General features: G+C 50.7%; 1 long non-coding RNA gene across 2 annotated transcripts; it reads right to left on the bottom strand.

Annotated features, from left to right (window-relative positions):
* Positions 1–27735: 27735 nt before the first annotated feature.
* Positions 27736–69055, bottom strand: LOC140687478 (uncharacterized). Of its 2 annotated transcripts, none has more exons than XR_012061864.1 (3): positions 68751–69055; positions 53427–53527; positions 27736–27801 (listed from the first exon to the last, which is right to left on the bottom strand). It is a non-coding gene; the product is annotated as an uncharacterized lncRNA (long non-coding RNA). The 2 variants fall into 2 exon arrangements; XR_012061863.1 differs by lacking the exon at positions 27736–27801 and adding an exon at positions 42808–43272.
* Between the last annotated feature and the right edge of the window lie 469 nt (positions 69056–69524).

Here is a 69524-nt window from a genome sequence, read left to right as displayed (position 1 = left end):
GTGGGGGGCGGGCGGGCAAGGTCGTGGGCCCGGGGTAGCCTATGTACTGAGAGATGTGCATTTTATATCCTATGTCTAAGGATGGCTGCAGGTGAATACGAATGGAACTGATGAGAAAATAATCATCCAAGCCAGGAAGCCGCCGAGGCTCTGAAGGCCGCAACCCCAGTGCTAGTGGACAGGCAGCCAGTGTGGTACTCTCCTGAACTTGAAGCTTCTGGTTCCCGAAAGTTCTCAGGTCGGGGAGAGAAGAGATAGGCCAGCCGGGGGCATCCATCCCAGCCCATCTCAGAAGCAGGCCCCCCTCCTGTACTCCCGAGTGGGGCAAAGTGGAAAAATGAGCCTGGGGATCAATGGTGGGGCCTCCTGATTCAGCCTGGAGGGCGGGGGGCAGGGGTGGAGCAGAGGGGAGAGGCCGGAGGACAGGACTGATTTTTGCCACTGACCGCGTGCTTTCGGACCTGGTTGGACGGCACCGCCTCCCTCCCGGACACCTTCCTCTGGCTAAAGAAGGGGGCTTGGTCGGGGGAGGGCGCCCAGGAGAGGACAGGCAGGAGGCACCTGCTTGGCGGTCCCTTTCTGTTGTTTCTAGCAACCCAGCTGTCCATTCTGATTAAGCTGCGGGGCAGGTGAGACTGACCTGCACACGCTACAGGTCCAAGCCTGGGAATTCTACCACCCGGTGCCACCGGCCCGTCCCCATTTCCCGGAGGCAGGCCTGACCAGGCCCAGCGTGGTTAGGGACCCGCAGGACAGCCCAGGCTGTAAACTCAGGTTTCCACAGGTTTCCCCTCCCCCCACCAATTTTTAGGGGATCCAAATTGCAACTGAGTGTGTGCTCTGAGAGCCAAAATCCATCTTCTCGGCCATTAGCTCTGGCCTTGGGATTACAGATTGTCCTTGAAAGGCAGCCGATAAGCCAACTTGACTCATTTAGCCTTTCCTTCTCACCGTGTGTGTGAGTAGGGGAGCAGGGGGCTTGGCCACTCTGCTACAGGGACCTTGCCCCGTGCAGGTTCCCAGGCCCTGCCCCAGACCCGCTGGCTCTGAGGCTCCAGGAAGGGCTCGAGGGCCTCTATCTGGTTGAACGGCCCACTGGCTCCCGCACAGCACACCAGCCTACAGGTAATTCCAGAATGGATTCTTCGTTCCAGGGCATTCAGGGGAGAGTTGAGGCTGAGTGGTGAGCAGCGGACTTGATTTGCATGAGGGTGGGGGGCCAGATAAGTTTCCCACCACCTTGAGACCTGCTCTCCTAACAACTTGAGGCTGTAATTATACATGCAAAGTGAAGCTAAAATTTCAGAGAAGTATCTGGAGAATTCAAGTCAGAAGAAGCACGCTCGTCTGAAATACCTAGATAATTAAAGAAAAAAATGTATTCATTGCATAAATTGCTCATTAATTCACTCCTCTGTAGGGGCACACAGCTTAAAAGCAGGAGCTTTGATTAATCCAAGTTATATGAAATCCTCAAATGCTTTTATTCCCCCTCCCTGTGCCTAGATCTTTATTTCTCCTTCCTCTAAAAAATCAAAACTAAAGTTGTCCCTCTGCACAAATGCATTTCAGATTTGGCTTGGCAGAATAAGCCCTAGAGTTGGTAGAATCAATTCGGGTGCTTTTTTTCCTTTTTTTAAGTACACATTTTGAAATCAGATGCATTCTTTCTAGTTCACTGGAAATGCTAATTTTTTTTCCATCACATTTCAAAGTTACATTGTGTGTGGCTGAGCGAATCACGCCCGGCACAGTAGCACTTCAGAAAGACCGAGGGGGGACATGATCCTAATCAGAGAGAGAGCCAGGGAAATGGTTAATTTCAAAAGCAGGCAACTGATTGGGGAGAAGAATCTATAGAATTATTTATTTCCTTTAAAAAAAAAACCCCGAGAATTCAAAACCCACTTGGAAAGAACAAGCGTCTAACCCTGACAGGTTGATTTTCAAGACCCTCTTGATGAAATTTCAGCACATCCGTTCCCCGCGCTCTCCCCTGCCTTCCTCTCCACCGCGGGGCTGCCGCTGCAGCGCACACCCAGCTCACTTTTCTTCCCCCTCCTTCAGCGGTTTTATTCAGGACGGTGGGTTCTCAGTGGTCTGCCTGGCGCACGTCTGCTGCTGATCCCGCTGCTCCCCACACCTTGGCCCTCTCCCCAGGGTGTAGGCCAGCCCCCCCATGGAACACAGGTGGATCGGGAAGTGAACAAAATTATACATGCAACCTATAGGTTCCATTGTCCAACCTTAAAAAAAAGCCTTTTTCTGTGTGTTGGCTCCAACCCAAGAATTTCCTCAGTGTCTTCCTGGGGATTGATGTCAAATATTTTTTGATGCTTTGTTTTACAAAGCGGGTGGGGGCTCACAGAGGCATCCGTGCCAGAAAGTCCTCTGTAGGCAACAGGAGAGATGGGTAAACGGGGACTGTTTCCAGGTGTTTTAGGGGTACTCCGTCCCAGTAAAGTAACACATTGGGAGATGGTTCTTACTGTTCATTTAAGGAACTGCCACCTGCATCACCCCTCCCCTCCCTTTGGGATTTTAGAGATCAGTAAAAAGAAAAAAATTAGAGGGGAGATTGCCACTTTTTATTTCATCAAGAAAGGCCATTCAGAAGCAGTCACCTTCTAAGGCCATTTCTCATAAAAGGAGGAGCATTTGGAATCCCTGAGGGCGACATGAGCAAGGAGGGCTGAGTCTCAGGCCTGATTGAATAATGTATTCACTGGGCCACAGTGTGTGGAGCGCCTCCCAGGCACTCAGGACACAGGTCCCACTGCCTGCAAGGACCACTCTTTGAACTGAGCACGTCCAGCCTCTTGAGAAGCTCCCTCTCTGTCCTGGTCAGGCCCACGTCCCAGGGGAGCAGGACTTGCCTCTGGAGGGGCCTGTCTGTGCGCCCCCACGCACGGGGAGGTCACGTGTTTCTAGACGGTGATGGGTCTGAGCCACACACCCACGTGGCCCCACCATGGGGTCCCACATGGCCAGGCGAGACACAGAATGGCTGTGAGTTCTACCACAAAGGAGACCAGCAGCAAGGGGCCCACAGCTCACGGGGATGGGTCGTCGGAAGGAGAAGAGGCAGCCACTTCCTTTCTCCTCCTGAAACCCCAATTAGGCCACCACCCGGCTGGGGACGCATCCCCAGTGCCCCAGCTGGGCCCAGGACAGGGCCTACGTCAGGAGGAGCTGCCTGTGCCCTTCCGCGCCGCATGGATCCCTGAGCACCTCTTCCCCGCACCTCTCTTCTGGGAAGCACCGAGCACTTCCTGTGAGCCATGTGGGCACCTGCGTCCTCTTCCTCCTGCTGCAGGGGGTCCTGCAGATGGCCTTTCTCTCCAGGCCACCCGATGGTACTGTGGACGCCTTTCCACATCACTCCATCAGCTCTAGCTCATTCTTCTTAACTGCTGAGTACGGACAATCGATGGCCTCTCCATCCTGTAAGTCATGACCTACGGACTAACCCGACCTAACTCGTGCCCAAATCACAGCCTCTCGGAACCTCATGCTCTGATTGCAGGAATGAAGGAAATGCTCTAATTTTTATTTTTCCTCTAAGTAATGCATGTGCATAACTTAAAAGCCAAAGAGTTCCATATACTCACGATGAAATGGACAGTCCTTTGTCCCGCCCTTGGGTCCCTAATCTGCTCTTTTAGCCACTTTTTCACAAATTTTTAAAGAATGTGCTTCTGGGGCTATTTCTGTCTTATCCCCCAGAACTCCCTCACTGGGGATGACGCCTGGCTCCCGGGACCCCACTCCTTTTCCCCGGAGGCCTCCCAACCCTCCTTGTCCTCCACACTGAGTCTTGAGGTGTCCCCGCCTGCCCCCCACTTCAAGCCCCTCTCGCCTTTCCCTGCTGTGCTCCACAAGACACTGGGTTCACAGGGTGCAAGAAAAAGAGAAATGCAGAGTTCCTCAAAGTTAAAAATGCTCAACCCTGCCAGCCTGATCAGCACATCTTAAGGCTGAAAGGCATCAGGACCCCCTCCCAGGAGAATGTGGCTCCCAGGCAGCAGCATCATCTGCTTACCTTTGAGTCTGCAGCGCCAGAACAAGGCCAGGCCTGTGATGGCTCCTCAGGAACTACTGAGAGGAGCTGTCTGCTGGAGGGTGAGGACCGAGCATGTACAAAGGAATGAGTTCGGATGTCCACTCTCTGGGGAACGGCCCTTGGAGCGGGGCCTGGGAGGTACCCTTCCTGGGCAGCCAAAGCTCCCCAGACACCCATATCCGGTGCCTGAGATTCCACCATTAGGGATTCATCCTTTTAGCTGAAACACATGTGCACTCACACTCACACACATGCGTGAGATTTAAGTGCAGATGTCCTTGGAAGGACCGAGGAGAATTTTTTGTCCCTCTCCCTCAGTTTGAGGAGGAAACCAATGGCCAGGTGGACGATGGATCTGTGTAAGGTCTGCACCTCCTGGGGGTCCCCAGGGCCACTCTCGGGTGCAAGAATTTGCTAGAAGCCCTCTCAGAACTTGGCAAGGCTTAATCCTCACAGGGCCAGAACTGGATGTCAGCCTACTTCCAGAGCCCCTCTCCGGAAGTTCTCTCCTGCTCTTCTGTGCATCCCCGCTCTGGGCCTGGTCCTGGCTGGGAGCTTGTCAGGAATGCAAACTCTCGCCACCCCGCCCCCTCCCCCACACGGCGGGTCAGGGTCTGCGTCTCCACCGGGCTCTGCAGGGCGCTGTTCTAGAGCTGCACCGTCCGGGAAGCAGAACCTGCCAGGATGACGGGGGGAACGGTCTCCATCCGCGCCACCCCGTGCAACAGCCACCTCCAGCCACGTGTGGCTTTGGAGCCTCTGAAATTCGGCTCCGGCGGGTGAGGCACAGATGTTTCATTTCACTTCATTAAAACGAAAAATTTTTAAAATGAACACTTGACTCGGTTATCAGAAAACTTTAAAGTTTGTTTGGAACAACTTTAAATGGGTGGGTGCGTGGCTATGTGTTTTCCACTTTACATTTTATGAAATCTAAATACAGATCAAGCGCTTCTGATGAAAATTTAGTATCCAAGTTGCAAGATGCTGTAAGAGCCAAATGCACACCAGATTTTGAAAAGTCACTGTGGCCAAGCCTTCACAACGGCTTTTCATATTGCTTACCTATTGAAAAGAACAGTGTTTGGCTATTTCAAATAGTCCCCCATGGCCTGGCCCCCATGGCAGACAGCAGCCCCCACCCCAAGGATTGAGAGGAGCTGGGATTTGGGGCAAGGATTTCTACTCACTGGTCCAGAGACCTCAGAGGCAGGATTTCCAGGGGGTAAGCCTCAGTTTTGAACATCCTCCCTCTCTCCCCCACCCGCTTGGCCTTTCCTTCCCATGGAAGGATGGCATCTTAGGTACCGAGCAGTTTCATAGGTGAGATTCTGTGGATGACCGGGGGCTTTGAAAGCCTGTTTTCCTTCAGAAGCGGAAAGAGATGGAGATGGTCCCCACGTGGTTGCCAAGCAAAGGTGAAGCCATGGAGCAGCACTCTGGGCTGTGGACCTCGAGTAGCAAAGATGAGCGACAAAGACCCCCTCTGCCCCCCCTGGGGCAGGCACTACAGCAGCCGCGAGCTTTCTTTTCAAACCGGCATCGAGACCATAGTAAAAGCTACAGTGAGAAGTGAATTTCTTGGAGCTTTTCTCTGAATCAGGTACCATTTCAAGTGCCTTACATTACCATCTTCCTCATTCCACAGACGAGGAATCTGAGGCAGGGGGCAGCATCACCCACTCCTGTATTCAGGTAGAACTGGAATTCAAAGCCTGGCTGTGCAACATCAGAGCTTCTGTCCTAACAGCTGTAAAAACGTGCCAAGGTTGAATTAAAACAAACCACCAGAAAAATCGCGAGCTCAGCCAATCAAGATGGCGCCGGTGGGCAGCACAGATCCCGGCCTGGGCTGCGAACGCCTGGCTAGGGAGCTCGTCTTGCCCGGGGGAGCTGAGCGCGGGGCTGGCCCCTCTGCGAAGCCTGATGCCCATGCCTCATTCGTTGCTTTGCATAACAAATGTGGACAGGAATATTGAAGTGGCAGGTGTGGCGAGGCCTCCCAGATGAGCTGGGGACTGGTTAGCAGGCACCTCTTGTCCACAGAGGGCGGATGGGGCTCCCAGAAGCAAGTAACTTGCCCAAGGTCACAAACCCAGCTTCCCCGGGCCCCGGGGAGAAGCTGTCCATCATGGGAGAAATAGTCTGTATGAACAATCGCCCACGCCACTCGCCCCGGCGTGATTATACTGCCGCTCACCTTGACGGGACAGGCCCATCCTTTATCTTGGATCTGTTTCTGTGCACAGCCCCGTGACAGGTCTGAGTGGCCAGGCCCCGAAGAACTCCGGGTACAGATTTGTAATACATGAGAAAGGAAATGTGCAAACAGACGGCTGTGTTCTCTGAAGTGAGAGCAAGCTGCAGGTGTAGCTCGCCCAGGAAGCCTCCCTTCAGCCCCGTCCCTCCTCCAGGCGCCTTCCTGAGTTCCTCCGCTCAGGGTCCAGCCCGTCACGTGGACAGAGCGATGTGCAGCCCTGTAACAGATTCTGTCTGCAGACCCCGCGGCGCTCCTTCCCCTCTCCCCGCAGTGCCGAACTCAGTGCTCTCCACCTGGGCACATCTGAGAACAGCTAGCTCAGAGGTTGTCCTGGGTTTAATTTCCGAAGATCACTCCAGGAGGAGGGAAAGAGAAGGCTGCAGTTAATACCCCAGAGACAAACTCCTCCCCCTACCAGGTCAGGCTAGGTTAAGACGGCCTTAGACGGGTCTCAAACTGTGGCCCGGGATGGAAAAGCTCAGACATAGAGCCTTCTGGATTCGTTAAAAAACAAAACAAAATGAAACACTCACACCTGTTTGTCCATGCCTCGAGGCAACCTCCTAGAAATTTCCAGGAACCATGAACCTGAGACCCCACCCTCCATGATGGACAAGGGGACCCTCTCCCCTCCCGGGGACTCTTTTCATGTTTCATCCAAATAAGAACTTTATTGTGTGACACTCAGATGCGCTGGGAGCTGCGCTTTCCTGTCCAACTGGTTTAGGAGCCTCCCTCCGGCGGAGCCCCGCGGGTGATGTACACCCACACGTTATTTACCGCAGACAGACAGAGCCCCTTGTTCCTTCGCCCGGTAACAACCCGAGGTCGTCCATCACCGGCTTGCTCCTTTTTGAAATTCACCGAGCAGCGGGCGTCTCTTTAAATTCACGCACGTAATGCATTTTAAAGAGCATTTTCTGCACAGAGCCATTTGCTCGACCTTGGCTCTGAGCGCAAGATAGAGTGGTGTTTTAGCAAGCACCTCCTGCAGCCTGTTTGGAATGCGGACCCGGGGACAGACTTGTGGCTCTCTGCCACCGGGGCTCTGAGGGGAGGCTGTCGTTAACACCCGGGCTGAGTGACGGCTCCGTGCAGGACCCCGGGCGTGGGGTGGTGGAGGCTACAAAGACGACCAGGCTGGGTTTCTGTCCTCCAGAACTTACCTCCCAGGCAGGGTGCTAAGACGTGTGTGTGAATCGCCAGAGAGCAGGGCCAGGGGAAGTTGGGTAGGAACCCTCTTGGAGGGGAGCCTGACTTTGGTTTTGGAAGACGGTAACGGGGTGTCTCTGGGGCTACCTAAGTGGTCTCAATCAGGGACGCTGGGGGAAGGGCGGAGGAGAAGCCAGGCTCGAAGGATGGGTTTGGCCTCTCTAAAGTGGAGGGGGTAGGAAGTTCTTTCCTGGCTGGAGTATCCTGGGCAAAATATATATATTTTGGTGTAAAATAAGTAGTTCTCTGTTTGTGGGGAGCACAGGTTGGGGGTGAAGTCCTCTGACCTCACCTGCCCCAAACAAAGCTCGGGGTGTCTACGCGATCTGCTCTCCTCCCTGAATGTCCCGCCTCAGGGAACGGTATCTCCATTTATTCAAATTTTGCAGGTGAGTTCTCTCTCTCCCCTCACCCCCTATCGAAGGCCCCAAAAGGACGCTTTTGCATTGTCCTAAATTACTCTAGACTCACTCATTTCCCCCTTGTGCCACATCACTGCCCAAGCACACTCTCCTCGCCTCCCGGGACCTCGGCACCGGCCCCGCTGGCCTGCCCGGCACTCCTGTCTGCTCCAATCTGTTCTCTGTGTAGCGGCTGGGGATCTTCTTTTCAGTAAATCTAACCTTGCTGTCCTGTCCCCACCCAACCCAAAGCCTTCCATGGCTCTGTGTTGCTCTTAAAAGACCAGGGTGTTCAACTTGGCCTCAGGACCCCGAATGACCTCTCTTGTCTTACAGCTGTCTGGGCCCCAGCCCCCTGGTGTCCATCCACAACACCTCCCCCGCACAGAGGATTGTTCAGGCTCGGTTTTGCTCTCCCCGCCTCCCCCCTCATCAGTCCTTCCGTTAGTTCTGTCCTCGCCTTCTCCTGCAAGCCTCCCCGGGCCTCTCTGACTGCCGTACACCTCTGTCATGGCCCCGAGCACGCACGCGTGTTTGATGCTCTACTGTCTCTGCCACCAGGCTGGGTGCAGTATGGATGCACAAACACGAGTTGTTTTTGCTCATTTTTTTTTAATTTTTTGAGGTATAGTCAGTTTATAGTGTTGTGTTAGATTCTGGCGTACAGCAGAATATATATACATACACGTGTATATATACTGTTCCTTTTCATATTCTTTTTCATTTAGGTTATTACATGCTATTGAATATAGTTCCCTGTGCTCTACAGTAGGACCTTGCTGTTGATCTATTTTATATATAGTAGTGTGCATCTGCAAATCCCAAACTCCCAATTTATCCCTCCACCTCCCCTCTTTCCCCCTTGGTAACCATAAGTTTGTTTTCTATGTCTCTGAATCTGTTTCTGTTTTGTAAATAAGTTCATTTGTCTCATTTTTTTTAAAGATTCCACATAGAAGTGATATCATATGGTCTTTTTCTTTCTGTCTGGCTTACTTCACTTAGTAGGACAATCTCCAGATCCATCCATGTTGCTGCAAATGATATTATTTTATTCTTTTTTATGGCTGAGTAGTATTCCATTGTATAAATATACCACAACCTCTTTATCTAGCCGTCTGTTGATGGACATTTAGGTTGCTTTCGTGTGTTGGCTATGTATACAGTGCTGCTATGAACACTGGAGTGCATATATCTTTTTGAATTAGAGTTCCCTCCAGATACATGCCCAGGAGGGGGACTGCTGGATCACATGGTAAATCTATTTTTAGTTTTATAAGGAATCTCCATACTGTCCTCCATAGTGACTGCACCAAATTACACTCCTGCCAACAGTGTAGGAGGGTTCCCTTTTCTCCACAGCCTCTCCAGCATTTACTGTTTGTGAACTTTTTAATGGTGGCCATTCTGACCAGTGTGAGGTGGTGCTTTGTTGTAGTTTTGATCTGCATTCCTCTGATCATCAGTGATATTGCTGCTTGTTGCTGTTTGCCAGGCCCATGACGGGCTGCCCGAGACCTTGGAGCAGCCTGGGAGTTTAAACAGCACCGTGTAGACCACAGAGGGCCACTGAATGCTGCCGTGGGGGGCCATGGAGCCCACGATCTCTGGCCTCCCATCCAGAAGCCCCCAAGCGGCCCTCCATCCTTTGCCAGGTGATGCCCCTTCCACCCGGGAGCTGGCAGGACCTCCCCTTCTGCATGGAGCATCAGGGCAATGCCTGGACCTGGACCCGCCAGCCCTCTTAGTGCCGGAAGAGTCAGGCACTCCCAGGTGAGAGACCCACGAGCTGAACAAGTCCTGCAAACGCGCGCTGTCCAGCTCCGAGGCCCACAGCGTGGCAACCCCTCATCTCCAAGACCACAGAAGCAGGAAGGCACTGAAGGGGTCTTTAGGGGAACCAGCAGTCAGATCAGAGCTCTCACCCTGGAGGTGGGGACGGTCATCCGCGCAAAGCCCGCTGAGTGGAAAGGATGTGGAAGATCCAAGCTGCGCCCTCCCACTCTCTCTCGGGGAACGTTCTTCCGGCAAGAGAAACCTGGGCTGGGGTGGGAGTGGAGCACGTGCGTTTCTGCCCTTGCTTGGCCATTTTTAGGCTCATAATAATGGCAAACAGTAATAATGGAGGACAGTGACTTTTTGAACATGTGAGCTGAGCACGGCCCTGGAGCCTTGAGAACCTGCACCATCTCACTCCGCTCTCGCAGGATGAAAGGGGGGGCCTAGCAAATGGGTGTCAGTGGTGAGCACAATTTCCGGAGGAGGAAATAGGGGATCATGGCGCTTAAGTCACTGGCCCACATGCAACCACGTCTGGCTGACTTAATACCCGTGCTTTTAACTTATCGCCAGTGTAATCCACGCTAGAGCCGTGCATCTGCACCTTGGCAATATCGACGCTTTGGGCGGATGCGTCTTCTTTGGGGGCTGCCCTGTGCAACGCAGGATGAGGGGTAGCTTCCCTCGGCTCCACCCACTGATGCCAGTGCCCCCCCACAACAGCCCCGCTCCGTGGCGATGGCCGCAACCTCTCTAGACATTGCCAAATGTCCCCCGGGGCACAAACCCGCCTGTGGCTGGGAATCACTGTGCCAGACTTCTCTTTGCAAGAGAGGCTGTAATGACCAGAAGACACGAGGGCGGTCGTGGTCCCGTCTTCCGCCCTCACCTCCTCCTGGGAAAGAGGCGTGAGATTGCGAGCAGCAATGACGACCATTCTGACCAGTGTGACGTAATACCTCATTGTGGTTTTGATTAGCATTTCTTTAATAATTAGTGATATTGAGCATCTTTTTATGTGCCTGTTGGCCGTCTTGTATGTCTTCTTTGGAGAAATGTCTATTTAGGTCTTCTGCCCACATTTTTTTATTGAAGTATAGTTGATTTACAGTGTTGTGTTAGTTTCTGGTGCACATCATAGTGACTCAGTTACACACACACGTATATATTCCTTTTCACTATAGAGTATTACAAGTTATTGAATATAGTTCCCTGTGCTCTGCAGCAGGACCTTGTTATTTATTCTGTATATAGTAGTTTGTATTTGCTAATCCCAAACTCCCAACTTGTCCCCTCTGCCTTCCCCCTTTGGTAACCATAGGGCTATTCTGAAACCATAATGGCTATTCTGACAGGGGTGAGGTGATATGGCATTGTAGTTTTGCTTTGCATTTCTCCATTTTTTGATTGGGTTTGTTTTTTTTTTTTTGATATTGTATGAGCTCTTTGTATAGTTTGGAAATAACCCCTTGCCAGCTGCATGTGTGCGGATATTCATTCCCCTTCAGGAGGCTGTCTTTTGGTTTTGTTGATGGTTTCCTTCGCTGTGCAAAAGCTTTCAAGTTTGATTAGGTCCTATTTGCTTATTTGCACCTTTATTTCTTTGCCTTGGGAGACAGACCTAAGAGAATACTGCTACCGCTTACGTCTAAAAATGTTTTGCCTACATTTTCTTCTAGGCGTTTTACGGTGTCCTGTCTTATATTTAAGTCTTTAAACCATTTTGAGTCTTTTTTTGTGTATGGTGTGAGGGAGTTCTAATTTCACTGATGTACATGAGGCTGTCCAGTTTTCCCAAGACCACCTACTGAAGAGGCTGTCTTTTCTCCACTGTATATTCCTGGGCCGTGACACTCGGCATGCAGCTCAGGCAGGTGGAAGTCCTTTAGCATCCGCGATGAAAAATCCCACAAGAGCTAGGGCGGCCCCTCCTGGTGGCCCGAGGGCAGGAGGGGTTGGGCTGGAGGCCCCCGGGTGCTGGTCACAGAGGCCTTTGCGTGGTAAGATGCCTCTTCTGCTAGTCCTTGTTGCTAGGATGGCCCAACTGTCATCCTCAGTCAGAGGAAGGGAAGACCTCTCACACGGAACGAGAGTGGGCTGCATGAGCGCCTCCACCCTGACACCCACGCGCGCCGAGGGGCATTGCGCGGGTGATGAGAACCAGGTGCACCCTGCACAGGGCGGGACATGTCCCCGCCACCCCCTGCCGCCCCTTCCTCTGAGCCACATCATGGGGTTCACGCACCCACGATGACAGGGCCCCTGAAGGAAACAGAGGCCTGACTCCACTCCCGGCCCCAGTGACGGGATGGAAACTCATGATTCACATCCTGGGGAGGCCGCAGGTAAGCAATAACGTTGTCGTTTGTTTCCCACTGCAGAGTCTCTGTGCATTTTTGTTTTGGTTGGTGCTGCGGCAGCAGGTCCTGGGGAGGCAGATGCTGGCGGAGGAGGCCAAGGAAGAGGCTTGGAGGGAGGACTTCGGGGAACTGAGCGGTGAGGACCCTGGGCGGCCTACCTCTTGCCCACAAGGCTTTGCAGGACACGTATGTGCGTATTTTGAAGTTAACCATTCCTCCTCGGAATCCCAGAATTGTAGTGCAAGGGAAAGGGAGTCCCAGGCCCTTACTCCTGACCTGCTTTTAGCTGCTCCCCCGGCCCCCTGCTTGCTGTCAAGGACACACAGGTGGCCTGAGTCATGCCTAGAAACTCAGGGCAGAGGCAAGGACAACCCAGGGCCTAGGGAGGTGCAGGCCTCAGGCAGGGGCTCGTCCACACTGGGCTTTGTCCTTCAAGAGTTGGATGTAGAACTCTCTGACCTGGGGCCAGATATGAGCCACAGCCCCCATCCTGAAAAGAGCCATCCCTCTGGTGGGTAGGGACTAGCAGGGGCCTTTGGAGGCCTTGTGGTTCAAGAGTCCAGTGTCCCAGCCCTGGGCACACAACCTCCCCAGCCACTGGGCAGAAGGTAGTAGGGAGGTGTCCAACTGACTTCAGATGCTGGTAGTCCAATTCTGTCAGCCTCTGAGCCCCGTAGGCCCTGCTCATGCCCACGAGAGGAGCTGGACCTGCAGGGTGCATCAGCTCCTGTCAGAAGGGAACATGGCAGAAACCTGAAGGGGCGAACCCTATGGCCAGTTGCCTCAGAACACTGGCACCGTCGTCAGGTGCTAGAGGGAGCTGGGGAGAGGGCAAGAGAGCCGGAACTGGGGGGCCCAGCCCTGACCGCTCCCCCTGCCTCCTCCCTCTGGCACAGGGCCCGACAGTGTCCCCCTGGGGCATTCTGGGCTCCCTCCACAAGGCTTGTCTACTGGACCTACATCTGTGCCACCATTTTCTTCATTGTCAGCTTGAAGGGCAAGGTGGTAGGCAACAAGATCATCCATGGGCTCCTCTCCCTGTCCTGGGTGGCCTCGTACCAGCTGAACCCCCGTGGAACTCCAAGCTCCCCGTCCCACTTTCCCACTCCCGGCGCTGGCCCTGCCCCCTGCTTTCTGACTCCCGGCCCCGCCCAGCGTCTGCGCTGGTACCACCGCTGTCCCCACGGAGGGGAGGCCGTGCTGCTCGCAGGTTTCATACCCACAGCGGCTCCGCTGTGCGTCAGACCCGGGTGCTCTTTCACGTTTATCAGTAAGGCCACACAGCCTGATCCACCACCAGACACATCAATGCTTCATTCCAGATAAGTGAGCAATTCTGACACGCAGGTAGAGATAAAAAGTGCATGCAAGAGACACACGCAGGGAGGGAGAGAGCGATTTCCAGTGTTGCCCAAATCACCCACTAAACAGACGAGGCTCCCAGCCCAGTGGCTTCCAGGCTCTCCCTCCAGCAGGCCCTTCTCAGCGCTCAGCTTCGCTTGTCTGCAGGCTGCTCAGCAAAGTCACGGACTCCAGACTTCACTTTGGTGTCTCCTTAAAACTTGCTTAGACCCTTATCTAAGAACAAGCTTGGGCTCCAGCCAGCAAAAATTTCTGCTAGAAGAAATGATTTGGCATGGGGAGGGCGTCCTTCCAAACTCCCCCGTGGCCTCTCTGGTCACTGGCGCCCAGCCCGGCTGCCTCCAGCATCCGTCCACCTCTCCAACCATCCCAGTGCCTTTTGTCAGGGACCGTGTCTGGATAGCGGACACAGTACAGTTTGTGGAGAAGGATCCTGAAGTACTTCTGGACGGTCGTGGTGTCTTACCCAGTGGTGGTCCTTACGGCTATCTATGTGTTCCAGTTTCAAATCATTGCTATATTTTTCAGACTCCGGAGCTGTGTGAAGAGAGGTACGAGTCTGGCTCTTGAGGCTGGTGGGTGGTAGCTCTTGCAGCTTGATTTGCTGAAAGAAGCCTGGATTTGTGGCTCCTGGGATCAGGAGCATGTGTGGTATCGGACAGAAAGCAGCCCCGTGGTTTCCTGGGTGGGACCTTACAGAGGAGAGAGAGCAGTTATGCACCGAAGATGCTGCGTAGAATGGCCCTGGGGAGCCTGAGAAGGTGCCAGCAATGTCTCAAGCCTCGGGGCTTTTCTAGTTCCATCCTGTGCTCTCTGCGCGCCTCTGCACAGGTCCTAGCTCCTCCACGTCTGGGGAGATGCCTCTGCCCGCTCCGAGGCTTGAAGCTCAGAGCCCTGGGTCCAGGGAGGGGTGACCCACTTGCTCGGTTAGGGTCCCAGGACCGTGGACTTGAAACCCGAAAGTTCCCATGCCCACTTTATGATCTCGCCCAATGCCTCAAGCCTCAGTCTCAGTGCAAAGTCTGAGTTTTAGCTGTGAGTCTGAGTTTATGCCAAGAGCACCCGACCCAGATGGTTTCCCTGAGAATACTAAACTTCTGCCATGTTATGTCATGGTCATGTCAGCCCCCCTGCCCAGTAACCCCGTGGGCCTGGAGCTGGCCCAACCACACCCGGCAGTTTGCCGGCAGAACTAAGCATGTAGGGCCAGTATCCTGTTTCCTCCATCCTGAGCCCCTCTGGGTGCACCGCAGGGTCGGGGTGGGGAGGGCGGCCGCGTGGCTGATGGCTCGCTGGCCACAACATCCTTTGTTTACGGAGAGGGCCGGTGACATTGCTTGTCCACAGCACCTCCTCTCGGTCATAAACTCGACTGAGGTTTGGCAGGCATTTCCTGCCCAGTTCTGTCCCACGGCACTGGGAAGGCTCATGCCTAGATCAGGCAGAAATTCTGTTGACAGGCCACTCGGTGTGTTACTTTTTGGACCAGGCCCTGTTGAGAAGCCGAACCCTCTGGCTCCCTGTCTTACTAGCCTGTTGTGACCCAGGAGTTGCTTTCCCTTGTTGCTTCTTCCCACGAGCTGCACAATCACTGGTTTTCTACGTAGTTATGTATGATGTCAACGGTCTTGAGACATTCAGCCAACGTCAACGCCCCGCCGGGCCCCTCACAGTCAGATGCCACTTGTTCATCGAGAGACAGGGCTGTGACATAAAGGAGAGGGCAAGGATGCCATTCGCAGCAGCATGGATGGACCTAGAGATCACCACACTAAGTGGGGTCAGTCAGACAGAGGAGGACAAACACCATGTGATGTCACTTACATGTGGACTGTAAACTATGACACAACGTTTATGTATATGCATGACTGGGACACTGTGCTGCACACCAGAAACTGACACATTGTAACTGATGGTACTTCAACTAAAAAATAAAATAAATAACAAAAGAAATAAAAGATGACACAAATTAACTTATTTACGAAATGGAAATAGACTCACAGGCATAGAAAACAAATTTACGGTTACCACGGGGGGGAAGGGGGTGGGGGAGGGGTAAACTAAGAGTTTGGGATTAGCAGATACACACTCCCGTATATAAAATAGATAAAAACAAGGTCCTCGTGTATAGCCCAGGGAACTATGCTCAACATCTGATAATAAACCATAGTGGAAAAGAATATGAAAAAGCATACATACATATTATAATGCATTACTTTACACCTGAAACTAACACAACGCTTAAAATCAACTATACTTCAATAAAATTTTTTTTCTGAAAAAGAGAGAGAGAAAGGGCTTCTGGGCATCTTTTTTAGGCAGGACCAGGGCAGGGCCTGCCTTTCGCCCTTCAAGACTCTCTCCCCTCTGCCTGGCTCCAGGGTCCGCCACGTGGGCCTGGAGCTCTGACGCAGCGGGGCTGTTTGCTGATACGCGGCCGCCTGCTGCCTTCCTGCTGGCATGCCTCCTTCAACTTCATTACTTTAATGAAGACTCTCTGAAGACCACCAGGCTGCATAATATCCCCATTAAATGGAAAGCCACATCTGGCAGGTATTGCTGTCCCTGGGGTGGCATTTGGAGATTCTGCTAATGGGCTCAGAGATGGCTCAGTGCAGGAGATGCGAATCAGGTCTGCTTTCCATATGCTGAGTCATCCGTTTGTAGCTCTTCTCTTGTCACTGGGGGAGGGAACGTTAGACACCGTGCCTGCGTCTCTGCAGGGACTGGGACCTTTTCTCTCCTACCAGGTGCCTCCAGGGCAGAAACTGTTCCGCCTCTGATGAGAGTCTGGAAGCTGCCCTGGGGCAGCACAGTCTGCTCGCTGGATGCTCTGTAGGCCTACGGGTTTGTTTGATTTTCGCTTTTACCATTCTGTTTTCTAACTAAATTAAGACTTTGGCTGTGAAACTTGGCTTTGAAAGGTTTCCTAATTTTTAGACTGAGTCACTAATATGTTAGACGATTTCGCAGAATTCTTATTTTAACAGGTGGTACGTCGCCAAAGTGACTCACTTTCTTACTGAGTCAAATTAGGCAGGAGGGAGTGGCCTTCTCAAGGCCCGAATCTGTTTTTCAGATCAAAGTTTGCGACACTTCTAACACGTTTCCTGAAAAAGTTCACAAAACACCTCAGCGTGATTCCTCTTTCTCCTCCAGGGATTGTCAAATGCTCTTTTTTGTCAACATTGTGCAGTTTGTTTTTGGTTTTTACTCAGCTTTGTTCGTATCCAAGGTGGGATCTGAAAGCTCTAAAGGAACAGGGAAGGGTGCCCCCTGCTCCCCACCCCTGGAATTATGTGTAAATACCTCACAGATGCCCCTGCAGAGGGAGGAGAAAACTTGGGGAGAAACGCTCTCTTCTGAGGCTGACCTAGTTGCCCTGGGTCAACTGGTATGGTGTGAAGGGGCGAAGGTATTCAGAGGCAGATGATGGCGTTTGGGGATGGGGTTGCCATGGTAATGCAACACGCACAGCAGCCCCCGCTCTGCTCCCAACATAAGCGCCCTGTGATCTGTCTCCCCCAGCAACAGGGGGGAAGTCAACGTGCACGTGTGAGCTCTTCTCTTTAAAATTCCTCTGCAAGGTGTGCTTCTCCCAAGAGGGAGAGAGCGCCCCGTGCTGGGTGCGCCAGCCGAGCCACCCCTCTCCCAGGCGCCCTGCTCTGTTCCCGAGCGTTCAGGTATTGATCGTATCCTTTTGAAAATTCCAGCAGAGCATGAATGTCCATCCCAAGGGGACTGACTAGACACGTGGCGGTGTGTCTCAGCCGCAGGATGCTCCGAGGCTTTGCTGCCCTCAAAGAGGAAGCAGCCGCTCCATGTATACTGATCCGGAATCAGCTTCAGGACAGACGGCCAAGGGGAGAAAGCAGGGGTGCAACGGTGTGTATAGAGCACGCTGCCATGTGTTCAGGGAAAAGGTACCCACACGCGTGCTTACACACGCAAAGTGCACCTTTGGAAGAATGCAGAAAAACCTAATGGTCCTTGCCTCAGGGGAGGGAGACCGAGGTGGGAAGGAGACTTCCTTCTCTCTGTAGACCCTTCTGTGCCCTTTGGATTATTTTTTAACTATGTGCATGCCTTAATTCGGTCAATACAGTCAATGAGTAAACTGTTAAAAATTTATTATAGAGCTTGCTATTTAAACAGATCCAATGGGAAAGGAATATTTTTATAAACAGAGAAGGCGCTCTCTGTCTCTCTCTTTCAGGCTTAAGGTTACACTTTGGAAACTTCAGAAGAAGTAAGAACTAAAGAGGGATGGGAAATGCATTTTCCCCCCCCAAATCAATTCCTGGAGTCGGCTGTGCCCCGAGAAAGCAGACACGTGATTCCCCACGGTACAGGTCATACAGCACTTGCTCCGAACAGCCGAGTCCTCGAGTCTGTCCCCGCCCGCGTTTCTGCGTGGCGTGGACCTGTTTCACTTACAGACTAGCAGGTTGATACTCCGTCCCCTGCGTTTAAATGCCTCCGAGTGCTCCGCTTTGGGTTTTCAGCCCACGACCCAGACTTAGCGGGGGAAAGGAGGCAGCTCAGAACTTCGCTGACGAAGCCAGCGGTTAGGAATGGAGAGTGAGGAGGCTGGAGAGCTGGGGAGGGAGGCACTGACAGGTTGGAGATGCCGCTTTCCCCAAGACGTCATCCTTCCTGCATGATGCTGTCCGGGGTTCCTCTCTGGGGCTGCCAAGAATCCTGGGCATCCAGGCAAACAGTTGCTCCGTTAAAAAACAAAACAAAACAAAACAAAACACCCACCAAGACTGCTCACCAGATTCCCTGATTCAGCCCAGCTCAGCTCACTGTCTTCACATTTTGCTTTGAGGGGTGGGGTAGGTCCGGTGTCCCAGACCCGATGGCCAGGACGTCACTGCCCTGCCGTCCACCTGCCTGCTCTTGCCCAAGCTGCTGTGTTTTTGTTCCCGTGCCTGGGAGCCAGTTCACATCGGTTGGACCTGCAAATTCTGGTAGCAGCTGGTTGCCATTTCACTCTCAGTGAAAGAGCAATGCTCCCATCGCAAGTGACTGAGTTTCCTGGAGTCTGCTCTGCTTATGTGGGGAGCCAGCTGCTTGGGGTGGGGGGGCCTGCATGTCTGTGGTTCAGCCTGTGGACAGAAGTAAGAAACAGAGGGCACTGAGCGTGACAGCTGGCATCTCAGCGCTCAGCGTGTGCCAGCCTCCTTGCTACCAAGCGACACTCTTCTCAATGACGAAGAGCAGCAAATGGAGAAAGACTTCTCCTGGGTGGTGGCTAAACCTAACCTCCTCTTGGGCAGTTAGTTTGTTTTCACTCATTTATGCTCCACCATTGAGCATTTAGTGGGCGCCTTTTATGTGCCGGGCCAGGTGCTGAGCCTTAAAGAGATGGAGAGAAATAACTGGCGTCTCCCCCCGCAAGGAACTCAGGGTCTAGAGCTGGGTCAGCCACCCATGGACCCAGGGCCAAATCCAACCGCCCTGTTTTTGAGGCTAAAGCCACACCATCTGCATGCAGCCTGTGGGTACCTTCCTGCTGTAAGAGCCGAGTACGTGCCAGGGACCACTGTGTGGCTCTTTTATAGAAACAGTTTGCCAACCGTGGTCTAGAGGAGGAAACAGGACCTTTTTCCTTTTCATTCTTTTTTTTTTCCCTATTCTCTTTTTTTGGTAATTCGGTTTGTTTGTTTGTTGGTTTGTTTATTTAATGGAAGTACCGGGGATTGAACCCAGGACCTCCTGCAAGCTAAGCACATGCTCTACCACTGAGCTCTACCCTCCCCTCCGGAAACAGGAGTATTAACAGGTGTTTGGAATGCGGGGAGAAGCAGGTGGTGACAGAGGGTGACACAGATAACTCCGGGAGCAGAGAGGAGGGGAAAGTCAGCGTGGGAATGGAGAGGCCTTGCTCCCGGCACTCAGGATTATCAGAAAACACCATTCTTCAGGGAAAAAGCCATCAACGTCTTCCTAGTTCTCTCCGCTTTGTTCGGGCTTCCTCTGAAAGACAGACTTCTTCCCGTTGTTTTCAACAACAAAACCAGACCCCACGGAATCACCAGGGGCATCCGGTCAAAGACTTTTCTCTTCCCCTCAGAGGAGGAAACGAGTGATTGGGGCTCAGCAGTCGATAAGCTGACCGCTGGCTTTCTGAAGCTTCTAGAAATGGTTGATGGGGCTCGAGGGTCCCTGTGGCGCCATCAGGAAACACACGTCGTCAAGCTCACAGCCCCGTGGCCACTGGCTCACCCTAGGAGGTCAGGGGCTTCCAGGAGACCATGGCTATCAGGTGCCCTCTTCTTTCTTCTGCACAGTTTTGACCTCTTATCGAAGGTCCAGTGGGTGTGTTTTTAACTCCCATTTCCCCCTAGTTTGAAATGTTCTAATCACGGGCAGGGAATAAGAGCAAAGCCAAGGCGCCCACAGACCTCAGCGTTTTCCAGGTAGGTTTCTGTGATGAATTTCGTGTTTTACATCCTCTGGGTGGTGTCCCTGCCCTATTCCAAATTACGCCCCGCTGCATCTCGCGTTTCCACAGTCTAGGCATGTGTGATGGTGGTCTGCAAGGAGATGTTCCAACTGAAGTGGGTCGTGCCCTCTGCCTGCTCTTCTAACTGCACAGAAGTGAGCTCTGTTCCCACCTGGAGCTTCTCCCCAGCCAGATGGGAGGTCCCCCAGCAAAGGCAGGGGCCGGGTCCTGATCTCCCCAGCACCTGCATTCCTGGGGTCTTCTCTAAGGAGAGGCGTTGAACGAACAATCAAAATGCAGTAATCCGGGAAAAGCTGAGATCTCTGCCATTTCAAAGATGGGAGAGTTAAGGCCCAGGTGGGAGGAGCGTGTAAGACTCATCTAAGATCCACACTCGGTCCATCTATTCATTCAACAGACTCTGATGGAGGGCCCGCCTTGTGCCAGGCAGCGTGCTGGGGAGACCAGGTGGGAGACGAGATTCCAAAGGGACAGACAGACACATGCAAGTAAGCAGAGACCTGGGACTGGAGGTGAGGGGAGGAGCTGTGGAGAAGGCTGAGAACGGAAGAGTCGGGGTGAGCGGAGTCCTGGGCCTCAGACCCCAGGTCAGCCTTCCTTCTGCACACCCCATGCCTGGCCTGTTGACAGTGTATGCAAGAGGCAAAGTGAGGGTGCAGCTGCCTGGGGGACAGGACGTCTGGGTCCAGGAGAGCCGGAGCCCTGCCACCTGTCTGCAGCTCCAGGCTGCCCGGCTGGCCTGAGGCCCAAGGAGCCCCACGGGTGTGACAGAGCCGGAAGGGAGTTTGCAAAGCTGGCTCCATGGTTAACAGAGCTGTCCCTCCTGTTTTCGTCTGGGGAGGAAGACCGGCAGTCAGCCTTGAGAACCTGCCAAAAAGGACGAAGGTGCCAGAAGGGCTGTCTGGTCTACCTGGTCTTTCACAGATGGAGAAACTGAGGCACAGGGGCCTGCCTGGGAGGTCCTTCCTAGGTGACTCTGCAGCCCAGGCCCTTCTGGGGTCCACAGATGGGGCAGGCACACCACCCAGTACCCCTGGGTCATTTCCGCCTGCCCCCCCAGGTGTGGCCAGGAAATGGAATGCGCCCCACCCCCGGCCAGGCTTGCGTCCCTGCAGCCCGCGGACCCAGCAGAGTGGCTCGGAGCGTGAAGGAAATGTGACGGCAGAGTGCTGCCTTGTCTGAAGTAACGGCTCGGGATCTGTGGGTACAGACAGATGGGGATGTCAGAGCAGCTCCAGCCTCCGGGATCCGCGCCCCGGGGAGTATGGGACGAGACGGACGAGATGCCGGCCGGCCTGGCACGCCCTGGGCACCCACCCCATAAGCTCAGAGTCCCCTTCCCATCCCAGGGAACGTTACATTAAGTAACTGCTTTGGTGGCCAAGTTATATATTACCAAGATGGACCTGGCTGCGACTTCTCACTCTCTTTTACTGTTTTGCCTAGAGAGGTTTCCGTGGCAGCTCGGAAAGCCAGGAATGAGTAAGGACAGAGGTGACATTAAAGGCAGGCTGTTAGCAGAAGTGAAAATTAAGCAACTCAGCCAAAATCGCAGTCTGGGAGCGCCTTGGCTGTGCGATGGGGAGAGTACCTGCTCCCCTTCTGGAACCTCTTCCAAAGTGCCGGGACTTTGCACGGAATCCTCTGGTGATCCTATCTCTTTAGGCTCAACCTCATGCCTTATGGGTGGCGGCCCTACGTTTTTAGAGGAAGACACTGAGGCTCAGAGAGGCAGAATCACTTGTCCAAGGTCACACAGAGAAGGAACGGCAGGGCCGGAATGGGCTCCTGTCTCAGGGGCTCCCCTGGGCTGGAATATCCCATCTTGCCAGGTCACCCCTGAGGAGCTCGAAGTAGAGGAGGCCCCACCCCAAGGGGCAGGACCAGGGTGGTAACAGCAGGTCCGGCGAGGGGAGCGGGACACACACGCCACCCTCACTCCGGCTGGCTGAGTGCCCGGGCCTTGGGCTGGAACAAAGAGGACTTCAGCAGTCACTGTCTAAGCAGGGGGGAGCAACGTGCCAGCCCAGCAGCCCCAGTGGGGGACACCGGGAGGCTCAGAGTAGGGAGCTGTTCATACTTGTGCACCCAGAGCCCTGTTCCCCGGCGCCCTCCCGAGATGACTGTGCGTTTGCGCTCTGAATTCTCACCCTGGTCCTCCGAGAGGGGCACTTCTCAGAGGAGGCCTGGGACCCAGAGGGCTCGGGTCACCCATTGGCTGCACAGAAAGAGGCAGACAGTGTTGCCGTAGCTCTAGTGTCTGTCCTCAGACCAAGACCAGCAGGCGAGGAGCCCCGTGATCTGTCAGCTGCGCCCTGGAAGGCAGGAGGGGCTGGCCTCACTCATCAAGGGAGAGAACAAGTCGTGTTGGATGCGTGCTGTTAGGAAGGCAGGGGAGCGCAGATTCCATCTCTTTTTAACAAGTTTCCCAAGAAGATCAGCAACAAGGCTCCGCCGTGCTCCGGGGGGAGCCAAACGCTCTGCTGTCTTCTGAGTCATCACCGGCAGCCCCCTCTCTCCCACCACCCGGTGATTCACTTCCTGGGAGTGCGGGGAGTGGGGCTTTCATTACCAGACATTTTATTTTAAGAAGTCAGCCTCCGTTGGTTACCACTCAGCTCCAGACCTTGCCCCCAAAAGCTTCTGGAAACAGACGAGCCGGCTATCCAAAGCCTCGAACAGAAGTCCTATTTACTCTCCATCTCCTCCTTTGCGGAGAGGACACAGGGGGTCTCCCTGCAGCCTGGCCAGAGGCTGGGCAGAACAGAGAATCTCTATGTGGCTCATGAAAGGCCGCGAACAGCCCAGCCGCGTCTGCACAGAGACAGGGACGGCGCGGGCACGTCTGGGGCGCCCCACAGACCTCTCTCTTCATCTCAGATAATTAGTTAGTCTCTTGCAAGAGCCCCGAGTTGAAGCCACAGGGACGGCTAAAGATGATCTAACAAGGGAGTCCTTTTCACTTCAGTGCCACATAATCAACAGGGAAAACACAGCATGTTTATAACCAACAGCTAGGCTCTCACTGCATTGTCCCCTCGTCGCTCATCAACAGACACCCTCCTATAAACCCCATCCCCAGATCTGGATGGTTCTCTCTCCGTCCTTGAAGTCCTCCTGGATGCAGGAGAGGGTCCCCAGCACGGCGATCACACTGAAAGGAGAAGGAGGAGAAAAGAGGAGGGAGCAGCCCCGCGGGGACGAGCCTTACACTCGTGCTCCAGGCCGCAAGGCGGGGCTCAGCAGGAACCCATGGCATCGCTGAGAGCCGCCTCGGGAAGGGAAGCCGTGCTTGGAATGGGGTGTGGCGTGTGTGTCGCGTGGCAACGTGATGGTCGAGGAAAGCGCGTGAGCCGCTATGACGGGCTTCTTATGCCCAGCTCGTCACGAGGCATCGCTGCGTCGATGGGAAAACCACTCACCCCCCCCCCCGTATCTGCGGAGAGCATCTCTGATAGGAAGACACGGGCAGAAACGCTTGAGAACCTGGGGGCATGTGTTCTGGTCCTCCTACCAGCTGGGGCCTTGAAGCAGGTCCTCCCCTCCGGAAGAGCTGGCACTGACACCAGCGCGTTCTCTCGGGTGGTAAGTGCTTCTGACCACCCCAAACCGTGATTGTACTGGAGAAACGAGGGTGGAGGGTAGGAGGTGAAATGTCAGCAGTGTGCCTTGTGGGCAGCTGCGGTTAACGGGGCTTCTGCCCCAGGCAGCGTCGACTCGGTTTGCCGTGCTTGGCAGAGCCAGCTGGCCGTCCTGGCCCTTGTGCCTTTGGAGGAGGCAGGGAGCCAGCACCAGAGATCTCACCGGCTTTGGGACGGGCTGCCGGAGCCCCTTGCCAGTATGACCTTGGACACCCTCACCTGAGTGCATCTGGCTGCCCAGCGCTGTGCAATATTTCATCAACTTTGGATTTTACAAGTTTAGGCTCGAGGTGACATCCCTGCATTTGCTCCTGTTTACAGATTCCTGATTTTGTTTTTTTAACAAGGGAACTACCAAACATACACAAAAGTAGAGGCAACAGATAAGCCCCCAGGAACCCCTCACCGTCATCAGCAATTACCAGCTCACAGCCCATCTTTTCTGTCTCTTCCCTCCCCCTCTCCTCCACCTCAGGATTATTTTGAACGAGTTGCCATACTTCAGGAGTACTTCTGTGTTTCTCTCTCAAAAACACGAACTCTTCAAAAAAACAAAAACAAGACCATTCTTCACACTTAAAAACTGAGCCTGTTCCTTAAAATCAAACCTCCAGCCTCTGTCCAGGTTTTCCTGATTGGTTCATGATTTGAAAATCCATTCAGTGCAGGATCCAAGTAAGTTCCATGCCTTGTGGTTGGTTCCTTGGCTGATGAGTCTTTTGAGCTCTTAGTCTGCAGAGTCTCTCTCTGTCCCTGCCGTGTGTTGGCTGAAGGGAGCTGATCAGGGCTGTGGGCGCGCTCCTCGCGTGGATCTGGCCGATTGTGTCCCTGTGGTTTCACTTTAAATGGTGGCACTACTTCTATCAAGTCCTCCTTGTTTATTCACTGAAAGAGAAACAGTCCCTCATCAACTACGTGATTTCCCTGAGATATAGTTCTTATTTTAAAAGAGTCAAGAAAAGTGCTTGATGTTTCAAAACAGAGAGACACTCCCAACATGCCCGGGAGCTGCCGGCGTCTCGTCCCCACGGCTGTCCTATCTGTGCTCAGGCTGCCCCATCGCTGGCTGGCGGGAACACCCTGCTCTGCCCGCTGCCGCCGGGTCTGCATCACGGACCCCGCCCTCTGCCTTCCCTTCTTTTTAAATCTCTGTCCGGTTGAGAGCCCCGTGGAGCCAATGCTCACGGCAGAGTATCTCACGGCCTCCTTATCTCCTCGTGGTCAACAGCATCTCCTTTTTTCCCTCTCTGGATGGTCTTTAGCAAATTGGGGCTTGTCATTTATCCAATTTGCTAACATATCAAATGGTCGTAGTGAATTTCCAGGCCCTGGGGGGGCTTTGTAAAAGAAAGCCAAAACGAATGAAGGAACCCAACTCCCCACCGTCCCCAAACCCCAAGCACCTTCTGCCCCAGGGAGCGGGCCGGCCCTTCCTGCCCGGGGCGCTCGCCTGTGGTTGGCGGGGGTCCCTCTGCGCCTCTCACTCGGACTTTCAGCTGTGCCTCATGGCCGCTCTCCACGCCGTAGGGCAGCACATGGATTTCTACTTCCTCGTCCACGTCCTCTGGCTGGTTAATCTGCTGAGTCTGCGGCGGAGAGAAGCCATTGCTGAGGTCTGGCCCCGATACTGTGGTGCCCTCATCATCCTGGTGATCTTCCAGCACCTTCTGCATCTCAGGCTGCCCCCTGCTCTCTGAAGAGGTAACCCACCTGCCCACCACTGGATCCTTCAAGCGGGGGAAACGCCGAGTTTTGGCAAACGCCGACTTTGCTCTGGACGCGTAGGGTGTCCTTGTGTGGAGGAGCTAGGGGTCCTTCTTGGAGAGGATTGCTGCCCTGAGGAATTTCAGGCCGAGGAAACGATTTGGCCCGACCCCTGGGGCGTCTTGTTCTAGGGGTGATAACTGCTGTTGACACAGGCCGAGAACGGGGTCACAGCCCCCGAGCTAACCCAGACTTGCCTAGAGAGGAGGGGTTGTCTGACTCTGCCCTGAAAAGCAAATTAAAAGGGAAAGAGCAAGAAACAGGAGAAGGATGCAGCTTCCACCTGAGTATACGCTCCGCTGCCCAAACACTTCCCACCTCTTTTCCCCACAGCCATCCTGGGAGGGAAAGTCAGTGGGCACCAGCACCCCCACTGTACAGATGAGGAAGCTGAGGCTGAAGGGAGAGGCGCATGGGCTGCCCAAGGGCGCGGGGCCGAGTGTGCTGCCTGCCGCCTCCTGGCTGAGGGTAACGGCCCCCAGAGGACTCGGCCCGCAGACTTGGACCTGGGTAGTCCTTTCCTTGGATCGTCTTCTCCCAACCCAGTAAAGAGTCAAAAACCTTGCCCCAAGTCAAATGGACAACCTCTGTCCACTTCCTGGGTACCATTTGCCGAGCTCATCACAGGTGGTGTTCACTAGTGACCTTCCCTAAGAGTGTCCCCGCCGTCCTCATCCTGTTTTCTCTGCCGACTTCCTCTGGCTCCCTGTCTCTCCCAGCCCCACCCCTCCCCTCTCTCTTTCCTTCTTCTTTCTCTCCAGCCCTCTCCTCCTCTCTTCTTCCCAGCACTCGGCTCTTCTTCACGTCTCTTCCTCTTGCTCTCACTCTCCATCCTCTTTTCCTTTTCGCTCTCTTGTTTCCCCCTCGGCTCCTCCCTCCTTACCCTCCCCTCTTTGCACAGTCATGTGTCTCTGCTCCTGTCTTCCCAGCCCCTCTTTTTCTCCCAGGTTGAGGCTGAGGATGTTGGCCCATCCCCCAGGCCCCTCTCACTCACCCCACAGCCTCGCCCAGCCCCTCCCCCCCGCTCCAAAGTGGGGAGTCCACCCAGGTCAGCCCCCTGTGGACAGAGTGCAGGTAGGCGGCTCTCTCTGTGAAGGACCCCCACACCCCGGGGCAGACCCGATCAGGGTCGCCAGGCAGGGCGGCCATCAGGGGTTTGAAGCCCTTCCCAGCCTCCTCGCAACTTAAACAACAGTCCTTCTCTTGACCCTGAAATCATCTCTGACATCTTAGTCACTCCATATAATTTGAAAGAAGCACCAACAGAGCACAGACTCAATGGCCTTTAGCAAAATAACGAAGACATAAAGGAACGGTTTCTTCTTTACAGATGACCCACGGAGAACCACAAGTACAGAAATGCATTCGAAACTCATCAAAGGGTTGTATCTCCAGACCTGGCCGAGAAGCCGGATGCCGATTTGTTACTCTGTGAGTGCTGGGCGTGCCCGAGCGCCTCTTCACGGGGGGACGTCAGCTTGCGCAGGCGACTCAGAACTTGGGACGGGCCAAGCACCACTTTCGCCATCCTTCTTTGCCAATCTCCCTTCCAGCACCCCTCCATTCCGTCTTCTTGTAGTCACCCAGACAGTCCTCAGCGAAGACCTGCAGTAACCGGGTTCCAGGTTCTCCATCTAATTAAAAAATGTTGGCATCGGAGAGAATTTTAACTTATAAGCATGATTCTGATGGCGCTGGGGGTGGGGAAGGGCTTTCAACGGATGGTTTAAAACCCAGTGATTCTGATCCTAAATACAAAGTGGACGGCTGGTTTGCGAATAAGATTTCCAAGTGTCATCTCAAAGCAAGGCCTTCCAAAATCTGGGCTTTGCGGGTCAACAGTTCCTCACCCCAAAGTGACTACTCTTGTGTTCTTTTCCGGTTGGTCCTTCTCAGTTAGTCTAGAAAATACCCATCTTCTGCAAGCAGGCTGAGTCTTGGGTGAGAAGATGTTACTGTAGGCTGTGGAAATCGCCAAAGTCTTCATTACCCTTATCCACTTCTTCCCCTTTCTTGGAACTCTGTCCCATGCAAGATCCACGTTTTCATTCACTCATCTGGCTGTTCATGAAATGCTGGTAGACTCAAACTGCATGCCCCTCCCCAACCTTAGAATCTGGGGTTCCGCCCAGGTCTGCAGGGCCAGGTCCACACAGGACAGCAGCTCTCTTACTGCCCGTGGCTTGAATTCACACTGTGAGTGGTGTGAGGGGGTCCCAGGAGGCAGAGCAGGCTTTGTGACATTTGAGGTTGCCCAGGGACTCCTGGAAACTTACACCAAGTGCCCCGCCAAGGTGATGGAGACAAGGAAGCTTCCACGTGTTACTGGAGGATGAACCAGGTCCCCCAGGGGCTCCACCTGCAGTTGCGCTGTGGACGCCTCCAACCACCAGTGGTGACGCCACTGCTGAGGACCACAACCCCTTTCTTGTGTCTTCACAGTTGACTTCTTGCTTCTCCTGGTGGCCTCCCTGCAGTGGCAACTGTCTGTGGATGAGAACACAGCGCCTGTGAGGATAAAGGCCAGGGACAATGTGGAGGTCAGCCGAGACCTCCGGCCAGATGACCTCGCCCAGCTCAGCCCTGTCCCCAACTTCATCTTCTGCCAGTAAGAACGGAGATCGTGGTCCTGGACACCACTGGGGGGTGGGGTGGGGCATCTCCACTCCCTCCCAGCCTCGTGGACAAAAGAATTCTTCCCTTGGGAGAAGAAATCACTATGGTTTTCTTTCCTTAATTAAAAAATTAAAATTGATGTGTAATTTACATACAGTGAAACGTCCGGATCTTAGTTATACCATGCAATCAGTGCTGGGGTGTGGAGCCAAGACACTGAAGCCTTCCATCATCCCAGAAACTTCCCTCCCTCCTCTGCCTAGTCAGTTCTTTCCCCAGGCACCCACCGATCTGAGTTCTGCATCACAGGTTCGTTTTACCTACTCCAGAACTTCATCTAAATAGAATTGTAGGCAATGCACTTTTTGGAGTCTGGTTTCCTTTACTCATCGTGGTGCTTCTGAGATCCATTCACCTTGTAGCATGTTTCAGTACATCGTTCCTTTTTATTGCCAAGTAGCGTTCCCCCTGTATGAATATTCCACATTGTGATCATCCATGAGTAGATGAACATCTGAGTTGCTCCCAGCCTGGGGTTAATAAGGATAAAGCTTCCGTGAACATTTTTGCACAGGGTTTTTGTGACCATCTGTTTCCTTTTTTCTGGGTAGGCATCTCAGAGTGGGATTGCTGGGTCATGGGATAAATGCACCTCTAGTGCTTTAGGAAACTGCCAAATAGTTTCCCCAAGGAGTTGTACCATCTTCTATGACTTTCTGAATGCAGCCCCTCCTAGGAATGTACCAGATGTTGACTGGGTCCCCACCATGTGTTACTCACTCATGCTTGCATTCAGAATTATTTATTGAGCACCTAGAATGTGCCAGGCACTGCTCAAAGCACCAGGAATTCAACAGGAAAAAAGATCTATGCTCTTTTTAAAAGAAATGGACAAATTTATATGGAGATGCAAAGGACCTAGAATATCCAAAACAACCATGAAAAAAGAAGAACCAAGTTGGAGGACTGATACGACCCGATTTCAGGACATAATATAAAGGACGGTCACCAAGACTATGTGTGCTCCTGGTGAAAGGGTAGGCACCTGGATCAACAGAATCCATGGTTCAGAAAGGATAATCTTTTCATCAAATGGTGCTGGAACATTTCTGAGTATGTCCACACTTAAGCTTCCCCACCTGCCGCCAAACCCTAATGCACAAAAAACCCTTTGTCCATACTTCCCAGCCCGCACAACAGTTAACTCGGAATGGAGCCTAAGCCTCAATGTAAAACCCCAAACTATGAAACTCCTCTAAGGAAAAAATAGGAGAAACCTGTGACCTCAGGCTGAAGAAAGATTTCTTAAATAAGACGCACCAAACATAAGCCATAAGAGGAAAAAGTCGATAAATTGGACTCTATCAAAATGCAAAAACTTCTGCTCTTCAAAAGACACTGCTAAGATCAAGAAAAGATAAGCCACAGACAGGGAGGAAAAATTTGCAAAACACGTGTCTGATAAAGGACCTGTATCCAGGATATTTAAAGACCTCCTGTGGCTCAGTATGAAGGAAACAATGCAGTTTTTAAAATGGGCAAAAGATTTGAACAGATACCTAATCAAAAAAGATAAGAGGATAAGAACATTTTGGGAAGATGCTCAATGTCCTTAGGCATCAGGGAAATTCAAATTAAAAATTAAAGTGAGGTGCCACTAACACACTTCTTAGACTGGCTAAGATTTAAAAATTAAAACGAAACAAAACAACAAAACCCAGAACACCAAAAACCTGACAATACCAAGTGCTGACAAGAACGCAGAGCAACAGGAACCCTCAGGCATTGCTGGTGGGAATTCAAAATGGTGCAGCCGCCGTGGAAGACAGGGTGGCAGTTTCTTATCATCTTAAACGCAAGTTTACCACACGACCCAGCCATTCTGCTCCTAAGTATTTACCCAAGTGAAATGGAAACTCTGTTCCACACAGAAACCTGCGCCTGAAAAATTGATGGCCACTTTACCTGCAATGGCTGAAAACCGGAAACAACCTGGATGTCCAGGAAATGGGGACTGGAGACATTATGTGAATCTGTACAGTGGAATATCAGCCAGCAGAGAAAAGGAGTGCGTTACTGACACGCATGATGACATGGGTTACTCTCGACAGCACTGTGCCACACACAAGAGGTGACACAGTGCCTGGTTCCACGCACGTGATATTCTGGTGAAGGCAAAGCTCTAGGGACAGAAAACAGATCACTGGCTGCCTGGAGGTGGGGTAGGGGATGGGCTACCGGAGTCTGGGGAATTTCGAGGATGAGGGACATATTCTATATCTTGATTGCAGTGGTGGTTACAGGACTGTGTGCATTTGTCAAACTTCAAAGAATTACATGCTTCAAAGGTTGGGGGAGGGGGTTAATGAATGCAGGTGTATCTGGATAAACTTGACTTTGCTCAAGTCCCTGGCTGGTGAGGTTTTCATCTCATGGGTGTGGTCATGAGTCTGTGAGGGTCTCATTGCATCTCTATCCCCAAATCTGTGTTCCATGTCCTTCTATTTTAAGATAACCTGTGGGAGGTAACTTCATGTCTGGCAAGTACGTCATCTTTGCCTTCACTCACTCCGTCCACCTTCTAGCTCCTCTCTGGACATGGCAGAAGTCACTGTTTCTCGGTATCATTTCTGATCTGTGCTCTGTCTGGTGTTTCTTGCGGGAACGACATGGATCAGCATCCTAGGTGTCAGGCACCTGGCAGCCTTAGGATGCTTTGTGCTGCAGGGAAGCGGCCGCCTCCTGCAGCCCATGAAGGCCATTCTGCCGCCATGGGACCGCCTGGTGGTTGCCTTGAAGACACTCCTGCCGGTACGGGATAGCCCTTCTTTCAAGGCTGCTCTTTGTTTTCCTAGCCTGACTGTCTTAATACTCTTCAAAAGGTACTGCCAAAACCAACAGTCATCTTAAAAGGCCTTTTTCAAAGATGTGTTTGCCAAAGGTGGAAAGATGTAAAACGACCCCCGTGGGTCACGCATGATGCAGCCTGTGCTTTGGGGAGTCGCCTTTGATGTTGGCGAGCCCTGAGCCTAAAGGAAATCAAGAGAGGGAAGAAGTGCGATAGAAAATGTGCTTTCTGACCAAGCTAACAACCTGGAGACGGCGCCCCCAGCAGGGCTGTTCACTGCCCCGGAACCTGGTAGGCATGCACATTTCAAGGTGGGGTCGCATTTGAATAATGTGGAACCAAGATTAATACAGCAGTTGGAAGGCTATAGAAGTCGTGGGTCTGAAACCAGAAGAGGGCTCGAGAGAGTGTGTCTGGTGCATCCCCCACCCCGTCCCCTGGGTTGGTAAGATTTAAGATTTCCACATGAGAGGTGCAGACAGAGCTGTGCCAGAAGAGGCCAGCCCAGCACCACCAGCTAGTCTAGGGCCCCCGTCTCCAGACCCCTGCACTGCTTCTTTGTCTGATTGGTCCATGCACAACTTCCAACTCAGCTACACATTATTTGCACTCAGCATAATGGAGTCATTCTTCGGAGGTCTCCAAGCCTTGGGTCATTGTTCAGAATATTGGTCCTCGTTGGCCTGAAAACTTCTGAGTGATTGCCTGTCAAATTAACTAGCTTTTACGGTAATGGCGACATTCGCATCTCCAATTTATCTTACTGTGTCTCAGTGGGCAGGAGACCGCTGGGTTCTTCAGGGCCATACGTCTTAGGACTTCATCCTCCTAATGGCCAGTAAGCCTTTCTTTATAAAAACCAGACCGTGAGAGCAGGAAGGAGTCTCCAGAGATGACGTGGTGACTTTGCAGATGAGAACACCAAGAACGAGAGGAGGGAAGGGCAGGGCCCCCATCAGGGCCACACCGTGGCTCATGGCCACTCAGTTTCTTGTCCTCAGTTCCTATGGACAGGGAAGATTCTGCTCGGCCTCTGGGTTAACCCCTCCTTCTGTTCTTGGGGGAGGAGCATGACTGGACCTCTTTGGCTAGACAGCCAAGTGCTGCTCTGCTCGAGTTACAACCTCGGAGACCAACGGAAGACGGCACTGATCAGCCAGGCTGAGGTGGGGGGCGTTGCAGCCCCAGGGCGCCCTGAGTTTTCCCCGCCTCTCCATTATGGATCGGCGTGCTGGTACCTAGAGGTGTCACTCGTCTCCAGCTGCTGGCGCGTCCATGGTCCCGGCGCGTACTGCACAGCCAGGGGGCCAGCTGGGCGGGTCCCCCAGCACGTTCACTGGCTCGGCCCTGCTGGTGCAGAGCCTGCATGGGTCACTAGGAAAAGAAGATCAGACGCACAGAAGAGCTGCAAGGGAAGTCCAGTGGTCACCCACCCCCTCAGCCCGGACCGGCAGTTTATTTTGTCATCTGTGCTGTGTCTATATTTGAGGGTGGGTGTGTATTTTTGTGAAATCACTGGAGGAAAAGGTGCAAACACTAAGGCATTTTCCTACACAAGGACATTTTTATCAGCTCACCCTGAGAAAACCAACTCCCCACATTGTCCAATACCAGCCTGTGTTCTAATGGTTCTAATGCCCCCAGCTATTCCTGAATTGTTCATGGCAGCTGTTTTCAGAAAATTATTATTATTATTATTATTTGGACTTAGGATCCAGACCAAGTTCATGGGCTGCAGTTGACCGTTTTGCCAGATGCTCTTTGAAGGGACATGGAGGACAGCCCCAGTAGAAGTTAGGAGACACCCGCTCTCCTAGGGAGAATCCTGGAACCACATGAAAAGCACAGAGAAAACAAGACGCCGGAGGCCCTGCCCTGAGACCCAGTGTCAAGTCGAGGGCAGCGGCGCCCTCCAGTCCGCGGCCTCTGGGCCCCGGGGATGGTCCCAGTTTCTGCCAACAGCACTCCGCCGAGTTTGCGGAACTCCAGCCACGCTACTGACTCCCGGGCTTTGGGCCTGTTTAGAAAGGGAGGAGGCCCGGGTTCTGCCCGACTGGAGCTATAACTGGCTTCCTTTTATGAATGAAGGAAAAGGAGGAATGTGTTTATTTTAACTCTTGCCTCTGAGTGACACCCTGGGCTAGGCTCCCACTCACTCTCCCAGTTTGTCAAGAACATTCGTGTGGACACATATCCCATCTTCCACAAGCCAGCCCGGGGCTCCGGGGCTCAGTGTCGGGGCCGCGGGGAGCAGGTTTCTGAACGTCCCAGAGAGGCTGACAAGGGAGGTTCTCAAGTCCCACGATTACCTGTCTGTACCCCCTCTGCTTACCTCGCGTGTCTTTCTGCTTGAGTCACCGCAAGGGATGGGGAAGGGGAGCTGAGGCTCCAGGGAGGGGCTGGTGGAGATGAGGGGGCCTCATCTCCTGGTTCCCCTAAAAATCACCATGTGAGCAGGAAGGGGAGCAAAGAGTTGCCCAACAGGCAGCAGGGCAGGGTTTGCCCAAACAAGGTCTGGCTCTTCCCATCCCAAGGGCTGGCCACACGACTCCTGGTTTCTCCCGTCTTCCATGCAGCCATCCCTGAAGATGAGCCCCAGGAAAAGGAAGCAGGGGTCCTGTGGGATGCCGTATGTTTCACCTTTCTGCTGATCCAGCAATGGGTCTTCCTGAGTTATTACCACCTTTACATGGTAGTTGACCTGGAGGCCTCCAAAGCTTGGCATCCAGGTACCAGGAAACCCGGGATAAAAACGTCAGATTTCAGGAGCTCGAATGGACATGAAGGTACCTTTAGTCGAAGGGTCATGGCCTTTAAGCAGTCACAGAAAGCTCACACCACCTCATCTCACCCCTCCCCTTGGCAGAGGAAGAGCTGAGGCTCAGGCCAGACCAGAGCAGGGCTGATTCACCCCCTCCGACTCACACCACTTCCTCCCAAGTCTGGGATTCAGTCCTCTCTCTCTGCCAACCTTTGGGTGAGTGGCAGAAACCCCATGGCCATGAGGGACCAAGTTTAGCTCAGAGTCAATGGGCAGGTTGGCCACGGTCCGTGCAGACGCAGCCCACCCTGCAGAGGTCCAGGACTTGGGGAACATCTCTGGGCAGCCCCCGCCCATCCCATCCTTAGGCTTCTGTCCCTGTTGACTTGTCTGCCTGACCAGCTTGTCTGACAGCCTCTTCTGGTGACAGATTCCTCCTCTGATACAAAACTGCTCATCTACCAGCCCTGGGTCTATCCGCCTTCATTGCTGGGAGCAACACCTGTGCCAAAGGGAAGGGACAGACTCAACTCCAAGGGGTTACACCCACCATCCATTTCCAGAGTGTAGAGCAGCATTCCAGAACTCAGACAAAGTGTCTTGGCTAAACTTACTGTTTCCCCAAAAGGCCACTTGCTTCTTTGGTCTGAGCCTTAGTTCAAGCTGTCTCTTGCTCAGAGGGTCCAGCTGCTCCTCTGCTCAGCCAGGACTGTGCTTCATCTTCCAATGCTCTACAATGCACACACCCCTAGGGAGGTTTTAAATCGTCACACGTATATTTATTTTTTGCTTAAAGTTCATGTTACTTAGCTGAATGCACTTTGAGGGGGAGGAATACCTACACCACCTCGCAAGTGACTTCAAGGATATTATTGCTTAGGATGAGGCTAAGTTTTCCTTTTTTTTTTTTGTTAATGAGGTGCTGGGGATTGAACCCAGGACCTCGTGCATGCTAAGCAGGTGCTCTACCACTGAGCTATACCCCACATCTAGGCTAAGTTTTAAAAGTGAACTGACTTTAATCAACTTTAAAAATTAAATAGTATTAGAGAGATCATGACAGGCGCACGAGGAAGTTGGTGGAGCTCTGTTTTGTTACCTGCTCGAGTCTGGATTCCAAACTATCTGAGCCCACTGACACCCCAAACCCCAGACCCTCGGCTGCCCTGCTGGCGGGGGTCAGCAAGCCCCACTTGTGATGCCGCCCTGTCTTCTGGAGCAGAGGGCGGGTCAGGCCTCCAGATCCTCCCACCGGGGGGTCCCATCTTACTAAGGGGAACATGGGAGGGACATTGGGGCATCTCTTCCTCTGCCTCGAGTTTAGGGAAAGAGACCAGCACGAAAACCAACAAAATGGCCAAGGTGTTTTGACCGGTGGAGGAGCAAATGGCTTTCTCTGTCTTCGACTGCCAGGGTGGAGAAAATCAAAGCAAAGCAAAAGAAAATTCCTGCTCAGTGACAAGCCTGCAGGAGTCCAGCCCACCCGGCAGTTAGCGAGCTGCTAGCCCGAGAGGAAGTGGCCACTGGGCCCTACCCCCCAGGTGATCTGTCCCAGGTTCTGGAACAGGGACATTAAAGCAATCCCTCTCCCACCAGCACCCCCACCAAAGCCAACAAGAGAACAGGTCTCTCCCTTCGGAACTTGGGTGCAGTGGAGGTGCCTTTCTTATCTGATGAGTCTTATGAGTTTAGATTTAGAATTGTGCTTTGAGGTGAAATTCTGAACCCAAACTGAAGTCCCAGAGTGGACCCCTCTTCATTTGCAAAAACCAGAAACCCCTGGCCCAGAAGTGTCCATTCGGACGGAGCCCTGGCTCTCTGGAAGTCTGTGGATTACTTAAATAGCATTTTCTTCTGTTCAGTTGTGAGATTTGTTTTTTTCCTCCAGGAAACACGATTCCCCCCAGGGCCAGGTAGCTAAAGACGAAAGGCGTTTCATTTTTTGTTGGTCACGAAATAAATAAAGTGTCTTTCAAACATTGTTACTTTTAAATTGGACTGGATTTTCTCTTTCCTTCGGTCGAACAAGCTGAAGACAATAATGCCATTCCCTGGCTGCCCAGCACTAAGGTGGTCCGTTTATATCTGGCAATTTATATGCAGAGTGTAGTCTGCGGTTTGGCCTTCCTAATTGGGGGACACGCTGTCTGAATTAGCGACAAGGCTGGATTATGGCGCTTTTAAGAAGAGATATTCCATTTCAGCACTTTCAAGTTCCTGAAACCGTTAGAACTGGTCTCCCGAAGCACTGCCGGGCCAGGCCTCCCTGGAGATCTCCTTGAAGCAGAGAAGAGGGGTGCTTGTCAGCCAGCGTGCCCGGCAGACTCGCACATACTGGAAAACACACATTCTCTTAAGTTGTTTCTACATTCCTTTCCAGATTTTATTTGCGCTAATTGATTTGTCCAAGTGAATAATTCTGTAAGAGGGGTGGTAGGGGAGTTAACAGATCCTCAATGAGCTGACTCCAGTTTCTTTAGTAGAAATGTCAGTCCTGCCCCTTTCTGGAACGACCACCACATGGTCCAGGGTGGGAGTGGCTGACAGATTTGGGTTTCATCTTTATTTAGATGATCTCGGTACCACAGAAAATGAAGAGGAGAAAAAATGGTGGCAGCCTTGGGTGAAGCATCCTTCCAGTAAGTTGGAACCGTGAATAGCTGCCTGGCGCACAGCCCGTCGAAAGACCAAGTGTTGGTGGCAGGTGGCCCCCTTCGGCTCCACGGCTCCCTAAAGGAGGCCCGTCGGCTAGGAAATGCCTGTCATTTAGACCACAAGGATGTTGCGAGGAGGCAGGAGGATGGCTCATGCCTGCTACCTCATCAGGACTGTGAGACACAAGAAGCCAGTAGTGTGGGACGGGGGTCGCAGGGTCCCCTCCAACTGCCAGGGGCTGCATGCAGGCGGACGGTGAATGGTGCGTGCCTAGAGACTGTCTGCAGCTGAGGAAGACCGGGGGTTGGAAATTCCTTAGCTAACAAGGTAGATTGATAGTGGGGGAAACGGAAGTCCACAGGTGTCTGATGGGGGCTGTCAATACCAATACATAATTTAAACGCAAACAAGGTGGACCTGTTTTGACAATGTTCTGTTGTAGAATGTGCCGGAAGGGAGGAAACCTCACACAGAAGACAACATGCCCACCAGGTCATCGAGACACCGGCATGTCACAGGTGGGGCTGGGCTGGCGGTGAGGACTGTGGGTGGAGGGGCGGGAAGGCGTGCGTTCCAGGCTCTTTTTGTGGACATGTTTCCAAGGGACCCAGGATGGCAGCCACAGCTTCTTTGAGACCAACAGCGAGGAGGAAGAGCCGGAAGGAGGAAGTCAGGCAGACAGAACAGACGATCGGCCAAAGTCCAAGGCAGCTTTCCAGGTAACTTTTCTTAGAATTGGACACGAGCGCTGATGCAGACGCAGGAGATGCCTGCGGTGGACTGAGTGGACCTCAAGGAGGATGATCTTGGTGTGGATGCTTTCCGCACTGGTGGACACGTGTGTTTCCAAAGGCACGACCAGATCTGCACGCAGTGGGCCAGACTCTGCAGAACGACGGGAGGAGTTTATTTGGATTCCACTGGGGGGGGGCGTTCTAATTATAAAAAGAACAACGGCTGCTTCGGAGGCCTGCCCCATGGGTGCTTGGCGCCTGCTTAGTGGTGATCAAAGTGTGGCTCTGAGGACGTCTTCCCTGCCAAGGGGGCTCCCCGTTGACTGCTGGGAAAAGCGGTGGCATCATGAGGAAACGCGTCAACTAGTCCTCTCAGTACAAACTAGCCCCCTTGTCAAGGAAGTTCGCAGAACCGAGTGGAGAACAGGGATGTCAGCCAGCATCTCGGCGGCATTTCGGGCAGAAGGACGAATGATTTGAAGACGCGTCTTCATCTTCTCTGCTGCGCCTGTGTTTGTACGTCTCTGCCGCCACCTTATTGTTTAGGGCTTTCCCTTAAGGAGTGCGTTTGAGGCAAAAGTGATTGCTCAGAACGTGCTGAAGCGAGGGAAGAGAATCCCATATCTTACTTACTTCTTGCACTTGTCTAAAGGGGTCACATTTTTCAGTGTTTTGATTTTTTGCTTTGTTTTGTTTTTTCTGGCAAAGCCAGAACAACTTAAAGCAGGCGCAAGAAAGGCTGTCACTTGTTTATACCAAACAACGCTGACTTTTCTGGGGTCAAGGAGAAAGCTTGTCCAATGACATTCCACTTGGGGGTGACTTTGATGTTCTGATGTCTGGATGCAACTCTAAACATCTCTTAAACTCACAACCCACTCCTAGGAGCCTTTCCTCTTTGAAAAGGAAATTACTTGGAACAAATATGACATTGATTTTCCATCTCCCTTGATTAGCCTCTTTGGTCTGATTTTTATTATTTAAGCCTTTTGGACAACGAGCATATACAGTTAGCGATGCCTCTAATGAGACCGTGTGACCTTTAAAGAAGGAAAGGAGGGTCTGGGCCCAACAAGGCCCGAAACTTCCGGCTCTGGGGCTGTCTCCCTGCCGCTTGCCCACGACGCATGGACCAGTAGCTCCGGGTCAGCTCTCGGGAGGAGGCGGCGGGATGGAGGCGGCTTGGGGCACAACGTGGGAAAGAGGGGTCCCCCAGTGCCAACATGGAGGTGCTGTCGATGGCAACGTGCAGTTTGTGTGGTGACTGGGCTCAGCAGATGATCGACTAGGAAACACTGGCGTCAAACAGTCCTGCCTGATGACTGGGTCCACTGACAACAAGTGGACTGTGTAAGAAAGATGAGGTCGTGGGTGCATATAGGAAGCACAGTGAGTCTTTTATCCACGCGGGTGAACGGGGCAGGGGCACGTTACAGAGGTGTCCACGTGGCTTGGACAACGGAATATTTGCTGAAGGGCCAACTTGTCAGGCTGAGATATTGGGAGGCAGGGGGATGTGCAGTTTTCCAAGCCTGTTTTCCATCGTAGCTTAAGCTTTGGAACGCATTGACCGGACCCAGAGAGAGAGAAATATGTGGTCTGTCGGGTGTCCAACCTTTGCTAAGTGAGGCATTCACTGGAGCTAAGCCCTGGCCCCTGACAAGGAGCACTCAGGAGCCAACGCAAATCTGGAAGGCTTTGCTCTCTAGCTGGACCTGCCTTTCCCAGCTTCTGCAACCAAGATCAGGTGATGTGACGTTATGCCTGCAGTGCGCCTGCGACCCCAGTCAAGGCCCACGGTGTTACATGTGCTTCAGGTGGATCCTAATTTCCAGAGCCTCGTCATCATGCCCGCCTTACACACACGGACACCCCAGCTGGGATGCGACAAACAGGGACCCCAAAATGTATGTCAGAAACAGACAGGGGTTTCCAGCGGGTGTCTATTTTGTCTTTCTTTGGTGTGATTCAGGAGCTGAGGACTGGCAGCTCGTGAGGCTGAAGGCGAGGCCGGAGCAGAGTTCTGATGAAACTGTTAGGTGTGGCCGCCCTGCCACACCCACGACAGAAGAAACTCCAGGAGAGGAGCCGCATCACTGAATCGGGGCAGGCCCGTGACACGCTCACTCGGGTGAAAGCGGGCAGACGCGGTTCAGAGACAAAGTAAAACTCGGCCCTCAGTCAGATGCCACTCAACTTTCCCCGGGCGCTTGGCCGCCCGTCCCGCGGGGTTCCCGCAGCGAGTAGGAGGGGGCGCTTCGATGTGGGAACCTGCGGCTCCAGCCCTTCTCAGCCTCCGGGGGAGTCTTCATTCCCACAGAGGAAAGAGGGAGCGTTAAGGGGCTCGAAGGGGCCCTGGTCCCCTCAAAGGGTTTCTCCCCCTTGAAAAGTCATAAGCGAGGAGGGTGAATACGCCTGAATCCTTGGGCTTGGGAAAGATAGGCAGGTGTTCACCCCAGGATGGAACCAATAATCCCATAATTCCAACAGCAGGTGCTCACCAAGGCCCCACTATGTGCCAGGCCCAGCCCACACATCCCCAACGCCAATGGCTGGTTGCGAGGGTGATGGAGGGGTTAAGGATCTCGTTCGTTCGAGGCCCCTCCACCAGAATGCGCAGGGCTAGGACGGGGCGGGACCATCTCGGCAGGAAGCCAGCCCTTCCAGCTCACCCAGACCCAGGGGCGGGGCACCTCTTTCAGAGTCTCCCCCATCCCTCATCTCAAGTGACTCTTCCTTCAGCACAAGTTCAAAGCAAGGACCCACTCCCCACCTCCATAGCTGGTGCAATCTCAGGCTAATTCCTTAACGTCTCTGGCCCTCAATTTCTCAAGTCTGCTAAAGGAGGGCAGTAAGAGGACCCCAGGGAGAGGGTTGCTGTAGGGTTTAGGGTCAAACCATAAGACCACGCCAGTGCATGGCACACAGCAGGTGCCTTGTTAGTGCTAGCTGTTGAGAATGCAAACATTAATAGTGTGGTCTTCTGCTCAGACGCAGGAGGGATGGAGGCTGGCGCAGAGCACTCAGAGACAAAGGGCCTCTCTCAGCTCGGCCCCGGTGCTGTCTGCTTAACCGAGATTCAGCCCGGGACCAGTTACCTCTTGGGAAATTCTCCTCCCACAGCTGCCCGTCAAGGCTCAGTTGGTGGACCGGATGGAGATGATTTTTTTGTCTCAACGAGGCAAGTTACCAAAAAGGAACAGTTACAGGCTTGGCGGGGTTCACGGGCTGTTTGTTGAGCGCCGGCTCTCTCCCTGCGGAAGGCATGGCCCAGAGCTCCTCCCACGACCTGGGTCTCCCAGGCACTGCTAGACCACCTGGCCTGGGCCCTGCTCGCGCTCAGCGGGGACAGCGTCCCTCTGTGGGCAGAGTGCCAGGGCTAGTGGCGAGCTGTCAGTCAGGCAAGCCTGGTGACTCTCACCCTCTTCATTTCTTCTAATTATTCCAACCCGACAACTTTGAAAGTCACTCGGTTGCTGTCAGAGGATGCATGATTGATGCCTCACGTTAGCTCTGGCGAGGACGGCTGGAGGCCTCGCCGCCCACCCTCCCTGCATGTCCAGACCAGGTGGGTGAGGAGGCACTGAGCTCTGCCACCCGCGTCCAGAACTCCCAGAGGATTCTTGGGGTCACTAGCGGGACAGCCCCCGGCGATCCTAGCTCGCGCCCAGGGACACCAATTGCAAGGAATCGTGTTCCACCTGTTTTCTGTGACCGAGAGTAGACTCAGCGGCTCTTTCCCTTCCTCCTCTGTCCTCATCCACATTGGCCCCCCCCTTCTTTTTTCTTAATGTGACAAAGATCTGATATTCGTCTGTAGTGGAAAAAGGCCACCATGGAGAGCATTCTGAAGTTCTGTTCCCCATGGCAAGAGCCCCCGCAGGCGGCCCCAGCTAGGAGGGGAGAGGGGCCAGAGGGGCATCCGAGCAGCACAGGGTGCCTGGCTCAACAGTACCTCTAGGAAGATGTCCAGCTGCCCGACAGCTTGGGAGTGGGGACAGCCAGCGAAGATCAACACAGAAACACACGCAGCTTCAGACTGGACCAACCCCCCGCCCCCAGACAGGAGCTGGAGGACCTGCCCCGGGAGGACCTCCAGTGAACAGGGCCCCCTGGGAAACCCCAGTCTTGCTGAAGGTCAAGACTGTGTCTTGTGGGCCAAGGGCGTTCAGCGAGCTGTGAAAGGAGTCGTTTCTGCTAATGCCACGAAATTATACTCTGAGTCCAAATATCAGTGGCCCCTACAGGAGTGGTGGCTTAGTAAATGGGTCCCTTGAAGAAAGTCACCTGAGGGGAATGGAGCGCTGCCACGTGCACACGGCATGGGCGTAGGGGGCGTGGGATGGCTTGTCTGGAACCAGCCATCTATTCAGTGTGGCTGCATGTTTCCTGGGCACATGGGACAATGTCCCTTGCCTGGGACAGAGGCAAGGACAGACCTCTGACCCTCTTCCCCCAGAAGCCCCTGGTGAATCAGGAGATGTACACGTGGGTGAGTCATTTCAATCTAGGCAGGAACTATGGCCTTTCCCGGGGCTCATCACTTGCGGGGCTGGTCCTGAGCGGTGTTGCATAGATTAACTCCTTCAGCCACCAAGAACCCGGGGAGGAAGGTGAGAATGCTATCCCCGCTTGACACAAGGGGAAACTGAGGCAGACAGAGCACGTGGCTTGCCCAAGGTCACACTGCGGCCCTACCTGCTGCCTTTGGGCCACTGGAGGTGTGAATGTCCAGGTGCTGTAGATGCAGCTCGGGGCTACTCCACCCTGACCCCAACTCAAGCCAGCCTGCCCTTGTCAACCCTCCTCTTTAACCCTTCAATGGCTTTTTGGTCTCCTGCAGAATGACACCCAAAGCTTCAGCCTGGCTTAGGAGGCCCCTCGTGATCTGATTGGCTTTCTAGTCCCTGAGCTCCGTGTCCTTTGAATTGCACACGATGTAATGTGTACCCAGATCGTCCATTTTCTGAGCCTCTCTGCTCAGAGGGGTTCCCACTCAGGCTTCAGGACTGGACCCAGGCTCCCCTCTGGGAAGCCTTCCAGCCCTCTCCGCTCCTCTGAACTTCCATTGTGCCCCGGAAATGGCTCTCACCCAGAGACACTCCCCTGTCCCCTGCGACGGGAGCCCCGTGAGGACGGGGCTGTCGGGCTCCACCTCTGGGCCTGGCAGTGTAGCTCACAGCCCAGAGCACAGCAGCCTCTCCGCATCGGCCACAGGCTTGTTACACGCAGCAACGCGGGCTTCATTGATGACGCAGGAGTAGCTCAGATCGGCCCAAGTGACTGCACATTCCAGAGGAGAGGGGTCTGGAATCAAAATTCATGAGGCTTCTAAAAAAACTGTAGAATGCCCTTTGATGCAAATGTCATCAACCGGTCATCGAAGGTTTTAAAAAGTTATGTCTCTGGGGGTCCAGAGAGGTCACCCAGATGGTGATGCACAGTTGCTGGGGGCCAGCTGGTATGAGGGGAGCCAAGAAGGAAGAGGAAGAAGACCTCATTCTGAGCAGGACAGCCCTGCAGACAGTGGGCAGGCGAGTCCCAGAGGCCCCTCGAGAGCCGCCAGTCTTCCTGTTACATCCCACCCCGCCTCCTGGCTTGAAAATCAAACCGACCAGCAGCTCTGGCAGAAAAGCTCCTTTCAGGAAGTTGCCAGCAGTGATCTATAACTTACAAGGCAAGAATTATCTGTAACCCCAGGCAGGAACCCGCACATTTTTCTTGCTCAACGTGGCAGCCCAAAGTACTGTCCTTGGGCTGGCAAGTTAAGCTGAAATGCGTTCTGCTCGACACTCTGGGAGACAAAGCAAGTGCGTCTTTGAACTTGATGACTTGTTTGTAAATACTTTACTAAGAGAGAAACTGAGTGACTGAGCTTTATTATTTTTTTTTGCAAATCACATATTTTCTTAAATGCATCTGGGGAGTGCCTGTTAAGTAGAAAGCTTTGTGGAGGAGTGCTCTGGGAGAGTGGGAAATTGCTCCCTGTGTAAAGTTTGGGAAAATGGAGTTATTTTTACCTACTGGGTTTCCCCAAGATGGGGCAAGCCCGCCCCATCCAGGGCCCTGTCCAGGGCCAGGGCTGTCTTTCCTGGACTCACAGCAGGGTTTCTCCCTCCCTCCAGGACACTCAGACAGGTTTTACTGGAGCCTGCCACCCCTGGTGAAGCTGATGCCCGCTCTGTACAGGTGGCCGAGTCCAAGTCTGAGCCGCTGTGCTGTTTTGTGATTGTCCTCAATCACGTATTCTCAGCTTCCATCCTCTCCATGGTCCTCTGCTTGTCTTTCTTGTGGGCCGTGTTCTCCGTCCCCAGGCCCTCCGGGTGATTTTGGATGACAGTGATCTATTAGGAGGTAGGTGCCGAGGGAAGCCCCCTCACAGATCCAGCTGCAGCGAACCCACCCACCAACACCCCAACCACCCCGCACACTTTTGATGCGACCTCAGGGCAACACATCCAGCACTAGTGACAGGGCAAGGTCGGCGAGGGGGTCAGCCGGAGAACAGAACCCAGAACGCTTCCCCTCAGCATTCACCCTTTCCCAAGAGCCCGTTAGCATTTAAGAGTCAAATGAAGTGATTAATGATGCTCCTGCGGCACCTTGCACATAGTAGGTGCACAGGAGCCTCCTGTGGCTTTATCCCAGCGGGTTCCAGCAACACAGGCTTCTGTTATTTCCATTTAATTTTGTTTTTTGGCATCCTGGACGTAAGGTACCACCAGCTCTTTTTCTCTGCTGCACTTCCTGACTCAGATACAACATTTGTAAACTTGAAGACAGCCTGTCCGTGAAGTTAATTAGCACAAAAATTAAGTACCAGTCATTAGGTTGTTTCTCCCATCATATCATTTTTATAAGCCTGTTGGAATGAACTGTGGCTTCCCTGCCCCCAAGAGTCCTGGACGGGGGTTGGGGGCAGGGAGTCCTCTGGCTCTAGGTTCCCTCCTTCAGAATTGGTGAAAATGGCCTCTCTGGGAGCAGCAGCTGGCCTCAGCTCCATCCAGTCAGTCTCCTTGAGCATTTCTGAGCCAGGAAGAAAGGTTTGGTTTTAAAAGCCAACAAACACCATTGTCAAGAATATTTCAGTCTGCTGGAAGGAACAGGCTTTTAAAAGGCCGTGCTACATTTTTTGTTTATAAGTAGATCCTCCTAATTACAAACGAAATGGATCTAGTTCAATTTACTGCTTGTAACTGAGTCCAGTAAAATTTAATTTCCCTAAACGTCTTCCTACAGTTTTGACTTTAGTTAGTACCGTCTCTCACTTGAAGGGCTTGGTCTGGATAATCTGCACGGTTCCACTGGGGCCTCCGGGTAGGATATTTAAAAGGCAAGGCAAAAGAATACGAAAACGAATGTATGTATGTGTATGCATGACTGGGACATTGTGCTGTCTTGTACACTGGAAATGGACACATTGTAACTGACTGTACTTCAATTAAAAAAGAAAGAAAGAAAGAAAGGCAAGCCTTGACTCAGATTGTAAAGAGAGGGGATGCGGGTCTGGGGCGACATGCCTCAGGCCATTGACTGGTCCTCACCTCCTGCCTCCACGTTTCTATGCATTTGCTCCGTCGCCGGGAGGTACCACACTCCTTCACATGCACATGACCTCTTCCTAATCTACTGGGGCTTCATCCCCTGACGCTGTTACTGCCTCGGGATCACTTTTACCTCCTACTGAACTTGTTCCTGCCCCAGATCTTTCAAGCTCCAGCTACTCTGCAGGGAACAGCTTCCGAGGCCAGTTCCCGGGGACTGGAGGCACCCCTCCATCTCTCCTGCTCCCACAGAAGCGTCCCCACTCAGCCCCTGGCAGGGCCCCTTTGAGGCATGAGGCTGTTTACCTGGCTGAAGAACTGACTTTTACAAGTTTCTGAAATAGAACCATTAAAGAAACTCTGCGTGACACGCCAACTGCTTTGTAGCACAGCAGTGGCAAAAGGGCGGGAACTTAGGGTGATCTCTTCCGCTTGCTAAGGGAAGCAAAGCCATCTTTGAGTATTTTCAGCATAAAAGGACCATCTCTTGAAATCACGTCTCCACCACTCGCCTGTGAAGGGGGCAGGCTGAGAGAGCCGTCTTAATCTGCCTGCCATGCATCCAATTGATTTAGCAGGCAACAAATGTCAGGAGAAATTAGAAAGGGAGTAATAGCTCAAAGAAATTTTAAAAGGCTGACCAGCCTTCAGCAGTGTCATGTGGGGCCAGCCTATGCATTCACGGTGGTTTCTGGGTTTTTATTTCCTTTTAATCTTTAGCCTCTGCTGATGACCAGAACAATGCCTTGCATTCGTGAAGCCTGTTAGCATGTTATGAAGAGCTTTTCTCAGCACTCACTTGTTTTAGAGGTATGCACATGTATGTGTGTGCGTATATGCGTGTGTGCACACGTGTGCACATGCATGTACGTGTGTGCGTGTGCACGTGCATTTTCAGGCCAATGGCAATGACCTTGCCTCTTTCTCCCGCCCTTATTTAGGCCACTGTCATAGTCAAATATTTTTCGCAGTTTGGCTTCTTTCCCTGGACCACGAAACGCTATGCTGGCATCAACAGGGAAAAGCCATTTTCTCTGCCAAACGTAACGGGTTGAGAAGCAGAAGGGCGCCGTGCTGCGTGACCTGCTGCCAGTTGCTGGCTCTGCTCTCCCACCGCTCCACCCTAAAGGTGTGGCAGCCCATCTCCCGCGCGTGTCCTCACTGGCTAGTAATTAAAGTGAGAGGTGGATTGGCCAAGGCCAGAGGACCTGTCCCCATGCTCCAGACGGGGAAACGGAGCCCCCCCCGGCCCTCGCCATCACGACAGCAGAGCCTGACTATTAAATTTCGGATGCCCGGCTCAGCCTCTCGTTGGATTGCTGCTCTGTTCCCTGTTGGAGTGTGTTTTCTTTCCAGTGAAGTTTTAAATCATTTGGTTTGAGACTTTCCTGTCCCCGGGAAACTCGCACAGGAGTCTGGGCCAAAGCTGAGCTCCTCTCAGCTCCCTGGGGGCATGTCCTGCACCACGGAGGTGGTCGCCTGGCAGGCCCCACCTCCCCGTGGACCCAGGAGCCCCTTGCTCCCTTCCCAGGCTCTTCCCACTCTGCCCCCGCCGCAGGCTGTTCCTCCACACCTGTCCCGCCCTCCCTGGAAAGCTCCTTCCCTCTTCCTGCCAGGGCCTCGTTGGGGTTCCTTTGCCTCTCTCTCGGGCCACTTCCTCCCGCAAAGGCCTGGTGGGGCAGGGAGCTGGATGGGACTCAGAGGCCGGTCTGTTTCACAGAGGCCGTGTCCTCTTTTTCTGAAGCTGCCTGGACAAGTAGGCAGGACCTTTGCTAGGTCCTCCTCCCTCCTGCTCTCTCGGCCTCACTCTCCCCAGGCACCCCTGCTGGCTCCCGGGCGCAGGCACCACTCTGAGGGCAGGGATGCTGCCGTGGGCACCACCAGACTCCCCACTCTCAGGTGGCTGGAATCCAAATGCCAGTCGCCAGAACTGGAGTGGACAATTTCAAGACCAGGAGCGGGGGGTGATCCTTCAAACACCCCAGGCCCCAATCCCATCCCAGCCCTGGGTCCTCTGTGTGCCTCTGGAGGGGGTCCCAGATCAACAGTTTTGGGGAAACTGCCCGAGCCTTTGCCGCCCTTCGGCCTAACTGATCATTGGCTCAGGGTGGCCAGAGCAGAGGGGGCAGCTGAGTTCCAGGGACCTCCAGGGACCTCCAGTTCCCCAGGCTGAGGCCCCACGGCCTTGTGAGGTTTGCCTCAGAAAGGGGGTCGGTGCCTACTCCCTCCTGGTCCTCCCCCCACCTCCTCCAGACCCTCTGGGTCAGAGCAAGACCCCGGCCCGAGCCTGTGGCATTGGGTCCCTCCCTCCCAGCCTGGGGGTGGCGGGCAGGGTGGGCCAGGCAATGCAACTTCTGGAAGAAAAGATCAAGGGGAAAGCCTGTGTCATTGTGTCTTGCCAGGGGGTCCCCAAGGCCTAGGATCCAGGAGGAGGTGGAGCCTCCCCAGGAAGCTCCCGTTCAGACAAAAGCAACTCAGCAGAAGCTCGCTGGATACACTGCTCGGGGACGCCAGAAAGCGGGCTGTCAAGGTGACGAGGGACGCTCCTTCGGGGGCCACAGGACAGCCGAGTGTAGAGGACGCCAGGGGGACGGGGGTCTTTCCCCCTTATGCACAGACAAGCTCTTGGCTGCAGTTAGAGCTGGTATGAAAAACAGGGCCTCATGGTTATTGTGGAGCTAGGTGCCCCTGGGTGGAGACCGGGGCCTGCGTCTTCCTGGGCCTCAGATCCTGGACTTGCATCTGCTGTGACCTTCCCCTCTCGCCAGTCTGTCTGCAAGACTGTAGGAGAGCGTGTGTCCATCCTTGCTTTTATCCAGGCATTTGTCAGTTCATACTCTGGTCTCTCCTTCTGTCTGTCCAGTTATCCATCCACTTAACCATCTTTGCATTTATCCATCTTGCCATGCTTCTCTTCCTTCATCCATCTGTTGTCTCTGGATCCAACCACTCTTCCTTCCTTCTTCCCACCCATCCACCCAACCCATCCACCCGCAGCCACCTGCCTGCCATCCTCCTGCTCGTCTGTAGGATTCTCCGTGCATCACACCTAATCAAACACAGACATGGTACCCTCCTGCTCTCAGAGCTGTTTCACACCTGCTCCAACATTTCACTCTCACCAGCACGCCCCGGTGTGGTCAGGCCGGGGCTCACCTTCCCCATTCAGCAGGTTAGGGGCCTGAAGCTCAGAAAGATTAACTTGCCTTGTGTTGCTTGGGGAGGACTTGCAGGGAGAGGGTCCCCCATGCCGAGCTCTCCTCCAGTCTGCATCTGGCTTGCCTTTGGCTGAGACCCTCAAGAGCCTGTGGTTGGGTTAGTTATGAGGTTCAACCACGAGCAACCAGCCCTCGAGGGGTTGGAGATGAAGGTGCTGAGAGAAAGTAGCATGGTGCTCACTTGGGGCTCGGTCCGCCCGTTGAGCAGCTTTTCCGGTGCCCTCTGCAAATACAGGTTTTTGGGGAAATGAACCGGTGTGCTAGTCTCAGGCTCCATGCTGGTCAGCGACGACATCCTCCCAGAACCTTCCAGCTGGTGCTGACATGCAGTCATCCAGGAGGCCAGCCCACACACCGCCCTCTTTCCCGCAGGACCCTCCAGACCTGCCACTCCACCTGCCGCTGCTTCTCCCCCCGCACCCAGCCCCCGCCAGCCCGGCGTGCGACGTGTCCGCCCTCACCTTCCTGGTGGAGGCGCTCAGCTTTGCCGCTGTCCTCTTTGGCTCCTGGGCCTTTGGGGGAAGCCAGCGAGCCCCGGGCCCGCGCCAGTCTCTGGGCTGCCGAGCTCAGCACTGTGGTTTCCTAGGAGCCTCTGGCCGAGAGTCTGGGTTCATGGAGCTGCAGTTTCCCTCTGGAGTTGGGGGTGGGGCGGCCATCACTTATCCTTAATAACCAGGCAGATGACAACATAGATTCACCCTTGGCTTTCTTAATAGCAGAGAGTGGTCCGTCTCCCTCTTTTTAGAAGAGCAATTCCACTGGCTCCATTACTGAAATGGCTCTTGCCTTTGGTGCCCTGTCCAAGTAGCTGTGTCGCTGTTTTATTGCCTCTTTGAAAAGCTCCTACTAATTAGAGTGAAAGCCGGCTACAAATGGGGCTGGGGCTGGGGCTGCGGTGGGGGCCCAGGTCCCCCGGGAGCCAGCGGTGTGGGCGTCACTGCCTGGGGCTCCCGGCCCCCTGCAGAACTCGCTGAGGCAGGGCCCGCACTCCAGGCACCAGGGCCACTTACCAACCAGAGCAGGGCTGGGGGACAGGAACCAGACGGCCCCCTAAGACGGCCCCCAGCCTCCTCTGCTCTGGCTGTGCTTGTGGTCCGAGGGGAAGAGGGGCGGTGATGGTAGGGGCAGACAGATCCCCTCTGGCTTCAGACTTTGGGGGGCAAGTCTTGCTTTGTGTTTTGGGGCTCATGGAATTGTGAAGGGTGGCCAGCCCTCGAGGAACTGAGCATTTGACCCTTTGTGTCGAGGAAACACCACACGTGTCTGGGAGCAGCAAACCACAGTCCGAGCAAGAGGGCATCTGGCCTCCGTGAGGCCAGCTGGGGTCCTGGGACCCTTACTGGACACCTGCTCTGCTTGAGGATCGGAAGGGAAAGTCAGGAGGGCTTTCTGGCAGCTGGAGGCATCAGAACAGGCCTTGAAGGGCAAGTCAGGAGACAGAGGTGAGCAGTGGGCTCTAGTGGTTTTCAGGGGCCGAGCAAGGGTCCCAGGTGCAGGGAGGTAGGCACCACGAGGCCTCTAGGACAGAGGACTTAGAGACCAGGACCCTGTTGAGAGGCAGAGGGGCCCCTGAAATCCGGGCTAGAAAGGGAGACGTCTCCTGGAGCCTCTGAGGTGTCTGTGAGTGGCGGGGACAGGACAGGGCAGGGCTCTTGGTCACACGTGTGGCCCTCCTCCTAAGCCGGCTGTCCGGCTCTGGGAGAGACACCTGGCCTCTGACCTGGGCGAGGCGCTCTCAGAAGGGACGCCGCCCGCCGCCCTCCTGGCCGTGGCGCTCGCCCAGCTTGGCGCCACGACGGTGGACTGGGCCCTCTGTCTGCGGAAGACGCTGCTGGGGAAAGTTGTCTTCCAGCTCACCCTTGTCCTTGGCACCCACTTCTGGCTCTTCTTCGTTCTGTCGGGCGTCCCCAACAGGTATCTTTGCCTGGCCGGCAGCCCTGTCCCCTGCCCCCCTCCCCACCCCCAAAAGGGGAAAAGGCCAAGACCCACCTGTCCAGGAGGCATTCTGCTGTGGGAAGGAGTGAGAAACAGGAGGCTGAGCCCCGCTGCACCCGCGGGCCCTGTGCAGCTCTGTAAATAAGCCCTGGGAATACTGACTGGGACTCGAAAACCACCCCCACCCACCCCCGGGCTCCTCTGGCTCTGCCCAGCTGTTCTTTGGCTCCCTCCCTACAGAAAAGGCAACGCCAGGCCTGAGGGGAGACTAGGAGGTGATAGGGCCCAGCTGACACGGTGGGGGAGCAAGGCGGCCCTGACCCGCCACCCCAAGCCTGCGGCTCCAAGGCCAGGTTTTGAGCCGCAGTGATATCAAACATCCCTCCAGAGCCCAGGCCTCACCCTAAACTTCTCTCCAGAAGAGATATTTGCAGAGACATTGCTGGATGCTCATTTCTCCTGTTCTGCCAAGAAGTGTGTCAAGAGCTTCCTGAGGCCCCTCTGATTAGATGGTCTGCGTTGGTCCAACGAGGAAGATTTAAGGATTATCCTAATCAGAAATCGGCAGTCCAGCAGCCGCCAGCCCGAGAGGGGCCAGGGTTTGAAACTGGCAGCTGCGGATCCGGCTCCTTTGTCAAGACGGGATGAGGGGAGAATCAAAACTGAGGACAGCAAAGGGAGCCCAGGTGTCCCCTGAGGCCACCCGCAAGTCAAATCATTTGTGAAAGAGGAGTCGTATTTTTCTCTTTCTTTCTTCCCTGACTAACAGTTGTTCTTGGAGTAATATCCCCAGTTTTCCTCTCGGCTTTGATGAGCCAGGTGAGCTGGGTGGGTGCCAGGGGGTCCAAGGCAGCTGAGCATGGAGGCCCCTCTCTTACTACTGGGTGGGGATGCAGAGGCCCAGGTGTGGTCAGAAAGATCTCCTTTTCTGGGCGTTTGCAGGAGGTTCAATCTTAACCACGTGGCTCAGATCTGGTACCCAGTGAAATGCATCTGTTTTGGCCTGTCCTCCCACTAGGTCTAGCATGGCTACTCATGCCGGATCCTTGGCAATGTCCTGACCAAAAACTTCAACCTCATTAACCTCATCTTGTTCAAAGGCTGCGTGGAGAACCACCTTCAGGTGCACATGGCTGGGGCCCACCAGGGGCTTGCGGGGTCCATGCAGGACACATTCTGGGCCCGTGTCTGGAGGAACTGGGTCTCTCTGATGGGGCCACGTCCCAAGGGGGTCCTGGGACCCCCGGGGCAGGCTGAACCAAGGCAAGAAGGAACCAGCTCTGTCTATACATCTTCCCTCCCTCTTTCCTCACCATCATCCAAACTTGTCCCTCATGGAATTCCCTTTCCCTCTGCTCCACAGATGCTTTCTACACATGAGGCCAAATGCAGGGCCAGGGGCAGAGGCCCTCCTTGGGATGGGAGCGTCAGCTCCAAAGCAGGGGCTCCGGAATGCTTTGGGAGGTGGGGGGAGCGCCTGAACGATGCTCTTCACTTGGTAAAAGCCACACAGTGCCGTGGCACACAGGTCCCCATGGTCTGACTTTGCCCACATCTCCCACCTCACCCCACATCCCTGCAGCCACTCTGTTCCAGGAAGGTGTCCAACTCTCTCATCTCCTCCACCTGGGGCCTGCTATCCTGGGAATCCCCATCCCACCCCCAGCCCCTTCCACAAAGCTGCCTCAGGTCCAGACACAGAGACCCTCCCCGGCTACCCGGCCTGAAGCATCTCTGCCTTTCTCTTGCTTACTTCCTTTGTGGCACTTCCCATGATCTACAGATGTTTACCTATTTACAGTCAGTGTCTTCCAACCAGAACGTTTTGTCTTTCTTGGTCGCCCACATATCCTAGACACTTAGCGTGGTGTCTGGCAGAGAGTAAGATCATTTGCTCAAAGGATGGAGAGCAGATGGAGTGGATGGATGGATGTGGTGGGAGGAAGGGCGTGGATGGGCTGCAGCATGAACAGGCTGGATGGATGGGCTGGACCACCGGTTGCACCAATGCCCTTGAGCCTCCTGGTGGTCCTGTCTGCTCCCAGGTTCCGCTTTGCACCTTTCCTCTTAGAGCTGAGGGCTGTCATAGACTGGGTATCTGTGGGCTGACACTGCCCTCAGCCTGTCCAGCTGGATATGCCTGGAAGACCTTTATGCCAACATCTACATCACGAAGTGCTGGCAGGAGTCCCAGAAGGTGGGTGTGCAGCAGGAGGCTTGGAGGTGACAGCTTTCTTGGTCTCAACCCTCCCCCCCGGTGCAGTGTTCCAAGTGCTCACCTGGTGGTGTAGCTCTGACCCTGGTTCACTCAGGGGTCAGGTGTTTGTAGTAAGTCCTCAATAAAATGGCAGACATGGTGCTAAATTCTCCCCTCCATCTCATTGGGGATGCTCACAACCACCTGATGAAGCAGGTACCACTTTTATTCCCCTTACAGAGGGGCAGTCAGCTCAGAGAGGCTTTGTGCCCAAGGTCACACAGCTAGGAAGACGTGGGGTTGGCACTTGGACCCAACTCCCTCTGATCCCAGTACTTTGGACCACCAGACATTCCCCAAACTGACCACCTGCCCCCAACTTTTAAGGCCAACTTGCCTTCCCTCAAGTCTGCGTCTTCCTCGCCCCGACCTGCCACCCTTCTGCAGAAATACTCGCAGCCTCCCAGACAGCAGAAGGCGGCGGTGAAGTACGGGGCTGGAGGCATCACTATGTTTGCCTTGCTCTTCCTCATGTGGCTCCCCCTGGTTTTCAGGTCCCTGTTGAAGACAGTGGGCAGTGTGACCAACTGGTGCCTGGATGTGTCTGTTAAGATTGCCACTGATGGTTACAAGGTGGCTGGAGTGGAGGAGGGAGATGCCTGGGTTTGGGGTCGGGGGCGGCACCTGCTTTCTGTACCAAAACCTTGTTCTCTGAGCTAGGGTCCTAGATGTGGATTCAGGGCTCAGATCAGCCTCTGAGCCATTGTTCTTGAAGTTCTTTTCCCCTACATGTACCCTTTCCATCACCTCCTCCTGCCAGTTTCAAAAGAGAAGAGGTCTGAGTCTCTCCCTCAAGTCTGGCCCCTTGGCACCTTAGCTCACTGCAGCTGCGTGCCTAGTTCTGACACCCATCACCCTGGAGAGAAGGAAGCTCTTTGAGCACAGCTCAGCGATTCTTTGCCCCCGCTTCCATTGCCAGCACAGCCAGCTTTCTGAAGCCCACCCACCCCCACTGTCCTCCTTTCTTGCAGATTCTGTTCTCCACGAGTACTCAGCAGTAGAACCTGGTCCCCTTCACAGACGCAGACTATGACCAGCTGACCCAGCAAGACACCCTCCACCTCGTGAGTGTCTCCCCAGGCAGCCAGCTCCCACCTGTGCGCTTCCTTCTCCTGCATCCTGAACAGGTATCCACACTGCATCACGCTCCAATTATTAAAACGGGATGGACCTGGCACAGGAAAGAGGAGACGAAACCACACAACAAAAGCACAAAGATGAGCCCAAAGGACGGAGAAAGAGGTGCACCGGGTCCTGAGACAGGTTCCCTTTTCTCACTTTGCCCCCAGTCCGCCGTACAGTTCCTACCAGAGGATATCGTTCTCGCCAAGATCAAAAGTCACGCCAGTCTGCTGTGGGCATCAGCCCCACCAACCGAGCAGCAGTGGTCCAGGAGCTCGCCAACACCCCCTCCGTGTACCTCGCCACCTCCTGGACCATTCAGACATAATTCAGCACCATCCAAATCCACAGTCCCACCTGAACTCCTCAGCTGTTTGTGGGATCTCACAGATAAACATTAGGAATCAATCATAATGACCAACCTTGAATGAGGACCGCATGGGTGTCAGGCACTGTGTCTGTCCATCCATCCTTGCTTTCTCTTTCTCTCCTTTTCTCTCCTCTTTCCTTCTCTTCTCTCTTTCTAAAAAACAATTTGAATTTTGAGTTTATCCACTGTTTGCCAATCTTTCACTGTGCTTAAATTTTTAGGATTCATTTGTCTTTGTTTTCAACTTTGTAGAAGTGCAAAACCAAGAAACACTGAGAAAAGTGGATGCATATATACAAATGAAATAACTACCAAGTTCAATAACTGAACACACGTGTGTAACCAGCACCTCAGATCAAGAAACAGAATCTCATAAAAACTGTTAGGTCTGCAATAAGCTACAAGGATGTGTTGTACAACACGGGGAATTCAGCCAATACTTTGTAGTAACTTTAAAAATTATTGAATTGTACACATTATTTGTGTATTTCTATGTATGAATGGTATACTTCAGTAAAAACTTTATAAAATGCATTTTTAAAGAGGGTAAAAAAAATGCTTCCCTACAATTCATTGGGGAGTTCAGGTTTTTTGAGCGTTAGCTGTCCAGACTCTAAGTCTAGCTCCCTTACAATAAATGCTGTACCTTCCTTCACTACAAAAAAAAAAAGAAAAAGAAAAAAGAAAAAAAAGAAAGAAAGAAAGAAAAAGAGAGGGGAAGAAACAGAATCTCATCACCCCTCATAAGCTCACCTCCTGTTCCCCTCAGTTGTCACTCTCCTCCCGAGGGAAGCCACCACCCTGACTTCTAACAATATAGACTAGGTTTGCTTGTTGTTTTCAGAATCAGTCACTGTGTTTTGCTTTATTTTGTGAGACAGAATGCCAGAATAAAATGAGTGCCATTTCTTTTATTTCTAATTACATGGTCAGAAGGAACCTATTTTTAAAATGGACTTCCTGAGGGACACACAATAAGTTAGTGGTCCCCTCAATATTCTGGTATTATATGAGTAGAATTTTGCTCATTGTCTTTTTGCTTTATGGTCTGTTTTGTTGTGTTTCGTTAGAGGTATATTATTTAAAAATTGTTTGTGTAAGTAATCATGGCATCTATAAGCATGGGAAGGCTTGTTCTTTCTTTCCAATCTATGCAGCTTTTCTTTTTCTTGTCTTATTGCACTTGCTAGGAATTTCAGTACAATGGTAAAGAGGAGTGGTGAGAGAAGACATTCTTCCCTAGGGTTCAGTCTCAGCAGAAAAGCCTTCAATGTTTCAGCAACAAACATGATGTTAACTAGGACTTTCATATACTTCCCTTATCAGATTGAAAAGGTTCTCATCTCGTTCAAGTTTGCTGGCAGTTTCGGTCACAAGTGGGCAGTGATTTTGTCAGATATCTTTTCTGTATCTTTTGAAGTGATCATTTGGTTTTACCCACTGATTTTATCAGCATGGTCAATTATATTAGTTGATTTTTAAATGTTATGTCATTTCTGCACCCCTTGGAAAAACTCTACTTAATTAAGATGTGCTACCATTTTATATATCACTGGATTCAATTTGTTAGTATTCTATTAGGGAATTTTGCATTTGGAATTGCATTGAGGAATATTCCTTTTCTTAAAATGTCTCTCTGTCAGGTTTCAATACCAGGATTATGCTGAATTCCTAAGATGATTTGGGAAATATTTTCTTCTCAGTTTTGGAACATGGTTGTGTGTGTATTATTTCTTCTTTGTGTGTTCGATAGTATTTACTCCCCTGTAAAGCACTCTGGGCCTGGAATTTTTTGTGGAAAGAAGTCAATAACAAATTCAATTTTATGAATATATATTGGACCATTCAGAGAATCTATTTCAAGTTGTATCAGTTTTGGCAAGATATGGTTTTTCAAGGAATTTGTCCACCTCATATATATATTTAAGTTTATTGGCATACAGTCTCTCCAGAATGCTTCCTTATTTTTTGATGTCTATAGGATCTACTCTTTCATTTCTGATACTGGTAATCTGTGAGTTTTCCTACTTTTTTCTCCATCAGTTCTGCTAGGGATTTTAAGAGAGTTATTGAGGTATAATTGACATATAATAAAGTGCACATATTTAAAGTATACAGTCTGATGCGTGCTGCTGAGATCTGTGGACTCAAAACCACAATGAAGCTAATGAACATTTCCACCACCCACAAAATTGCACTCATGCCTCACGTAAGTCTTCTCCGCCTCCACCCCATCTCCACACAAGCATCAATTTGCTCTCTGTAACTATAGATTAGTTTGCATTTTCTAGAAGTTTATTTTCCTATGAGTTTTAAGAGTTCCTTATACACTTTGGAGAACAGTCTTTTATCAAATAGCCCTTTTGCATATATTTTCTCTCAGCCTGAGGCTTGTCTTTTTATTCTCTTGACAGTATCTTTCACAGAGCAGAAATTTTTAATTTTAATAAAATACAGCCTGTCAGCTCTTTCTTTTCACGGATGGTGCATCTGGTGAACTCCACTCATGCTTCTCATTTTCCCGACTACTTAGGCGGACCGGGATGGCACCGTGGGCTAGCATTGGTTTCTTCCCTTCTCCCGGGTCAGTTAGGCTCTGATAAAAGCCCAGCAGGTGAGGCTCTGGTTAACTAGTTCCTCTGGCACACCTTGTTAAGAAGAGAATGCTCTTTCTTATTTCAGAACAGTTCCTTCTCCCTGACCCCTACCAGGAGTACAAGAGGATTTTTTTCCAGTGTTTACTGTGAGGACTTGGTCTACCTCCAGAAGGTAAAATTCACAAAATTGTGGGGACCCCCGATGACAGAAGCCCCTTGGAGTTTTTATCTCTAGGACTTGTCCACACTGCGCCTCCCACAATTTGTCAGTTGCAGCTCAGCTTTCTCTGCCTTGACATGCTCTCACGAGGTCTGTGCTTGCAGGTTTCAGCTCCGGTAAGTTGTGATTCTCTGTATTTGCCTGTTGGTGACTCCAATCTGGGGGGCTGGAGCTTGTCCTGTGACCTTACTTACGTCTCTGACGGATCTCAGAAGGCCTGTCAGTTTCTAAGTTTGTTCATCTTTGTACCTGTTTTTAGGACAAGAGTGGCAACTTCTGGCTTCTTATATGCCAAACTGGAAACCAGACTGTGGTCCAGGATTGTGTTTTAAATTTTGGCTCCCACATGTTCCTTGCTGGCATATACAAATGGGGTTGATTTTTGCATGTTGATCTTATGTTCTGCAACTTTGCTGAGCTCATTACTACTAGCAGGGCTGTTTTATTTGACAATGCCTTCAGATTTTATACGTAGACGATGATGCCGTGTGCCAAAGACAGACAGTTTTCGTTCTTTCCTATTTGTATGCCTTTGATTTCTTTTTCTTGCCTTATTTAAGTAGCTTGAACTTCCAGGACTATGTTGGGTGAGAGTGGTGAGGTTGGACCTCCTTGCCTTGTTCTTAATCTTAAAAAGAAAGCATCCCATCCTTTCCCTTAAATCATGATGTTAGCTACAGGTTTTTTGCAGCTTGTTTATTAATGGGTTAATATCCCTTCCAGTCCTAGTTTGCTGAGAGTTTTTCTTGTGAATGGATGCTGAATGTTGTCAAAGGCCTCTCCTGCACCTGTTGAGATGATCATATGCTTTTCTTCTGTGGTCTGTAGATATGAATTACACTGATTTATTTTCTAACAATAAGCCATCCAGAGTTCCCAGGATAAACCCTACTTCATCATGCGGTATTGCATATACACATATGTATAAAATTGGATTCAATTGGCAGGCATTTTGTTGAGGAATTTTGCATCTAGTTATGAGGGACCCTGTTCTATAGCTTTCTGTACTTGTAACGTGTGTGTCTAGTTTTGGACTCAGAGTAATGCTGGCTTCATCAAATGGGTTTGGAAACGTACTCTCCTCTTCTGCTTTCTGGAATTATACATGGAATTGGTATTATTTCTTTCTTAAATGTTTGATGGAATTCACCAGCATAGGCATTGTCCTGTGGCCTGGCGTTGCCTTGGTGAGAAGGTTTTAAATTTCAAATTCATTTTCTTTAATAGTTGGAGAGCTATTCGGGTTCTGTATTTCATCCTGAGTGAGGTTTTGTATCCCGTCTTTTGAGAAACTGGTCCATTTTATCTCAGTTGAATGTATTGACACAACGTTCGTAACATTCACTTAATATTCATTCAGTATTTATAAGATCTTCAGCGATGAGCTCTGACTCTGATACTGGTAATGTGTGTCTTCTTCTCCCCCTAATCAATCTGACCAGAAGCTGATCAACTCTATTGACATTCTCAAGAAATAAACTTTCGCTTTCATTGCCTTTACTATATTGTTTTTCAGTTTTCTCTTGTGCTTTGGGTTTGCCTTTTTTTTGAGGTGGAAGTTTAGGTTATTTGAGTTTTTTCCTACTTTTCTAATATATGAGCATTTAACGCTTGAAATGTCCCTCTAGGCATCAGCTACATCCCACAAATTTTCAGTCATGTTTTAATTTTTATTCAGTTCAAATATTTTATCATTTCTGTTGTGATTTCTTCTTTAATCCATGGATTATTTAAAAGGGTGTTCTTTAGTTTCAAATATTTGTGATTTTCCAGATATTCTGATACTGATTTCTAATTTAATTCCATTGTGGTCAGAGAATATTATTTGTATGATTTCAGTCATAAAATTCCTTGGGAGCTGTTTCACAGCCCATAATATGATCTAACTTGATGAAAGTTTCACGTGGCCTTGGTAAGAGTGTGTAATCTGCCCTTGTTTTTGATAGTATTGTTGTCTTTTATATCTTTATTGACTTCCCATCTACATGTTTTATCAGTTATTGAGAGAAGGATGTTGAAAACTGTAATTAACTCTGGATTTCTCTATTTGTTTGAAATCTGTCAGTTTTTGCTTCATGTGTTTTGAAGCTCTATTACTTGGTGTATAAATGCTTAGTACAGTTACCTCCTCTTGATGAATTGGCCCCTTTATCATTATGAAATGGTCCTCCTTATCCTTCTAATAGTCCTTGCTCTTAAATCTCCTTTGTCTTATTTAATTTAGCACCTCTGGCTTGCTTTTGGTGTTAGTTGTCTATCTTTTTCCACCCTTTCATTCTTATAAGTGGGCTTCTTATAGACAGCATAGAGTTGGTTATTATTTTTATACGCAATGTTACAATCTCTTCCCTCTAACTGGTGTGTCTAGACTGTTTGCATTTAATGTGATAATTGACGTGGTTGAGTTTGAATGACCTCGTTGCATGTTTCTATATGTACCAGTTGTTTTTCATTTCATTTCTCCTCTTCTTTTGTGGTTGGAAAGAATTTCCAGGCCATAGACACAGGAGTGGGGCTGCCAACAGAGTCCAGTGGTCTGCATGAGTTGAGCAGAGTTTGGGGTCTAGAAGGCCATGGTAGTGAAAATTTGTAAGTCAGAGTGAGGAGGAGAGAGAGCTGAAAACAGAGAAAACATTGGATGAGTGTGGACAGCTCCTCTTGAGTCTGTAGCTGAATGTTGATCGTTACACGTGTGCAAGGAAACGATCAAGGTGGTAGGAAAAAAACCACTGAAAAGCAACAGGAAGAATGATTCCTGGAGCTCAAAATGGGCCATGAATAATTTGTATTCCCATGACTCACAATGTAAAGACATCATAACATGTGGGGCATGGAGTATGGTACTCAGGGACTGCTGTCTTACTGTTGCTTCTTCTATGTTTCATTGGTTTTTGTTTTTATCTTCATTATTTCCTTTATTCTCTTAATTTGCTTTTCTTTTTCTAGCTTCTTGAATGGTAAATTATATCACTGATTTTTAAACATTTCTCTCTTTTCCAGGACAAATTAAAATCTGTAAACATCCCTCTAAGCACTGCTTCAACTGCATCTGACAAGTTTTGATTTGTTGAATTTTCATTATCATTCTGTTTGAAGTGTTTAACATTTTTCTTTGTGATTTCATCTTTGTGTGTCATTTCAACATGTGTTGCTTCATTTATAAATATTTGGGAGCTTCCCTATGTCTTTTTTGATTTTTAATTCCATGGGGTTCACAGAAAGGAAAACAACCCTCTGTAAGTTTTCAATCTTTTGAAATTTATTGAGACACTTTATGACTCAGCATATGGTCTATCTTGATGCAGATCCCATGTTTACATGAGAGAATGTATATTCTGAGTTGCGGGGTATGGTGTTCTATAAACGTCAATAAGGAAAGGTGGTTGATAATTTTCTTAGACTCCTTTACATGTTTATTAATTTGGGGGGTTAGCTGTACTATCAGTTTCAGAGAGGAAGCACTAAACTCCATTTATGATTGTGGAATTTTCTACCCCTTTGATTCGGTCGCGTTTTTGCGTCACGCCTTTTGAAATTTGGGTATTAAGATGTATATACGTTTATGGTTATCGTGTTTTCCTGACAGACTGTGAAATGTTCTCATTACTGTTATGAAATGTTCCTTTTTATCTCTGGTAATATATTTGTGTAGTCTACTTTGTGGGATATTCATATAACCATATCAACTTGTGTTTACTGTTTGCATAGCACATTTTTTCCATCCTTTCATGTTTAACCCGTGTTTTTATGTTTGAATTATTTCATATAAACTATATCTAGTGGGATCTTGCATTTTTTTGAGGGGGTGGATTATTAGATTTCTTTCTTTCTTTTTTAATGGAGGTCCTGGGAATTGAACCCAGGAGCACTAAGCATTTGCTCTACCACTGAGCTATACCCTCCCTGCTAAGATCCTCCATTTTTAAATCTCATTGGACAATATTACCTTTTAATTGGAGTGTTTAGGCCCTTTGTATTTTAACATAGTGATTGATAAGGTCCAGTTTAAGCCGACCATATTTGCTTTTAACGTCTCTCTCTCTCTTTTTGCTGCTTCTCTGTTATTTGCTTTCTCTTGGGTTAAAAGAAAATGTTTTGTATTTTTAATATTACATTTTAATTCCTTGTTTTCTTTCAAATATGCATCTTTACACTTTGTTTTTAATGTTTGTATCAGGGATTATAGTATGCATTTATTTTTCCCCCATTTTTTTATTGTGGTAAAATACACACACACACAAAATTTACCATCTAATCATTTTAAGCATTGTCAGTGGTATTAAATACATTCGTAATGTAGTGCCATCGCCACCATCCATCTCCAGAACTCTTTCATCTTGTAAAACTGAAACTCTGTCCCCATTAAATATTAGCTCCCCATTCTTCCCTCTCCCCGAGACCTAGCAGTCAACATTCTGCTTTCTGTCTCTCTGATTCTGACTGTTCTGAAAACCTCATATGTAAGGGGAATCAGACAGTATGTCTTTGTAGCAGCCGTCAGAATTTCCTTCCTTTCAAAGCTGAATAACATTCCAGTGTATGTTTTATCTGTACATCCCTTGATGGACACTTGGGTTGCTTCCACATTTTGCAAACAGTGCTGCTCTGAACGTGGCTATACAAATACCTCTGGGGTGGTCTTCAGTTCTTCTGTGTGTGCACCCAGAGTGGGACTGCTGGCTCATCTGGCGACGCTGTTTTTAATTTTCTCAGTAACCACCACACCGTGTGCCACAAAGACTACACCATCTCACATCCCCTCCAGCAGGGCACAAGAGACCCGCTGTCTGCCGCACTCACACTCACAGTATTACCTCCTGGTTTTTTGATAGTAGCCACCCTAATAGGTATTAGGTGGTATTTCATTGTAGTTTTGATTGCGTTTTCCATATAATTAGTGATGTTGAGCATCTTTTCATGTGCATATTTGCCGTTTGTATATATATCTTCTTTGGAGAAACGTCTGTTCAAGTTCTTTGCCCCTTTTTGAATTGAGTTGTTTATTTTTTGTTGCTGCTGCTGTTGCGTTTTAGTTCTCTCTATATTCTGGATATGAATTCCTTATCACTTATACAATTTGCAAATATCTTCTCCCATTCTCTGGGTTGCCTTTTTATTCTGTGGATAGTATCTTCTGATGCACACATTTAAAAAATTTTCATGAAATCCACTTAATCTATTTTTTCTTTTGTTGTGTGTGTCTTTGGTGTCATATCCAAAAAAATCATTGCCATATTTAATATCATGAAGCTTTTGCCCAATGTTTTCCTCTAAGAATTTTATAATTTTAGGTCTTATTTTAGGCCTTTGATGCATTGTGAGTTCATTTGTGTATATGGTGTTAGGTAAGGATTCCACTTCATCCTTCTGCATGTGGATCTCCAGTTTTCCCAGCATCATTTGTTGAAAGACTATCTTCTCCCCCTTGAATAGTCTTGACACTCTTGTTAAAAATCACTTGACCATTTTTGCAAGAGTTTATTTCTAGGCTCTCTTTTCTGTTCCATTGGTCTATATGCCAGTACTACATTGTTTTGCTACTGTAGTTTTGTAGTAAGTGTTGAAATTGGAAAGTGTGAATCTTCTGGCTTTTTCTCCCTTTTCAAGACTATTTTGGCAATTTGGGGGTCCCATGAGATTCCATATGAATTTTAGAATAGGTTTTTCTATTTCTGCAAAAAAATGTCATTGGGGTTTTGATAGTGACTCCATTGAATCTGTAGTTTACCTAAGGCAGTACTGACATCTTCACAATATTCAGTCTTTTAACCCATGAGCATGGGATGTGTGTCCATTTACTCAGGTCTTCTTCAAGTCCTTACATCAGTATTTTGTAGCTTTCATTGCATAGTTCTTCTCCTTGTTTAATTCCCAAGTATTTTATTCTTTTTGATGCTATCGTACATGAAACTGTTTTTTTAAATTTCCTTTTTGGATTGTTCGTTGTTAATGTATAGAAATGCAACTGACTTGTGTGTGTTGGCTCTGTATCCTGCTACTTTGCTGAATTTATTTTTTATTCATTCTAACAATTGTTTTGTGGAATCTGACAAGTTTTTTACTTTTTAAGATTATATCATTTAAGGACAGAGATTATGTTACTTCTTCCTTTCCAGTTTGGATGCCTTTTATTTCTTTTTCTTGCTCAACTACTTTGGCTAGAACTTAGAGTACTATGTTGAATAGAAATGGCAAAATTGGGCATCCTTGCCTTCTTCCTGATCTCAGAGGAAAATCTTGCAGTCTTTTACCATTGAACATGATGTTGTTTATCTATTCATCTATTGATGGACACTTGAATTTCTTTCACCTTTGGCTACTGTGAATAATGTTGCTATGAACATGGGTGAGACACTAATTGTTAAAATCTGCATTTCAAATGTTCATTGCTAATATGTAGAAATCTTACTAATTTTTATATGTTGGCCTTGTATCCTATTACCTTACTAATTCTGTACGCTAGAAACTTTTTTGTCCATTCCAATGGATTTAGATCTTTTTCTATGTGGGCAATCATGTCATCTGTGAATAGTTTTATTTTCTCCTTGCCAGTGCTTTTAATTTCTTTTTCTTGCTTTATTACACATGTCAGGAATTCCCAGTATGATGATGAATAGAAGTGTTGAGTAGATATCCTTGCCTTGTTCCTGACCTTAAAAGGAAAACTTCTAGTCTTCCACCATTAAGTGTGATGTTAACTGTAGGTTTTTTGTAGATGTCCTTTACCAGGTTGAGAAAGCATCCTCCTGTTTATTGTTGGCTGAGAATTTTTATCAGAAACATCTGTTAAATTTTGTCAAGTACTTTTTTCTCATCTATTTAAATGATCATATGACTTTTCTTCTTTAGTCTGTCAATATGGTGAATGGGATTTATTTATTTTCTAATGTCCAACCGATCTTGTATTTCCAGGATAAACTGCATTTGGTAATGATACATTACATTTTTATATACTGCTGGATTTAATTTACTAATGTTTTGTTGAAGATTTTTGTGTCTATATTCATGAGGTATATTGATCTTTAATTTTCTTTTCTTCTAATGTCTCTGGTTTTGATATCAAGATAATGCTGGCCTTATAAAATGACTTTGAAAGTGTTCTTACCTCCTCTATTTTCTGGAAAAGCTTGGGTATTAGTATACTATTACCTCATTAAATGCTTGGTAGAGCTTGCCTTTGAAGTAATCCGTGCCAGAGCTTTTTTTGTTGGAAGATTTTAAACTAATAATTCAATTGTGTTAGTAGATTTAATCATACTTAGGTGATCTCTTTCTGCTTGAGTAAGTTTTGGTATTATGTTTCTTTCAATTAATTTTTCCATTTCGTCTAAATTGTTGAATTTACAGTATGGTGAGATCACCTTATCATTCTTTTTAATATCTGTAGCATCTGTAACGATATCCAATCTTTCATATCTGATATTCATAGTCTGTATCTGCTCTCATTTTATTCTTATCAGTCTGCCTAGAGAGTTACTGAGTGCATCAATCTTTTCAAAGAACTAACTTTTGGTTTTCCTTATTTTTCTCTATCTTTCTATTTCAATTATCCTAATTTCTGCTCTTTATTATTTCTTCCCTTCTGCTTTCTTTGGGTTTAATTGGCTCTTTTTCTAAAGTGGAATCTTACATTATTTGATACTTTCTCTTTGATCCATAGGTTATTTAGAGATGGGTTGTTTAATTCCCAAATATCTGTGGATTTCCCAGATATCTTTCTGTTATTGATTATGGTCAGAAAATATAAACTTTACAACTCCTAAAAAAAAAAAAAGAAAATATACACTGTATAATTTTAATTCCTTTAAGGTTATTAATTTTTTAATGGCCCTGAACGATTTATTTTGGCGAACGTTCCACCTGCACTTGTAAAGAATAAGTGTCCTGTTACCATTGGCTGGAGTGATCCATAAACGTCAGCTAGGCCGAGTCAGTGGTGGTGTTCAGGGCTCCCCTAGCTGCGCTGATTTTCTGTCTACTTATTCTGCTGATCACTGAGAAAGTAGTGATGAAGTCTCCAAATTTAATTGTGGATTTGTCTATTTCTTTTTTCAGTTCAATCAGTTTTTTCTCGTGTAGCTTGGTACTGTCTTTGGGGGCACCCATGTTTGGAATTGTTATATCTTCTTGGTAAATTCTTCTGTCATTATGTGATGGCCCTGTTTTTACCTGGTAGTTTTCTTTGTATAGACGTCTCCCTGGTATGATATTAATACAGCCATTTCTGCTTTATTTTGATTACTGCTAACTTTGTAATTTTTTTCCCCATCCTTTTACTTTTAATCCATCAGCATGAAGGGTCAGCAAACTCTTTCTGTAAAGGGCCACTAAGTAAATATTTTAGGCTTTTGGGCCACATACAGTCTCTATTTCCTCTTCCTTCTCCCCCTCTTCTTGACAACCTTTAAAAATTGTAAAAATAGTTCTTTAACACAGTTATGTACTGGATTTGTCCTGTGAGCCAGTTTGCCAGTCCCTATACAGTTAAATTGAAGATGCATTTCTTAGAGACAGCAACTAACTGGGCTCCTTTTTTGGTCTGTTTTCTGAGTCTAATGTGGTAATATCTGTTTTTAATTGCTGTGTTTAGACCATTCATTCAGATTTAATGCAATTATTGCTCTAGTTGAATTTAGGACTACCATTTTATTATTTTTCTTCCTCATTTTTTTTCCTGTCCCCTTTGCCTTCTTTTGAATTATTTGAATTTTTTTTAGTATTCCTTTATTTTGTCTGTTGGATTTTGGCTATATCTCTTTGTGTTACTTTTTAGTTGTTTTTTTTTTTAGGGATTATATATACACATACACTTTTCACCATCTATTTAGTGTTCACATTTTACCACTATGTAAAATATAGAAACTTATAATCGTGTAACTATCTTTACCATCTCTATGACACATATTACATCTACTTACATTGAATCTCCCCGACAATGTTATCATCTTTGATTTTTAGAGTTACACATATTTTAAAGTACCCAAGAGAAGACAGTCCATTCTAGCTGCCCGGAGATTTATCTCTTCTGTTGTTCTTCCTTTAAGCCTGATGTTCCAAGTTTTATTCTGGTGTCCTTTCCCTTTTGTCTGGAGGAATTCTTTCACATTTCTTTTAGGGCAGGTCAGCAGATGATGAATGATTTCCATTTTTTCCTTCTTCTGACTACGTCTCTATTTTGCCTTCACTCCTTACAAAAAAATCTTTGCAAGATTTAGAATTCTGAGTTGACAGTTCTTTTGTTGCATATTTTTAAAGATGTTGTTTTTGTTTCTGTCTTTTGACCACCATTGTCTCTGATAAAGCAGCCTCAGTCCCTGTTCCCCTCTGTGGAAGGCATCATTTTTCTCTGTCTGCTTTCAGTATTTTTCTTTATCTTTGGCCTTCCGTCATTTGATTCTGTGTCTGGGTGTGGTTTTCTTTGGGTTTATCCTGTTTGGAGTTCCTGCAGCCTCTTGAACCTATAAAATTTATGTCTTTTGACATATTTGGTTTAGCCATTATTCTTTCAAAAGGAAAAAATGTGTTTGGATTCTGGTGGAAACTGCAAAGGTTTGAGTCATTTGAAATAAATAGGTTCCGGAGTTCTGCAGTGACACACAGGGCCCACGACTGACGATGCTGTGTTGTATGCTTTATAAAAGTACACTTTAAATTGTAAGCTTTAAAAAAATTGCCAAGAGGGTGGATCTTACATTAAGGGCTCTTACCACAAAAAGAGGGGGAAAAAAAAAGAAAACAAAGGGGCAGGAGGAAATTTTGGAGGTGATGGATACCGTCATGACATCGACAGTGATAATGGTGTCTCGGGCCACATCCTTAGTTCCAAACACAATCATCTATCATTTGTAACGTAAATGTTAATTATTGTAAGCTACAGAGTATAAATCTATCATTTAATGCATTAAGTATCTGGAGGTTTTTTATGTCAGTCCTATCTCCATGAGGTAAACATTTTTTTTTCTGCCCCAGTCTCTTCCCTTTTAGGAATTTCAGTGCCAAACATTAGGCTTTTAATATTGACTGACAAATCCCGGAGGGCCTCATTCTCTGTAATCTTTTGTTTTCTCTGAGTTCTTCAGATTAGATTATTTCCATTGATCTGTTTTCAAGGTCACGGACTCTTTCCCCTGTCATCTTTGTTCTGCTCTTAGTCTAGGCAGGGAAATTTTTGTATCCTAGACTTTGCATCTCAGTTCTAAAACTTTTATTTTTAAACTTTTTCTTTGATAAAATTTTACATTTACAGAAGGCTGCAAAGATAATATAGAACGTTACCAAATACCCTCACCCAGTTTTCCTTGATGTTAACGTCTTCCACAACCATGAACCGTGGCATGTCTGTTAAAGGTGAGCCACCACCGTTGCTCCATCACTATCAGCTGAACTCCAGACCTATTTGGATTTCACGAGTTTTTACACGAAATGTCCTTTTTGTGGTTGTTCTGAACTTCAGTCCAGGGCACCACATCACGTTTAGCGTTCTTTGTTCTAGTTTGCCTTCCTTTGCCAAAACTTCTGTTTTCCCATTCATTTCAAGACAGCCTGGCTTTACCTCATGAAGGATCGTTAGAATGGCTGCTTCTGAGTCTTCGCCTGGTAATTCCAGCCTCTGGGGCATCTCAGGGTTGTCGTCTTCTGATGGCCTTTCCCCTGGAGACTGGGGCACATGTTCCTGGTCCTCGGTGTCGGGAGTGACACGGCATTTGTATCCTAGACACTTTGTTTGTCTGTGGTGTGACAAGACTGGGTTCTGGGGAAAACGCCCAGGAGCGTGGGGCCCTCCCCACTGGCATTGTGTCCTCCGCTGCCCCTGCGCTGTTGTCCTTTGCTGCTGCTGCTGCAAGTCCTCTCTCCCGTGGGCAGTGGCTCCTCTGTCCATCTAGCCTTCCAAGCTCTGGTGGTGCTGGTTCCAAATGCCACACATGTCCCATTCAGAGGTCAGTGTGGGTCTGAGAGGCGGTGTCTAAGGTCTCAGCACTGATGAGCTTTCCAAGCCCCTGTGGCCCATCCAGATTGGCGTGAGCACCGTGTACCTGCTGCTCGCCGGCACGGGGCCCCACCCAGAAGGACTCAGCTGCGGGCTCAGGGAACCCTCTCCTGGCTCCAGGTTTCCCTCCATCGGGGCATCTCTCTGCTTTCCAGGTCTAGCCCCGCAACTCCAGCCACCAGGGCCTTCCTGGGCCCTCAGCTCTGTCCCTTCACCTCAGGGGGCCCCTGGGCTCTGCTTGGGTTCCTCCTCACTGTGCTGCAGCCCAGAAGCCTCTCTGGGCCGTCTGCTGGGGCAGCAGGAGGCCTCAGCACGCTGGCTTCCTTCTTCCCTGGGATGACTCGTGTTTCCTAGTGTCCGAAACCTGCAACAGGTTTCTGTATACGTGCCTGGTTTTCTACTTGTTTAAGGCAGCGGGGGAAAGGTGCCTTCATTCCATCAGGACTGGGGATGTTAAATATGGGCTTTTTGCTTCTTCCTGGCCTGGACCCCCTGCCCCTACCCCCATCACCATGACTGCCATCTGCTGGGGCAGCCCTGAGCCAGTTCTCTCTTTGGGCTGGAATTCCAGCCCCGCCAGGCTGCGACCTGGGGCGGGGGGTAGGGGTCATCCTCAGGGGCATCATCATGGGAACATAGCTCCCTATGGGGTTCCCTTCTTTCAAGGCTGGGGTGACTTCTTATCGCTGGTCACTCTCCAGTATCTTCAGATAGCTGTCTTTTAAATTTGCTGAGAGTTTATACTCGCCATCCACGGGTTCTTCGTGACCAGGGACACCGTGGTGGCCCTCAGGACCTCCGGAGAGGTGGACAGTGTTGGACCTGTGTACTCCTTCTTAGGCACATGGGGCTGAGCATAGCCAGTTAGGTCACCGGGGCAAGGTCATGTGATGGGGAAACGGCAGCGCACGTGCAGACGGGACCACAAAGTCTGTCTGACCCGTGCCCTGCCGGGGACAGGGATGAGGTGCCCTCCACTGCAGAGGTGGAGCTCAGCTTTTAGGGCCAGATGCCTGGGGGTTGCAGCCCCCAAGACACTTGCTCTCACTGGCCCTGCTGAGAAGCGTAGCCTTCACTGGAACTTGATTTCTCTCAGCTACTCAACTGAGTGTGGAAGGGGGTTCCCCTCAGGGGTGGGGAGGGACAGGCACTGGTGAACTGCAGCCAGAAGGCCCTCCTGAAGGTGTGAATTCAACCTGTCTTTTGTTTGCTCAAAACTCCTCCATGGCTCCTGTTGCTCTTAGAAGAAATACTCAACTCCCACCTGTGGCCCGCAAGGCTGTGCGTGTTCTGGGCCATCTCACCGCACCCTGGTCCCCAGGCCCTCACTCCTTTCCAGCCCCTCTGGCTTCCTTTCTGCTCCTCTAGCTTGTCCTGACCTCTCCCACCCCAGGGCCTTTGCACATATAGTTCCTTCTGCCTGAAATGATTCCTCTCATCTTCTGCATCATTTAATACCCTTCATCCCTGCAAACTTCTCGAGCGAAGTTCTCCCCAGCTGGCCGTCTCCTCAGGCCCACCCCCTCTGCTATAACTGCCCTGTGGGCTGTTTATTTACAGCCATTTCCTTACCAGAGCCGGAGAGGAAATGGAGCTGCCTTGTCTTCTGTCCACAGGAGGAAACGGCGCCTTCCTCGGGGCCCAGAGGCTGGCAGGACCCCGCTTGCCAGGCCCTCCCAACCTGAGGTGCATTGGTTTCCTCGCTGAAAACTCTCTCACACACAAAAGCGCCCTTCACAGGTGAGGGAGGCGTGGAGGGCCCTTGCCCTGCACTCAGAACCTTCTCAAGATGGCTCCCGGAGGGCTGGTGAGAAGGGAGGGCAGGGGGGGTGCGTCCTGTGTCCGCTCCCGCTCCAGGTGCTGAGGGCGACAGCTCCACGCTCGCCCAGGCCCCTCGTGGACGGAGGCCCGCCGCCTCTGCTGTCAGAACGGAGCGCCTGCTGCGGCTCCGCCGGGGCCCCTTCCCTCCCCGCCTTCAGAGGAGGAAAACGGGGGGCCAGTGAGGGGCCAAGTGCAGGGGGAGGAGCCAGGCTGGCAAGTCCGCCGTCCCCGCCGTGTTGAGCGCCGGCCCGGCCCGGGCGTCTTCCCAGCAGCCCCTGCGCGGAGGGCGCGCGAGGCGGCGCGCGTCAGGCCCGTAAAGGATGCTCAGCTGTGCGGGGGCAGGTGGGAGCCCCGGGCGCCGGTCCAGGTGCAATTCCAGGGCCAAGTGAGGTCCAAATCGAAGAAAGGCGCACAGACGGCAGGGGGCAGGTGCGCCTTGGCGAAGACCCGACTTCACAATGGCGGAGTCTCCTTGTCACCTTTTCCTCTGGCTTCAGGGCCTGGGTGGCCCGAGGCGAAAATAAG

Source organism: Vicugna pacos, chromosome 19 (genome assembly GCF_048564905.1).
Source record: "Vicugna pacos chromosome 19, VicPac4, whole genome shotgun sequence".
Taxonomy (NCBI): domain Eukaryota; kingdom Metazoa; phylum Chordata; class Mammalia; order Artiodactyla; family Camelidae; genus Vicugna; species Vicugna pacos.
Note: the sequence above shows the minus strand (reverse complement) of the source record. Positions and strands in the feature narration are given on the sequence as shown.